At 45.6% G+C, this 55,780-nt stretch overlaps 2 protein-coding genes across 2 annotated transcripts; both read right to left on the bottom strand.

The window, feature by feature from the left end:
- Window positions 1–6,765: 6,765 nt before the first annotated feature.
- Window positions 6,766–43,516, bottom strand: syde2 (synapse defective 1, Rho GTPase, homolog 2 (C. elegans)). Its single transcript, XM_028403135.1, has 8 exons — window positions 41,272–43,516; window positions 33,758–34,062; window positions 33,251–33,617; window positions 24,409–25,526; window positions 19,707–19,833; window positions 13,252–13,433; window positions 11,731–11,962; window positions 6,766–8,440 (listed from the first exon to the last, which is right to left on the bottom strand). Exons 1-8 carry the CDS (start codon window positions 43,325–43,327, stop codon window positions 7,737–7,739), a joined length of 5,091 nt encoding a protein of 1,696 aa, XP_028258936.1. The 5' UTR covers window positions 43,328–43,516; the 3' UTR covers window positions 6,766–7,736.
- Window positions 43,517–51,278: 7,762 nt separating this feature from the next.
- Window positions 51,279–53,790, bottom strand: c4h1orf52 (chromosome 4 C1orf52 homolog). Its single transcript, XM_028403783.1, has 3 exons — window positions 53,497–53,790; window positions 52,835–53,045; window positions 51,279–52,588 (listed from the first exon to the last, which is right to left on the bottom strand). The coding sequence occupies exons 1-3, from the start codon at window positions 53,788–53,790 to the stop codon at window positions 52,434–52,436; spliced, it is 660 nt and encodes a 219-aa protein (XP_028259584.1). The 3' UTR covers window positions 51,279–52,433.
- Between the last annotated feature and the right edge of the window lie 1,990 nt (window positions 53,791–55,780).

Here is a 55,780-nt window from a genome sequence, read left to right as displayed (position 1 = left end):
CGCATGAAATATTAACAGAGACAGTCGGACAGAAAAAAGACGTGTTTCCTTCATGTAAAAAGTCAAGAATGAAACCAGCGTCTTCTCCTTCTCTGCAGCCGCTGAGTTACTAAAATTATCTCCACTTTAAATCTCCAGGTTTTGTTTCAGTGCTGTAAGACCTAAAGCTGTTTCTCCTTAGAGCCTCACAGGGGCTGGTGGTAGGATTCATTAGTTGACCCTTGACCTCATAAGAGATCAGGTGACCAGGGCAGTGCTGTGGAATGTTCCCTCTTGACTCCTTTTAATTTTCTAATTTCAAAGCTCTCAACAGTTTGGATTCTTGTCATTTTACCAGTCGCCCCCACCCCCACCTCCACCTCTCCCTGCGAGGTCTACAGCAGCATGTAGCAGTCTGTGTGTGTGTGTGTGTGTGTGTGTGTGTCCTCATTTCAGAAAGGTCAGGGAGGTTTTAGGCTCTAAGCTATGTAGTGTAGCATGGTGCTAATGTTCACACTGATGTTCTGATCTTGATTTGGCAGATTAGCATGCTAATATTAGCATCTATGCTGTCCCTCTGTTCACATTTGGTTTTGTAGCATTAGCATAGTAGATAAGCTGTATGTGAGCACATGTGTAGTGTGTTAGTAGCTGCATGGTGTACTAAGGAAATGTAGCTTTTTTTCTGGGAAAAGCTAACAAGCTAATTTAACCCACTGTTTTTAAGCTAAGAAAAGCTGGGCAGTGGTAGAGCAGGGTTGTCCAATAATCGGAAGGTTGGCGGTTCGATCCCAGCTCTGCCCTAGTCATTGTTGTGTGTCCTTGGGCAAGGCACTTTACCCACATTGTCTCCAGTGCACTCACTGTTGTATGAATGTGTATGAATGAATCGGCGGTGGTCGGAGAGGCCGTAGGGGCTATTATTATTATTATTATTATTATTATTATTAATAAGAAAAGCTGCTACTCTTGTGTCTTTGTAATGTTCTCAAGCTGGAACTTGCTCTCTATTCTCGTCCCCTGCTGCAACTGTCATCACCACCATATGATGCTCCCATCTGCTCCACTTCAAAGACAGCACATCAGTTGTGAAATATGCACATCATTGCTACACACTTTTCAGTTTGCTCCATCATTGAAGAGCGTCCTGCTGTTACACCAGACTTGTACGCAATCCCATGAGATCTGTCATCTAAGCGATCAGTCTCTCTCTCTCTCTCTCTCACTGCCGGGAAAAATGCTCATGGCCTGGAAACAAAACTGTGAATCTTCTTCCTGTAACAAACTGTCATCACTGAAGACGTCAGCGAAATCAAAAGAGTCTGAGATGTAGATGATGAAGTTTAATTAAAATCCACAAACTCCTGTTTTGTGTGTCTAGGAAATGAGGGTGCCATCCTATTGTTTTCCCAGCTCATACTCTATATCTTTCAAAGTTTCCTTCAAGGACAGAGGCCGTATTAGCAGGTAGCGAGGAGGAGACGTCACCTGAAGCACCTTTCCTGCTGACAGCTGCAGAGTGCTGCACTGACAGGAGGAAGGTGATAGCATATATGCTAAAATACCGACTGTATCACCCCACTTCCTCTGCACAGATCAAAGTGATCACCGCTGCTGCTTCTTATCAGCACACTGTTAAAGGCTGGTTGGAGGATAAACCACTGCTAAAGGTGCGCCGCCACCTGCGACTTTATCAAACCGGCGAGGCCCCCCAAAAACCTTCTCATTGAGGCCGAGCACAGCTGCTGTCAAGGCCCCTTTTCAGTTTCACCTTTCACTTTTTTCTGTCCTATCAAGCAGAGCAAACCCTCATCCTGTCCTCTCGCTGAAAGGAGCGAGGTGATGAGCAGCTTACCTCTAGGAGGGATTAGCCTTATTAAAATGAAATAGTCTAGTCCTGAGTGACAGAGCAATGGAGGAGGGAAGAGGCAGGGAGGACCGAGGGCCCACGTTGTGTGAGGCCCGGGCCCCGGAGGATCTAAAGCGGCGCTCCTCTGTGTTCTCCTTACCTCCATTCTTCACTTTCACCCCCCACCTCCCCCATCCCCTCCACCCCATAAACTTTCCTCTGGTCTGCTCTCTCATCATCGCCGCGGTCCAGAACAGGCGGATCTGTCAGCGCTGCGTCAAGAGATCTGCCCCCAGGCCCTCAGATGAGCTGCCAAACTACAGGGGCTGGACCGCAAGGGGGAACAAAGGACCCCCCCCCCCCCCCCCCCCCCCAAAAAAAAAAAAAAAAAAAAAAAACACAGCAGAGAGGCTGATGGGACCTTGGTTGAAATGTGTTTAATAGACCTGCTATTGAAGGGCGCTGCATGTATGGAATGTGTGCCCAGGGTCACTACATAAAGGTTCCCAGCAATTACCCAGGCTTAGCTCGCCCACGTTCATAAGGAGCGGCTGCTTGTATGTGGTGGAGAACATCAACCAGTCTGAGAGTGAAAGGCTCCAGCATGCTGAATGTGACTTTGTAATTCAGACCTAATGACCGGTACGCTGTGATAATCCCTGTAAGGAGATTGAATCTGAAGACCAGAGCATGCACCGTGTTTCATCATGAGTCCCTGCAGCAGCACCTCCTGCCTAAAACTCTATCATTGTCCACCTGAAGTCAGGATGCTTCCACTTTGTCATCACACGTTGAGGTCCTCATTTGATCTATACAGCAGATCAGAAGTGATCTAAAGGCGGCACCCACCTGTCACTCAAAGCAGCCGACAGGTAAATTCGTCTAATTCTGCATAAAACTCCACCCATGCCCAGTGGTTCCACTTTGTCGTTGCATCTTGAGAGGTCCTCATCTGCTGTAGTGTAAGCAGGAAGTGATCTGAGACAGTGGCTACCCATCTGTCAATGCAGTCATGCCCCTAATGATCCATAATCAAGCTTTTTTTTACTTAAAGGTAGGGTAGGAGATTTTGAAAACTCAGTGAGAGTCAGCCAGATTTTGAAAGTAAACACACGCCCCTTTCTCTCGGAGCTCACCCCGAAGCCACGCCTCCCAACCACATGGACGCGCATCACCTGACAGACGAGCTGCGGTCTGTGACTTCGGCCATCATGCACGTACCTCTCTGGTGCGCGCAGAGCAGGAAGAGAGTGACAACCAGCCAATACTCCGCGCAGGGTCCACCCGGAGGATTGGCTGATGTTTTTAGTGTTTTATAGCTTCCACAGATGATTCATATTCTTCGTTTTAATGAGAAACCGCCGAACTAATTGGATTGTAAAGAGAAGTTACACAAATTTAACAAAAAGTGCATCAGAGTGAAATCTCCTACCCGACCTTTAAGATGAGTAAAAGTCAGACCAGGCCTGTGTCTGAAACCATCCTCCTCTCTATATATAGTACTTTTTTAATAATAAAGGTTCAAACTTTTAGACTTAATTGCCATGGTTACCACTCCTAAATAAAAAAAAAGACAAAGTCTGAAACAAAGGCTGAGTGTTATGTGGTTGGCAGGTTGACTTGCTGCCATGATACCAACTCAAAGGTCAGCAGAGATTAAGGAGGAGGAGGAGAAAAGGTCTGGTTTCACGTGCAGGTGGCTGTCAAGGATGTTTACCTAACCAGAGCCGTGTATCTTCTCCTCTTTCTCTCTCTCCCTGAATTAGAAATGAACAAAAGTTCAGTTCAGTTCACTTGATATCGAGTGGCGGCCCTGACGGTCCGAACAGGCCCCCCGTGTTATTATGTCTGTCTTCATGTGGGATTTCACTCCTGCTTTTATTGGGACTGAGTGAACAGCAGCACAGTCAAAATGTGCAGCACTTGAATCTATAAATAAAACCTCTTTCCAGATGTTTAAAGGAGGGATTCGGTAAAATAAACAGGACAGATCGAGTGCCCCATTTTTTTTTCTACTTAAACACCCAAAAATAACTCAGACTGCCGGGAACATTAGCCTCGAAACGATTATATACACTTTCAACCTGACAGTAAAACATCTGGCTCCGGTCTGAACGGTGTCTGAAGCAGGCAGGTATCTGTACACTCTGTACCCTACAGCTTCCTCATACCTGCTCAGCGCAGCCATAAAAATATGATCTGAACCTCCTGTAGTGACATCAAACAGGCCTGAAAACCATTTAGTGCTGACAGGGCCCCCGGCTGCTCCTCACTCTCTGGCTGCCAGAGATGTGTATCGCCTCAGCTGGAGCCGCCCGGGTGCACTCTTTTTTCCCCCTGTTTGAATTTATAGCTCATTTCAGTGCAAAATATTTCACATACAAATGACATTTAACTATTTGAGCGGCGGTACATGTGTGGTGGAACGTCCCTGGTGTTTGGTGGAATAGCAGATTTCCAGCAGTGGATTTTACTGGACAGCTAAACACAGCTGCATGCTGGGAATGTCCCTGAAGCAAAAAGTCATTCTGGGAGATTCCCACAAGCCATCGGGGGCAATTCCCCGACTTATTTTTCTCTTCTCTGCCGAGGCCGGGTTACAGCGCTCCATCAAAGCCTGGATCATTCTGGGAAAGTGTGGCTGCAGCGTCGAGTCTTTTTGAAACACCAGAATGTCAGGACGAAGTTTTTATGAATGAATTCCAGACGTGGGAGAGAGGAGATGTGACGGTGCAGACCCAGAGGTCAGGTCTATTTTTAGAGCAAATAGTTGTTTAAACAGCTGCACAATCAGATATGTGCGAGTATCTTTAGCTAAAAACATAATTTTTTCTTCAGGAAATTACAGTAGCTGAGTTTAACCTTTTGACCTCTGAGCCTTTTCCAGGGTTTTTTCACGTGTGGATCACTTTTATGATGATGATGATGCACAATTTACATCTTTAAAGTCTCTAAGAAGTTGTTTGTCTCTCCATTCTGCATCCATTGATTTTCTTCTGCTTTTCCAGGGTCCGGTCCTAAAAAGAGGAAACTCTGGCCTCCCTCTCCCCAGCCACCTCCTTTAGCTTATCTGAGGGGGGACACTGCAGCACTCCCAGGCCAGCTGAGAGATGTAACCCCTGGGGCAGACCCAGGACACACTGGAGCATGATGGTTCGGGCACCTGGTTATCATGGCTAAGTCATTTAAGACCTCCTATTTGCACTGTGGAGTGCAGAACGTTTTTTTATATATAAATATTAAAATAAAGCTCAGATTCAGTTTTATTTTCCCACATAATTATTTTTTGATGAATGTTTAAAAAGACGCAGCGGCCACACGTGATGTAAAATTATATACTTTATTATGACCGTACATTTCTTGGGATCAATACAAAGTCTGTTTGGTGATGCTTTCAACGTAGCACTGCTTCCTCCAGGGGACAAAGAGTCACAACAGACAGAGCTATAACTATAACTGATATTTTGGGAAGATGTTTAACACATTTGTTGAGGCCGTGGCTCAGGATCAGGAGGCAACCAATCAAAAAACAGGCCCCACTTGAACCAGAAAAACTGTCTTTGCGTTTCGAGGTCACAGGCGAACGTGATCTCTGGAGGAATGAACCTCAGATTCAATCTTCACATTTTGTAATTGTAATTTCTTGGATTAGTCTGTTGGACAAATCCAAGAAATTACAAATGCTACTTAGAAATGTGGTGACAATGACCGCCATGTTGTCTCTCTTTGTCCTTTGGAGGAGAAAACTCTTACACCTGTCAGTCAAAGGAACAGCGAACGTGTGTGAGCACAATTACAAAATAGTCTTATTTTACACATAAATATGAAATACAAAGGCAGATGAGACAGAACCTTGTTATTAACGTCAGTAAAGCTTTTGACCATGCAACGTTCAGTACCTTTAAAAAACAAAACAAAAAAAAAAACACCAAAATTCACGAACACAGCTTTAGTCCACCAGAGACACGGAACAATATGTCAAATATATACACAATATAACAAAAATAACAATATCAAGAGCACGGGTTTGTCATATATCTTACAGCTAAAGTTGTACCATTAGTCCAGCACATTAAGATGTGTACAGGTAGCTCGAAGGAAGGTAAGAAGCGACTATTGCTACACGAAGTCAAACACTACGAGGTCATCGGAAGTATTTAAATACGCCGTCCAAATATAAGCTGTAAAAATAATATACTCCCAATACATTTATATAATTATATACATATACATATAGGTTAAATACTGATCATTCTGAATCCCTGGATTGCTGAAAACGTCCTTTATATAGGCAGCTACCGAAGTCGTACTATAACAGGGTGAGCTCGGAAAAAAATGAACATTTTGTGCTTCACATTGTCGTTTTCACTGTTTGGATGAAAGAGGGGAGAGAAGCAGAAAGAGTGACCTGCGTGGAGCTTTTAAAGAAAACAGAAACATGTTTCGCTTCCTGGAGCGATGAGATGAGATGAAAAGATCAATAACATGTTAGCTTATTTTAGCGACACACCTGTGTACCACTGGAAATGTATGTTGTACACTGAGCTAACCTGAGCTAACCGTCTCCTTAGCTCACATTTTGTACATGGGAGTGGTATTGATCTTCTCATCTGACTCTGAGCAAGACATTTAACTAAAAAAATAAACATATTAAAGGTCGGGTAGGAGATTTCATTCTGATGCACATTTTGTTAAATTAGTGTAACTTCTCTTTACAATCCGATAGCAACCGATTAGTTCGTCAGCTTCTCATTAAAACGAAGAATATGAATCATCTGTGGAAGCTATAAAACACTAAAAACATCAGCCAATCCTCTGGGTGGACCCTGCGCGGAGTATTGGCTGGTTGTCACTCTCTTCCTGCTCTGCGTGCACCAGAGAGGTACGTGCATGATGGCCGAAGTCACAGACCGCAGCTCGTCTTCAGGTTAATGCGCGTCCATGTGATTGGGAGGCGTGGCTTCGGGGTGAGCTCCGAGAGAAAGGGGCGTGTGTTTACTTTCCAAATCTGGCTGACTCTCACTGAGTTTTCAAAATCTCCTACCCTACCTTTAAATGATGATTCCACATCTTTGCCAGCTTCATGTCAAACACGTCTGTGAATACTACTGACGGCTGTTCAGAACACAGCCGGAGTATTTCTTATACTGCATGAACCTTAATGACATAATCTACACTCCTGCCTGCTTCATAAGTGCATTATTGTTGTACAACATTTAGTGTTTTATACCTTAATAGAAAAGCTCTTTGCTGCCTTAAAAAAAAAAAAAAAAAAAGGAAATCCACCCCAAGACAGAATGTCCATCCTACAATCTTAAGTTAACACTAGAAGTCGAATATAGCAGCTGTGGAATTCAATACTTTCTGAATTAAAATCAATTTTCTGGTCAATAACAGCAGAGTGGAGGCTCCACGACTCAATATAATAATAACAATGCTTCTTCAGATGCACAGTTTGAATATGTTGTCAGCTTCTTTGTACCTAAACGTATGTTGCGATGATGAAACACTGTGTCAAAGCTCATAGGAGGGGACGCATTTCGTTTCAGGGTGGATTGTCCTCCTGATGTACCACCTTCACACAATTAAGGCACCTTTTAAACCCCCGAGGGGTCAATCGGTTCTTCTAATAAGAAGAGAAGCAACAATAACAACATGGAACACAGAACTGGACTGAAACGACGGCGACGACATCAAAGGAAATATCAGCTTTACGGAATGTCTATGGGTAAGGTACAACCTCCACAAGTCCTGTTACATTCCTCCTCATCTCGTCCTTTACGTTTTTGTTTTTTAAAGCAGCGCCGAGCCCACATGCTGCCATGGTGACGCCACAGAGTCTCCATGCACCAAGCACCGTGATCTGTACAGAAGGTTTTTCCCCCCGAGCCTCGCCGGGCTTGATGAGTCAGTATCCGACGTTGAGCTTGTTCTTGTTGAGCTCTCGCTCCAGGTTTCCTATCAGCGTGTCGATGCTCTCCTGCAGGTCTCTCAGGTTCACCCTGTTGCTCAGCACGGGGCTGATGTCCTGGATCTTCATGTAGGCCTGGTAGGTGTGTTCTTTGGGCAACCGAGGGGGCAGGATGTGGTTACACACCCTGTCCTCCTCCTCCTCCTCCTCCTCCTCTTCCTCCTGTTCCTTTAATGGCTGCTCATTGTTTGAACTGTCACTCTCTCCTTCCTCCTCCTCCTCCTCCTCCTCTTCCCCTCTTTCCTCCTCCTTCGCCTCCTCCCCTCTCTGAGGTTGCTCCTGCTCAGCAGAATCAGTCACAGGAGTTGTGACTTCCAGCTGCTTGTCGTCCTGTTGCTTCTCCTGAACCTCTCCTGCTGCCTCTGTGTCCTCTGAGGGGACGTCATCGTAGTCCGCCTCCTCTTTGCTGGGAGGCAGCAGCATGTCAGAGGGGAAGTAGCTCTCGCCGCAGCCGCTCCAGTCGCCGGCGTAGCGGTTGCTCGGGCTGTCCAGGCGTCCTGGTTTGGGTCGTAGAACGCCAGCCATCTCTGCTTCAGAGAGGTTCAGCACCTGGGGGCGCTCTTTCCTCCGCCGTACAAGAGGAGCTGACGGGAGGTCGGCTGCTGGGGTCTGAGAAGAGGACTGGCCGTGTGGATCCACAACTAGAAGAGAGACAAACAGGGAAGTCAATCAAATGTAAATCAGCTTACAAACCATTTAAACGCGTGAATTACAAAAACCCGTATTTTCTCATTTTAGGACATTTTCGAGGTAAACTGTTGCTGCCGGGACAGAGACCAGGAAGCCCACGAACCCTGCTGACAGGATCCAGGATTTAGGTAGGTAACTCATTTCAGTGTATTCTCCGGTTATTTAAAGGACCTGTGTGCAGGATTTGGTGGTGAGGTTGTGTACAACAATCAAATGAATTAAGATTAAGATTAAGAGTTACTTTAGTAATCCCCCAAAGGGAAAATTGGTATGAATGACTGACTACTCCTCAGATCCAAGCAGCCACCACTGGGTCTGAGAAATGAAGCAAAAGTGTTTAAATTGCAGTTCACCCTGTGGCCTCTAGGGGGCTGGCTCCAAAAGCGATTCAATCCCCGCACTCTGCCATGTGAAAAAGTCCTGTTAGCTCCAGTCCAGTACAATGCAGGTGAAAGGAGGCCAGCATCTGACCTGAGCAATGGTCCTGGTTACTATGAACAATACACAGAACAGAGCTCACTGTTTTCATTGAAGAAAGCAGTTCCAGTAAAAACTGCTCATGGATTATCCCGAGTAACCGGAACGTTCCATGTTTATGGAAAGATCCATCACTGTGAACTCCATAAATAGAACTCCTTCCACCTCCATGGTAAACAGTGAGCTGTGACGGCAGATGTGTCTATAAACGCTGGCTCGATAACACCATGAGTGAGAAAATATGTTTTTTTGTAACTTCATGAACAAACATGCTTGAACATGCTTTAAAACTACAAGCCTTGTTTTGACCTCACTCTCATCAAGACAACTATTAGTCGAGGTCATGCCGAGTCAGACGACATGCTGAAGTCACACACCATCCTTCTCTGCTGTTTGTTATCAACTGCTGACTAAACCAGACTTTAAAAATTAACCTGATTCGGAACATTATGAAGGAATCATCTGACTGCACTATAAAAACAGGAGGAGCGAGCACGCCAGCACAACCAGCACAGTCCGGTTACCTGTCTGTCCTGTAACCTACACCTGCAGACAGCGCTAGCTCTCTCTTACTGCATTGGGGGAAGGAACAAACACACAGTTAGGGCTGTCAATCATCTTTAAGACGTACAATGTAAAAAAAAACATTTGGGCTCCTGTGCATGAAGACGTGTCTGTGAAACAGTTTTAACACAGATATGCTGATGAATTATAAAAAACCTCGGCTGCTGCTGCTGATGTAGTGTTTAGATTGCACGCTTTGCACGTCTCCTGAGGCTAAAGACTCGAGCAATTATCAATGAAAACAAACAGAAATGATCCTCCTTTTAGAGACACCGTGTTATTTAATCTCAGACATGATACAGTGATGACACTGATGAAGTTATTAGCTGTCAGCAGAGGAGAAAAAAAGCATCTTGTACGGACGAAAACGAGCGTAAAGATGCTAAATAAAGTGCTTTTAAAACATGTCTGAACACAGAGCAGATCTTCAACACACTTATGCTCTTTGACACTTCCTGTAAATGTTTCTCTGCCCACATGCGCAGTCAAAGCCCCCTGAGCAACAACACCTCGGAGAGTTTGGTATGTGTGTGTGTGTGTGAGAGAGAGAGGCGTGAAGAGGTGGCTGAAAACATCCCATAATGATTGTGAAATGTTAGGGTGACGCTTCAGGGGCTGCAGGGTAAGGTTAAGCCTGGAATGTTTTTAATTATAGTCCAGGCTGTCCTGCATTCTGCTCTGTCCTCTCCCCCCAACAGCACAGAATGCAGGACAGCCTCTCCCCCTCCAGAAACAAATTTTTTTCCTCCAATGTTTGATGCTCCACTTGTGCTTCTGTTTGACTGCCTGCCTTATACAGTCGCTATCATTCTCGTCTCCTTGTCTGGGTGACATAAAGGAGGGTGGAGGGTGTTCAGTTTCAGTGGTTTTACACAGAATTGGTTCAATGTGGGAGTCAGGGGGTGCAGTTACATTTACTAAGGCCCCGTTCACACTGGAGAAAGTCATTCCAGCTAGAGTAGGATTGTATCTGGATAGTCTTTAAGCTGGATACGTTCAGACCTATTTTCAAATCTGGCTATCACACAAGCATGTCCGCACTCAATCTGGCTTGTTTGCAGTCCTCCAAACCACCAGGTGGCGTCTTGTAATATAGAGGCACCAATATTCAGGCCGTGGTAGGGCCGCGTGTGCGCATGCGTCGTGCGTTTTTTTTGTCCCGTGTCACTCCCCGTGAACCGGAAGTAGCACATCGCTAACCGGAAGTAGCATGTCACTAACCAGAAGTATCGCGTCGCTAGCCGGATTCGCTATCTGCATTTGCGTTCAGACCTGAGCCACATTTGAGCCAATCCGGCTAGATCCACCTCCATGAGGTGGATTGAAATCAGGATGGATATAGCCGGATTCGCAGTGTTCACACTAAAACAGGATATATCCGGATACGGCCCAAATCCCACTCTAGCTGGATTGATTTCCCCAGTGTGAACGGGGCCTTAAAGGCTCCACTAGTTCTTCTTCAGACGTCTATCTGAGGCTGATCTGGGTAGAGCTGCACACTACAGAGAAGGATCTACATCTCATCTGTGATGTAATGAGATGATGATGATGATGATGATGATGATGTTGATGTTTTTCAAAACACAGCATGTGCATGTGCATTTTGTAAAAGGTGTGCACTGAGAAAATCACCCCTGATACAGTTAGGCAGTCTTAGCTTTAGGTTTACTAATTAAATGAGCAGTCTGACGTTTTCCCTCTTGAATAATTGTTGACTCTCTTCATGCCTCACACGGAGCAGACAGCTGCAGCTGGCAGGGAGCAGCTGTGCAGGCAGACAGATGACCTGTGCCGAGTGAAGCTGGGTATCTGTCCCTGCTCACGGATTTATCTAAAGGCCGAGAGGAGGGAGGAGGGCGTTTAGGGGGAGGGACCACGCCTTTAGAAGTTTGGTCTACGCTGGGGCTTACTGGCCTGGCTCTGACTGACTCAGCCGACCATGATGAAGCACTTGTGGAGGGTTTCATCTCTGAGGAGCCAACACATGGTGGCCGGTGGCTATCAGCTGCACTCGTGCCAGCAGTGGGTAACCTCAAGCATAAAAGCAGCCCAGCCCTTTAACAGCCCTTTGTAGAGCTGAACCGCAGAGCTGGCACTGATCTTCACAACAGCCTCAGGCAGAAAGGCCGGGCAAGAACAGAGCACACATACAGACAGTAGCAGGGCTGGAAATGACATGTTGTCACACAGATGTAATCACCTGGCCACAGCTGCAGCAGGTAGTGCAGGACTTCGATGTGTTTTTTGAAGTGCAGCGCGCTGGCCAGCTCCTCCGAGTCGATGAAGACTCGGTTGGTGTGACAGGACGCTTCCTGACGCTGGCTCAGCAGCACCGGGCCGAAGCACACCGCCAGGTTCTGGCACGTCATCTTGTTCACCTCTTGGTGGGACGCCACCAGCTTCAGGTGGTCAAGAAGCTTCCGCAGTGTCATCTGATGTAACACAGAGAAATAAGACATGTTATTAGTGTGATTAGTAGGTGCAGCAGAGGCCGCCGGCGCAGACGGAGCTTACGAAGCGAAATTCAAACTTCAGCAGGGCTGTGTTACATCACAGCCTCCTGTACACTGTGGTGCAGACTGACATTTGTACTTCTTGTTATTATTACTTGTGTTGAAGTGAAATAAAACTTTATGACAGACCTATGGTTATAACAGAAAGAGACTGCAGCGCAGCATGCTGTGTGTGTGTGTGCTGCTCTGACAATGATTCAACAGCCATATTCAAGGGACGAATGTGCAGCAATGGATGATGGGCACCATCCCTGTGTCCCATCTCTCATTTGATGTCAATCAAAGGCCCCAAAACGATTTAACCCTTATGCACCGTTCAGGATATTTTTGTCATCTGAGAGTATTTTTTCTGTTTATTTTGGCCATAACTTTGTCAATATGTGAGCAAATTTAATCGTTTTTGCTGAATAAGCTTAATTTTACATAAATTTTGTTAATATGATTCTAACATTTTTCATAGGTCAATAATACACTGTGGGCAAATTTGACCCCCTTTCATGTTGTTCAGGACAAAAACCAACTCTAACTTTAAAGGTAGGGTAGGAGATTTCATTCTGATGCACTTTTTGTTAAATTAGTGTAACTTCTCTTTATAATCAGATAGCAACCGATTAGTTCGGCAGTTTCGCATTAAAACGAAGAACATGAATCATCTGTGGAAGGTTAAAAAAAATCCAGTCCACATTCACCTTTTCTATTAAAAATGAGCCATTTTGTGTGTTTTTTTCCATTTATCAGCACCACCCCTTATGAAATTGGTGATTAAAGGGTTATTAAAATCCTGCAGGAAAATTATTTTTTTTACTATTTTTGATCAGAACTGAAGTTAATTAAAAGGTCTATGCAAAAAAAATATGAAAAAATATTTATCTGGTTAGAGGACGTTTTTGTCCTGAACAACACAAAAGGGTAGTGTTTGCAAACGCTGCACAAGGGTTAAAAAAAAAGTCTGCATGCCTGTTTGGAACAGGGCTAAAACCAGAGGTGTTCACATGAGGTGGTCTGATAGGAGACCTCCATTTCCACCTTGTGTCATCAGAAATGATTCAGTGAAGGTCAGAAAGTGTTCAGAGAATGACGCTGTTATCGCCTACAGAACATAATGGGAGATAAACAGCAGTGATCTGCAGCATCATTACATGCGTCACCCCTCCGCTGCCGGCTGTAATCATATCTGAGCAGAGGATGTGCGGTTTTGTCTGCCTCACCCGCTCCACCTCCGGCAGGATCTCCAGCAGGCTGACGGTGTGCTGCGAGTCGGCCTGGTCGTTCTCGCACCCCGCTGCTCCCATGCGGAGAGGCCTGACGGCCATGGACTCCAGCACCGCCTCATACAGCTGCTTGGTGATCAGAGGGTACGGCAGCTCACGCAGGTAGTCCTTCAGAACTCCTGAGGAGACAAGAAGAACAGAAAGAAAGCAGCAGAGCATGAGAAACAGGGCAGCTTCAGGACAGTGAGGTGATTCCTCAGTGGATAATGAACTGAGAAAACATCCAGCCAGCTTTAATACCTGACAAATACACACACAGTATATCTTTATGAGCTTCTGAGGCTTCTGCTTTAAACTGCCAAACCTGGCGCACTCTGTTGGCTGAAAATTCAGGTTCTATTGTTTCCTAAGGTGATCCCGTGGCGTCTGCTGAAATGCCTGATCGAGTCGGGCGTGACTCCGCAGCCAAAAAGTGTCGGGGGGTGGAGGAGGAGGAGGAGGGTGGGCGGCGCGTTCACACCTGTGACTTGGGCCTCCTGTAGTTCAGACAAACATGAAACCCACGCTGTCTGTCTCTGCTAAGCCCCTGAAATATCACTGGCATGTCTTTTCATCAAAGGGTAAAAAAAAAAAAAAAAAGAGGAGAGGGGTGGGGGGGTAAATACGGGAATAAAAACCCGTCTCCTGGCAGTGTGACAGCTCTTTGTGGTGTCTTAGAGTGTCTGCTCGCTCTTCCCCTCTGCACGGAGCTGGATCAGTTTTCAGAGGAGGCTGGGGGCTGTGTAATTAGCAGCTGGTGCTGCTCCAAAGTAACACACACTTAAAGAGTTTATGACAAGTGACAAGACGGATAATTTTATATTTCTAAAGACCTACACTGATCACATTACCATTACTGAAAGCTTGCCTGGAAAATGCAAAACATGCCCCTGGGGGATGATTTTTATTTAATTTATTTTACTATTTAAAATCTGGCACAGAGGCGTCCACAGGAGCTGCTCAGTGGTGGCAGGCCTGGGAACCTTTAACATGGAGGCCTGCGGGGATGTACTTTGATTTTTGATGACTTATTTCGGGCACATCTGCCTCGGCCTGGAAGGTTGCTACGTGTTGTAATTGCAGGTTTAGCAGCTTTTCCTTTCACTCCGGCCACGTCACCCGGAGACGGCTGCTGTCGCTCCACAGCTTTGGTTTCCAGACACGTATCTTATCAGCTGTTCAGCTTTTCTGACCGTGATATTGGCAACTTTGGGAACACAGAGAGAGAGAGGGATGGCTGCTTCTCGGAACACAGAGCTTGTGCTAACTTGCTTATCAGGAGACGACTCGGGGAATCTATGGGCCTGCTTGTGATTGTCATGGTTTCTGCTCTTATATCTTATATCATCATGCTGCTGCCGTCTACTCATGCCTTTGCACTGCTGTCATGGATTAAGTTCTTCTTGTAGCTGTCTTCCTCCTGTTGTTTGGCACAGTGATTTAAGCAGTGGTGGAAATATTCAGATTGCTGAGAGGGTTTGTGTTCGCTGAGGCTCACCATCAGCAAAGGGACTATAAATTTCTATACATATTAAAAGCTAACTAAACAAAAAAAGTAGCTGCAGAATGAGATCAGGTACATATTAACATATTAACAGAATTTTTGGCATGTCATAGACGATCATGGCTTCCTGAATGCTCCCAGAAATGATGATTTTGTTTTGTCTCGTTAGCTCAGTGGGTTTGTGTTTATTGATTTTTTTAAATTGTTTTTGACACAAAATAATTTAATCTTGAGGAAATATCCTGATTTGAGGCTTAGATCTTGTGATACAGTGTTTTCAGTTTTTCACTGTGACACATGGTGCATTCAAGGACTGTCAGAAAGTTGAAAGTCCAGTGATTCTTTCAGTCTGATGCTCAGAAAAGTGTTTGTAGGTGTGTTTTAAATAAAAGGAGAAGTCACTCAGACGCACACACAGAGTGTGTTTGTGTGTTTAATTATGAGGAGACATGTTCAGTGTCTGTCTGTCATCAGCTCCTCTGATTTGCTGCTGTAAACAGGACATCCTCTGTCTCACATTTCCCTGATTTGTCAATCACATTGCAGCAAACTACAACACGATTCCCTGGAAATCCACTGACATCCCCTTTAGGCCCAGCAGGGAGAACGGTGGCACAATTTAACATGCTCACTTTATAATCCCAGCTAAGTCCCTGATCTGCTCTTTAAGGCAGCCAGACGCTTAACGTTCTTCAGTCTATTCCTGCACCGACAGTCTGCGACCTTCAACACTGCTCATCAATATCTGCAGAGCAGAGCAGCCCAGCTGATGTTTTATCACAGAAGAATTCATTTCATCAGCTGATGGCATCTTTAATTAGATTCATTCAAAGGAGTTAGAGCCTCTGCAGATTGGATTAGAGAGGTAAAGAAGGGTCCTCATTCAGTTCAGTGTTACATGACGATGTCTCAGATTAGTGCTGTGTCTCTTTTCACCACTCAGCACGAACAAAAAGATTCCAAGAGGTCATGCAGCCGCTGGCAGTCCGGTGACTCTATAGGATCTTAAGTGAAATTCCTCCAGAACTACAGACTGAACTGCAAAGAAAATGAACAGAGCAGTCACACAGCCTGGGTCCAGATGACACAGAAGGATGTAGCTCCAACACCAGGTTGGATAAGTTAGCATGCTGAACCAAGATACAAGTACACCTGCCACACATGAAGCATCTAGAGTACCTGTGCGAGCTGCTAGTGTGTCGGCCGTCCCTTTGAATGAACTTCTATTTAGATCTAACACACACACTCACACACTCACACAGTGCATTACTGAGGCAGTAGAGACTGTAGAAAAACAAGCCTCCCATCTGAAGTAGACTAACACACTGACAGCCTACAGGTCAAGGGGTGGGGTGTGTGTGTGTGTGTGTGTTGGGGGGTGGGTGTCTCCAGGCAACCATTCACATAAAACTTCATAAAACATCCCTACAATGAAACACAAGGCTGCTCCGTGGCAGCGTGTTTTTTCCTTGTGTCTTATCTTCATCAGCCTCCGTTTGAAATCAGGCATGAGGGGAATTCAATAACAAGATGATGCATTCACTTGTTCCTAATGCTTCTCTTGACATGCTGATGTCCAGCAGAGATTACACAGAGATCCTCCTGCTTCCCGCTGCCCACCTTCAGTAATAATCTGCTTGTTTTATTGCAGGGAAGCAGACATGAGCCATGTGTTTTCATCCTTATCTTTGTGTGTGTGTGTGGCACCACTTTAAAATGGAAACTCACGCCGGGCAAACACTCTGACCTTCAGTGTGACACAACAACAGCAGGACTGTTTCGCATTACCGAAACAAAACAACCCGCTCTCTAGCTTTCTAGCTTGCGTGCAACGTCCAGCCAGCGTGAAAACAGCACACACGTTTGGTCTTCAATAACTAACAGTTGTGTACGTGCATGAGCACATGCGCTGGTGTTTGTCTGCAGTGAGTAGAATGCAGCCATTCAGGTAAATCATTAGCCTGCTTATGAGTCAGTGCTCCTGTTTACTTTTCTGTTTTACCCCCCTGTTGGTGCCTTATGCACACATCAACACACTAAAACCCAGTGCGATGTGAACACACACACACACACACACACACACACAAGGTCAGGGGCTGAGGGGTGAACAGGTGTGCTTCCCCTGCAGGTGCTTCACTTTCTTTCACAGCCAAGCTGACAACAAGCGAGTGCTGAGAGTCTCCTCTCTCACAGTGAAGCCGTCAGTGTGTTGGCTTCACACCAACACATACACACTATATATAACAACAGAGAGCAAACAGGGGCATAGAAATAAAGCCACCGATAACAGCAGCTTTAAAGTATTCTCATCTATTTTTTTTGTATTCAATTCAATCCTTCAAATGTGCCACCAAACACTACAAGGCACACAATGCACCGGGGCACGGCTCTACCTTTGACCTCTTGTTCAAACAAAGCGGAAGGTCACTCCTCTTGTCAGTGCTGCAGTCAGTGCCTCGCCTGGAGAACAAACCCCTGTTTGTTCTCCGTCCTGCCCCCTCCCTGCTGTCCCGCACGCCCCCGCAGCACCGAGGGGGGGGAGAAGGCCAGAGGAGATGTGTGTGTGTGTGTGTGTGTGTCGCTGCATGTCCAGTGGCGATGGTAAAGCTTTACACAGAGCTGGTTTTTAACTTTTCCACCGCACACCCCGGCCCCACCTTTGAGGACAGTAGGGCTCTTGTGCTGCATGTGGATTATAACCACCTAAAATGTCTGCAGCTACCTATGGATCTCCGACCTGCACCCACCCAGGCCTGGAGCTGGTTGTAAAGTGGTTGCCTGCCTGCCTGCCTCCCTGCCTGGCCCAGGGTTCAGCTAATCCCCCATGCATGAGCCAAATACCATCTGTGTTTGTTCGGCAACAAAGGGGGCACTTGTTAATGACTTTCCATGTCTTCACTGGAGTACTGCCGAGGGTGGGGGGGTGGGGGGGCAAGCGGCAGTGGAGAAGACGAGTCAGGCCAAAGGTAAAGATCAATACCTGTGCTGAGGGCCCGGGACACACTAGCCTCATCATCAGAGAACACATTTTTAATAAAAGTCTGAGACTTTCAGCTCAGCCAACCAGGCGGATCGGTTCTCTCCACCCTCCCTGTTCACTCCTGGCCGTAGCTCTGTTGATAAGGTTTTCTTTCAGCATCTGTAGCTGTAAAGGCTAATGAGCTGTGACTGACCACATCCCCTTTCAGACAGGAGCTGTACCTTTGCTTCCCATGCCAAAGTTGCCCTTGTAAACAGCCGGCAGGAGAACAAATATGAGTAGATTGCTGTATCCACTGGGGTGGGGCCTGTGTCCCTTCCATACGGGGCTGTCACCCTGAGCAGCTGACCCTGTTTTTAATAGTGTAGGTCTATAGAAACCTGTGTGCTGCAAACATTTAAAAGTATATACACAACATAGTGTTGTTATTCCATCAAACTACCTGATTAAAATCATCCAGATCCAGCATTTTGTCACTGAGTTATGCCCGTTAGCTTTCATGCTAGTGGTAATCTGTACGTTACAGATTAGCTACAGATCAGTGGGAGATGATGCTGTTTGTCTTGACTTCTCGCAGCGTGCTGCCCGTGTTGACAACACCTTTTCGAGAGAGTTGTGATTCGAAACAAAACACTGAGATCTGAAACAATGGAGGGCTGCGCACTGAGCATGTTTTGCAAGCTTTGGATTGAACTCTGACCCGCTGGATAATCCCTTTCACTGCCTGCACTTTTAAATTAGCCTGCTCACTTCCTCACTCATCCATTCGCTGTTCACTTATTAGCCTCAAAACTTGACATGACTGTTTCTGTATTGCTTTTATATATTTTTTTTAATCCCTCACCTCATTATTGATGACATGTTTAGGCTGTATTTTCAAAAACTCTCCAGTACACAGTGACATTCCGATCAATCAACTGGCGTGTTTCGACCAAATGTTTCAGGGAAGTATGGTTTCTGACCAAACCTATGATTATATCCCAGATGCACATGTTTCATAAACCACCCCCCCCCCCTCCCCCTCCTCTGACTCAGGCCCATCTGCAACAGCAACTCGCTTGGCGGAGCAAATTTAGGCAGCGAGCAAAAACCAACAATCCTCGCCGGTGCTGGCCCTTTTTTTCTAACCCGCTCAACTGTTAACTGTGTTCTTTGCCCTGCCATGCAAATGCAGGACGATCAAAGCAGGCATGATAGGACGACGCCTATATGGGGCCTCTTCCCAAAACCAACAGCATCTCCTACAATGGCCAGGGGTTTCCATGGTCTTCCTCCTTTTGTGGGAGGGGGAGGGGGGCAGGGGGGGTAAAATCATGACCAAGTCATTTTCTACAACTCGAACTTCTGTCCCACCTCCTGGAAACATCCCTTGTTACACAGCTGGTTTAATGTGAGGCTGTACATCCACACTTTAACACAGATCGGCTGCAAACAAACAAACAAAGCGTGTCTCAACCACAAACCTGCAGCAGAAAGAATGACCTGAATGTACATGCGTTCCCCTCAGGCTCTGGTCTATATGTCGGCTAATAGGCTTTCACTGCAAACAGCAGCCTCTCACACACTTGTACGTGCAGATCGATCTGCAGCAGTCAGTCACACCGGATCTGATCGATACCACAGTCAGACTGCATTAGAGCGATTGGTTCTGTTATATTTCTAAGCTGGAACATGTAACAATTTCAATCATTTTCAAGCAAAAACTGCTGAACACTGACTCAGTTTAAGCTTAAAAACGTTTTTCTTTGTCTTCTTAGTGAAAAATCAAAGAGTTTGAGGAAGTAAAGTCATTTTTCTGACTCTTTTAGAAGCTGCTGCAGCCTTGAGTGATGCTGAAATACAGAGATCAGAATATTTTGCAGACAAAGAAAGAAGCCATGTAGTAAACTGACTAACAGTGTGTGTGTGTGTTCTTACAGATCGTTTTACCTGTGATGACGTTGATGTCTGGATACGTGTTTTCACACAGCTCTGTGCTGTGGCTGTCCCGCTCAAACGCCTCCCGCAGCTCCTTCTTCACGGCCGCAGAGCCGCAGAGACGGTACAGACCCACCACCTGCACACACACACACACACAAGTAGGTCAAATAAACATGCATGGCTCTAAGAGTCAAACAGTTGACAGCAGGGAAGACATTTTTTACAGCCCTATGAATCAACTTGTAGCATCTGTATTTAAATAATGTGCTGGACGGCAGCCACAGCAGAAGTCACGTGTCGGCTTTATCTCTGTGAAATGAGGAAGGACAGAAAACCCCGTGTTTGGATGCTTATCATACTCGTACATTCAAGTATTTGTACTTTAATTTTTGCTTTTATGCACTATGTATGTTGTGGTATGTGATCTTATCTGTACTCATCCCGTCTTTTATGAGGATTTCTTTACGTGATTTTTTATGATTGACGATTTGGGCTACATATAGAAACTTGACCAGCATCTGCTTCTAGTGCATGTACTGTAGATAGTTACAGCTGTAATTTAAATAAACAGTAACCAGAACATTGTTACATTCTTCATACTTGGCGAGCTACTTGGTAGCACTGTTAGCATAGTAGCTAATAGCTAGGTGAGCAGATCTCGATTAAAACCGTGCACGATGTTGCACACGATTATTTCATTATTAAATATCTGTAAACTTTTAAACAACTACCTAAAGGGCTACATCTCCTGTAGTTAGCGAGCTAGCTGCTCTGCTCTGTGCTCTTGTTACTGGATAGATAAAGAGACTTTATTGATCCCATCAGGTAAATTGTTATATTATAGCACTGAAGAATGGGCAGCAGTGGGCTCAGTCCAATAACCCGGAAGGTTGGTGGTTCAATCCCATGTCAGGCTTTGAGCATGAAAAAGAAAGAAAAAAACAAATCTAGTGCAACAAATTAGAATGTGAATTCTGGAATGTGTAGTGGACACAGGATACATACTAAGTTGTACGATGATGGATAAATAAGCTTTTTACTGCCGGACGCCAGCATTTGATTTGTATGATTTTGTGGAGCCACCACAACACTTTTAGGATAAACAGTAAAGCTGTCAGCGACATAAATAATACATAATTTACAGCTGCAGTTACAGATATATCTGTTTAAACACTATCATCCAGCCAAGACAGACCGTTCCAGCTCTGAGACTAAATAAACACACAATTAAAACCTGCGTGCATGTTCATCGTCTGTAAAAGTGACCAGAAGTGAAATGTTTCCCGAGGTTTGATGAAGGTGTCACATCCTTCTTACTGAGTGGATAAACACGGAGCTCCTCTAAAACCCAGGAGTGACAGCTCTGCATTAAAGAGCCGTCTTCACCTATGCCTTCAGAGTGAGACCTACAGGAACCCAAGACCTCTGATGGTCTGATCGCTGAGCCACGCCGCTCTCCTTGTTATGTCGGGATTAGGCCCGGCTACAGACATACCATAATTTCTCCTACATGTGTCTGTCTGGTATGTGGCATAGCAGGCCAACTGGTGTGGTTGCCCCGGTAACGTGTTAAGTCAGTGGGCTGTGAATGGCGGTCCGGTTCCACACACACACACACATTTAGCCGGCCCTTCCGGGCTCCAGCGTAGGAGCGCTGTAATGTCTCCCCGTCCCACCAGATCAACTATTTGTGAGCTCTCCTCGTTTTCTAAACCTCACACGAGAGGCAGAGAGGAGGACAGATTAGGCCGGGATTTGGCTTTGTGTGCAAGTAAACAGAAGTCACTGGGCACAATGAACAACAAGTCCATTCAGAAAAAAAAGAGTCTTTCTCTTTGAGAGCGAGCCGAGTGCAGGCGGGGAACAGCTGTTAGCAAAAAAAGGAGGGCTTGCACTCATGCACTGCGGCTGCCGGGCAACACAACAGGCAGCACCAGCCAAGGCCGAGTATAAGAGGAAGAAATAACCTTCACATGAAAGGGGGTCCCCCCCGACAGCAGACTGGATGTTCTGGGGTTAGCTACAAGACTTTATTGAAGCATTAAAGATGACAGGAAATAAGGAAAAATGACTTCTCTACTGCCGGGAAACAACTCTACATACTCTGGTATGAGTCAAAGTCAGTCTGCTGCCCTCCAATCCACTAGGTGTCGCATCGTAAAACTTAGACCCCATTAAGACCCCATTAGGACAGGGTCGTGTGGTTACTTCAGGTTCCTCTGTGGTCCAGAACACATTCATTCCTTTGTATTTTTACACACAGCTTTTGTACGTGACCTGAATACTGAACCCAAATCTGGCATCACTAGCCAGATTCACGAGCTGCATTTGTGTTCAGACCTTAGCCAGTTTTCAGCGAATCCGGTTCAAACCCACCTCTTAGCGGTGGATCTAGCCAAACTGAAGCAGGATACAGCCCGAGAGGGACTGAGTCTGTTAGATAGAATCACCAGTCCTGGCTGTTATGGAGCTAGCGAACGATCTGAGTCACATGTTGGGAGGATAAACAGCCTTTTTTTGGTACATACTTTTTATGCTGGTCTCATATCTGAATCAGATCTTTTCCAAAGAAGTCACAACATCAGTTGGAGCGATAACATTTACTGTAACACCTCCAGCTTCTGTGACTCAAGTCTGAATCAAACGGCATCACATCGACAAAATACACAGACCTACACACACACACACACACACACACAATAACATCCCTTTATTTTAACACATCATCCTCAGTGAAGCGACTGCGTCCTCTATGAACTCTAGCAGAATGTGTGTTGCTGAAGTTTGAACCAATCAGATGGCTCTATCAGCTCCAGTGATAGCAGAGCTGGTGTTCGGCAGCAGTGGACAGACTGTCTCTCTGGACTGTCTCTGTCCTCCTGTCCTCTGCAGCTAACCTCACCATTGAACATGGACCCTGTTCCACAACCCTGCCATGACTGAAAAGAGCCTTTACGTAATGAAGATCTACATATGAAAGCTACAAGGTACTTCCTTTAAAAGACAGATCAGCCCAATGAACACAACACCAGGAAGTCTGAAATGAGTTTAGCTGTTCCCAACATCTGCGCCTCTTTCACAGTCATGTATGACACATGTAGGTTACCAGCATGGCTCCTTTTTTTAAAATGAAACGCCTCGTTTTAAAGGGCTGAGTGCTCGCATTCATACCTCCCTCCATCTTCTGCCGTCTTTTCAAAACCCCCACAATCATCTAGCGTCTTAAAAGCTCGGAGAAGCCCTCAGGACACGCAGCTCAAAGACTCCATCAAACATCCACACCATCATTTGTAAAAGTACAAAGCTACACGCTAGTTCATGCTCGCTTTGGTGACACAACCAGCGAATTCCTTCAGGATCTGGTGTCAGCCCCGTCCTAACCCTCGTCTGCTGACAACCTGGAGGAGCCCTTACACTTGATCTCAGACTGATAGGATGTCCAAAGTCTACACTGCACCTAAGTAATGAAAAAAAAAAAAAAAAACGGAGGAAACGCTGTGAGGGACAGAAGAGGGTGAAACAGACACAGGAGGAGACAGAAAGAGATAAGAATCACAGCACAGCAGTTCAATTAAAGGAGGAAAACTGAGCTAGGAGATTAAAACCTGCTGGCATGGTGCGAGTGAGTGAAGAGGCAAGTGCAAAACAACTATTGATAAAGCATCGCACACAGCGTCACAGTCTGCCTTAACTCCCAATACAGGCAAAGAGGTGGAGCTGGTCGTAGAAAATATAATACATGTATAAAATATAAGACCAAATGTTTGTCAAACAATCAGATCAATGAATAGCCAAGGAGGAAGACGCTGATATAAGCTGCAGACATCGTGTTGCAGAAGCCCCTAGGTCGTCCCTGAGGGTGTCATATCATCTAAAACAGGCCAATAACTGCTTGTACTTGGTCGGAGCCACGTTTGGTTCAGCCCTGCATGAATAGCCTGAAGCCTGGTGAGATCGATTTTAACACTCCGGGGGTTTGGTTGGATTTAAAGCTCAATGAAGTCATCTCCTAATTCACATCAGCACTCGCTAAAAACCAACCATTAAACGAGCCACCTTTGTGATCACACTATTACAAATGGGGTCTCTGTGGTTGTATTGCACAGATGGCAGAGGGTGGGTGGGGGTTTGATGTGATGGAGAAGCCTTAATCTTCGCTGAATGGCCCCAGGCGCTGCCCCTAGTGTGGCCCCCTCCAAGAGTGATCAGTCAGGAACACACGGGTCACAGACACTTTTACTGCCACTGAGGAGAAACACCGTGGCCTCTCTCTCTCTCTCTCTCTCTCTCTGCCCCCTTTTTATTTTACTGGCCTGATGGGCTTCAACATGAAATGTGAAGGGAGACAATCACATGATCCAGGACACCAGTCTCTCTGTCTCTGTCTTGAATAAGAGAGCCCCAGGAAGCTCAGAGACTCAGTGACATCATGAAGAGTGCTACATTTCTCTATTGAGAGTTATGACTGGCTGCAGGGCGAGCACTCACGGAGCTAAAAGGATGCTGCGGATGTGGGATTATTTCTCCAGCTATAAACACAGAAATGCATTATATAATTGTATCCTAGCAGCCTTGTTTTCATAGGAATCCATATCTGTTTTTACAGAACTGGATTCGACCGGCTGTCTGAATGATTATCAGACTACAGGAGCACAGAAGCTGCTGATCCAATTCAGATAAATCAGAAAAACAACATGAATCCCAGACTCACCTGGCAGCCTCTCTTCTCGATCTCATTGATGCACTTGCTTATAAGCAGTGGCACCATCAGTCCCGTGTTCTCTTTCTCCACCACCCGCCAAGCCTCCACGCCAAACACCAGAGGCTCCCTGTCTCCGTCTGGCCCGCCATCCAGCGAGTTCTGCCACTGCTCCATCAGGCTCAGCTTGACGTAGATCAGCCCCCGTGGCTCCAGCTTCACCGCCAGTTGGTGCGAGCGTGTCACCCTGAAGAGCGTGGGCAGCACCACCGTGCCGTGGCAGCAGACGCGGTTGCGTTTGGGAGTGGGCTCCCAGCTGAACACCACCAGCTTCAGATGCTGGGCGTTCTCCAGCTCGATGTTGAAGGTGTGGTCCATATCCAGGAAGGTCGTTCGGCAGGTGAGGAGAGCGGTTCGTGCTTTGTTAACCGAGTCCACCTGGATGGCGCAGTAGACATCTCGAGAGTCAATGCGTGGAGGTTTGAGGTCCTCTGCGCCGTAGAAATGCAGACTCATCAGTCCAGAGATGTACTGGCTGCACTTTGGCTGCTCTGTGAAGCTGTAATGACGGAAAGCATCGATGTCCAGCTCCGTCCCGTTGAGTCTGGAGCTTCCTCCTTCAGAGTCCTTGCCTTTCCCCCCCTTCCCCTCTGCAGAGCTGTGCTTCCCAGATTTGGCGACCAGCTCTGGCGAGTCGCCGTCACTGAGGTAGCCACCTTTACTTGCGGACTTTGAGCTGCCGTTGCTTTTCTTCTTGTTGAAGCTGTGCTGCGTGGACACGCTGCTGTCCAGGTGGTAACGTGAGATCACGTTACGGCTCGCCTGCCCACCTCCAGATGAAGCTAATCGTGGAGGACCTGAAGTCTGAGAGACGGTCTCTGAGCCGTTGTTACGAGGAGAATGGGCCCTCGGCTCTAACTGGCTGTTCCCACTGCTGCTGCTTTGGGTCCCCTTGACGCTGAGTTTCCGGCTGAGTTCTGGAAGCTTCTTCATCTTCATGGAGATCTTCCTGACGGTGCGCGGAGACTTTATCTTATCTGGGAAGGACCAGTTGATCGAGCTGCTCTTCTTGGCCGGGTTCGGGCTGGAGGGAGGCGAGAAGCTAACGGCGTTGGGCAGTTCAAGAACATCTGCAGAACAGGCAAAAAAAAACTGGTTAAAAAGACTGAATTTAAATTTTTCACTGGTTGTAACACATCAGGAAAAATGTTCAGAAACAAATGGGCACCACCAGCCACACATCCTTAAACTGTAATCACTGGTTTCACAAGAATGTCTCCTGTGATTACAAGTAGCTGCTATGATGTCCAGTGAAGACAGACAGGAAGAAGAAGATTAAAACCAAAGGCAACATGTGCATGAGCCATAATTTATAGTCTCTCAGAAAGGTGCTACACCTCCACAGCACATCATCAAGTGATTAGGTTTACACAGAAGCCCGTAATCCAGTGACAGATATATTTAGCTGGCAACGCTTCGTATAAACACTTCAGGGCTATATAATACAATTATAGTCTATATATGGAAACCTAGACAGTGTCCAAGATTATACACAGTTTAACAGAAAAGGGGTCTGATATGAGTTTATATGAGGTCTCATTGCTTATAGTGAGGAAATGGAAGTGGAATCTCATCAGCTGCAGAAACACTGATGTCTGTCTGGAAACACCAACTCCTCCGAGGCAGAGCTAGAGTTACTCAGTCATTATTCAAGCTGAAAAAAAATCCATGTGGAGTAGACGTCTACACGGACGTGAAACGCGAAGAGCGACAGCCGTTGTTTAGTCTACACGCCTGAAACTGTGGCTTTCATCATAAAGGGTTGTGTCCATGCCGTCGTCAGCCGGTCACTCACCCGACATGAGAAATAACGAATCTACTGATTCTGCCTGTTGACACGTTATCATCTGGACCCTGCGAAGTCTCTGAGAAATGACATTACAGTGTTTTATATGATCAGTCCTGCCAGGGTCGTGTGTGAACGATGATGAATGATGAATTTCCTGGTGCTGATGACTCATCATGCACTTTGCAGGTTGATAATAATAATCAAGCAGCCACTGAAGTGCTCTCTTGAGTTGTGCTTTATTAGCTGGTAGTAACTGTGAAGCTGCTAGCTGCTGATGGTGCTTGCCGACCAATCGAAGCAGTAAGACAGGCTGGAACTAATGTTCTGGCATAGTACTTCCTGCAACTTTTAAAATAATGTAATCGTCACAAAGACAACATTTTTTTTAACCATTCACCTTCCAGTGTCATGCTGCCTGAACATTGTTCTGGGATTGTAACTCACAGAATAGAACAGACACAGTGATGATGAGGACATTGTGACTGGCCTCTGGCTCTTTAGCTGTTTAATGCACACTATGTTCTGCCAGTGGTTAAAACATCTGCTTACATCTGGAGTGCACACTTCGCAGCCTGTAAAACCAAAACAATGAATCAGCTGTAGGCTCTGAATAAGCTGGGTGATCATTTATGACCACAAACACTTCCTGTCTGATTACTGTCCATATAAAACAATGGATTGTAGCAACTTTACCACACCTACAAACAGCATTTACCATTTCTTTACACCATATCCACCTCTATGTGTTCATCCAAACAAATTTGAGATTCAAACTACAAGCTAGTTTCTACATCAGCAGTCTTTTAACAAGACTTCCTGCACGGATAACCTGCCTGTTTCACCCTGCCACGGGGGAAACCTCGCTGCATGGGTCGAGAAAAGATTAAGGCACATGACTCAGATTTACCTTCTGATTCAGAGGCCTGGGTATTTAAAGGTTTATTACAACGAAGTAATGATATAAACCTTTATTCATTTCTTGAACTGCAAACGTGTTTAATGTTGTGTAACTGCTTCTGAATCAACAGTGATTCAGTCGGTAAACAGAAAGAGAGGCAGAGGGAGAGCCTGACCCTGCCAACATCACCAGCTCTATTTTCAGAGGGGACCTGCTGTGCTATTCTGGGGGCGAGTGAAAAGAGGGAGGCAGAGGAGGTGCAACAGGATGCAGGGAAGGGTAAGACGGGGGGCAGGAGCAGGGCAGGGTGTAGCCGGCAGATGAGGGACAAAGGCGCCCCTTGTCCAGGCACTCGGAGGCCTGGATGGTCGACTGGAAGGCTGGCAAGCCGGTCTGGTGAATGTACAAATGAACACGGCTGTTCTCTCACATTCCTCGTCAAACCATGTTTAGCCCCCTTTTTTAGCCGAGCTGAGTAGCTTTCCCTGTCACGGCTTCCTGCCAGTAAGAGACACAGAGGCGCACTGAGAAGGGAGAAAATGGGTGGAGGGGCCTAGAGGTGCAAATACGCCAAACAACATCTGGGGAAGGGGGGGGTCAGGTACACAGAGAACTCCGGTCACATCTGAAACCAGGTTTTCAGGAGAGAAATCCCTGGTAACACGCAACACGGCTGACTCAGAGTTCAGTGAAGGTCCTATCATCATACTTTTAATTACATGATTCATCAACTCACGCATTGCTGCCTAGACAATAAAACAAGGGACTGAAATGACCTCGAGTTATGGATTTTATCTTAATTCCTTAGACGAGGAACAAAAAATAGTTTTAAAGTCAAAGATCAATCTACATCAGTGACTAACAGCTGTCGTCCCATTTCTTTGATAATCACATCCAACATCCCTGTAAGGCAAAAGTGCCGCTGACAAAGTTAATGACACCTCACTAGCTGAGGTTCAGGGCCGATGGTTTGACACCCAACCCTCCAGGGCCATGTTCTGAGGGGTCAAAGGGCAAAAGGTCTGCATTCCTCAGGGTGACACCTGAGCCGAGTAACTGTGTCCAACCCCCAACACTTTAACACGCACATGCACTCAGCAGATTACTGTAACACAAAGAGAGAGTGTATGTAAGAATGCGTTCATAAAGACACACACACACACACACACACACACACACATGGCCTCCCTGACCCCGTCGCCCTCCTCAGGCACCCGGCCACTGACACCTCCTAACAAAGCCCAGGAATTTATGATGATGGCTTTTCAGAGGCGCTGGCACCGGGCAGGTGCAGTGTGAAGCAGTGTAGGGTGTGTGTGTGTGTGTGTGTGTGTGTGTGTGTGTGGGATGGTCATTATCAAATATGGCTGATATTTATTTCCGCAATTCACTAGCATGAGCCAGATTGCCACTCTAGCTGACGCCAAGATGTAAATAATAGTCAGATAATGTGCGCTGTCCTCTGATTAAACTAATATTGGGCGCCTGCTTTACAAGAATGTGAGAACGTGTGTGTCTGGGTGTGTGTCTGTGTGAGAGAGAGAGAGAGCGAGAGAGAGAGAGAATGAGCGAGCGTACTGATAAGCCTTAGAAGGAGACAATCATCTGCTGTCCCTGATTGCCCCTGTAAAACCACTTTGTGTTGACTTGTGTTTGTGTCCGTACAAGCACGTCTGCCAAACGTGTGCTGTTCAGTGTAAAAGCAGAAAGAAGCAGGGCGTGCTGACAAACAGGGGAATGTAAATACGCAGATGAATGGCGTGCCTGTGCTGTAGTTTCTTCACTTGGTGACCGAGGTTCAGCTACGAGCTGCTTCCTCTCTTCTCTTGATTCGCTTTTAAATCACGCGGTGTTGGAAGGCCTTTCAGGGGCTGCAGGAGCTCGGCCGTTTCATTACAATGGTTACAAAACCCCCGCTAATATATCCAAGCATGCAGTCCTTCTCGCTAGCACAACATGGCCCCCTGCCAAAGCACTCCTCATGTAGCCTAACACGGCTCTAACTCTGCTCTGCTCTAACTCAGAGAGGCTGCTAATTCACCGGCCTCGCTGCCACCATCCCAACCAGTCTGGTATGTGATGGCTGTTGACAAATGACTTTTTTCAATACACTGACAAACTGGAGAAGTGCCAGCATTAAATGGCTTAAATGGTGTGCAGGACTCTTTGCCAGTATTTCCTCAAAAAATTGATTTTTTTGGGTGAACTGTCCCTTTAAACTTGAGCACGGCTGTTTAAACTGTCATCCATGTGTCCTGCATGTGATTCAGCGCAACAAGCTGAGTAAACCAAAAGACAAACAGTCACAACCAGGTGCTGACGTGTGAGAAGAAGCTCTGCTTTCATAAACACCTGTTGGACGCACAACACTGTTGGAGTCTGGAGTCACCGGTGCTGCAGCAGGGAAAGTGTTTCAGGCCTCCTAGATCCAGCTGCTAAAGCTTCTGTATCACATCGACAACGTGGCTTTACATGATGCAGCAAATACACTGAGGAGAGAGATGCTAGTCCTCCAAGCTACCTGCGAACATCAGCTGACCAAATGTGTGATCATATTACACGATGCCATCATATCATGGGCTTCAAAGGACTGAGTAGGAAGGGTAGTCTGGGCATGGTGAGGCTACATGAACATGTATTTTCAAGGACTAAAGAATCAACTTCATGTTATGTTTTCCTGGTAAAGACGGACCGAAATGAACTCTCCATGATCCCAAAGTCTCGCTCAGTGTCAGTTGTCAGGGTCTGAAGTACTTCAGGAAGTAATCAAACAGACACTTGTCATAGTGGAATAGAAATCCCAGTGTTTTGGTGGCTTGCAGACACACCAGTGCCGAAGTATAAATGGTCATGAACAGCACAGGCTACACATGTAAACAGTGAGGAAGGACTTAAAGAAGGATTTGGTCATCTTGACTCAACTAAACTTCACTAGTGTGACTGGAAAAGCTTCAACATACGCATAAAATCCTTCAGACCTGCACAGCTGCTCTGCTGATGGAAATGAAGAACAGACCATAAAGAACAAGCCCTGGAAGAACTATGTGACCTGTGCTTCACATCTAACTGCCGGGCTAAGGAATCTGTTCTGGTTTTGAAGTGCGGCGCTCTCACATTGTTGCTCTTCTGAGTTGTTGACTTCCTCCAGACCCAACCGTGCAATCGACAGCCTGGATTATGTTCCAGGTTTGAACTCGGAGGCTTGAACTCTCTGTAACATTAGCAGCCGGGGCCAATTCTCAAAGCGCTGCAGCCAGTGTGACCAAAACAACCCCCAGAAATAGCTCTGATCCCATTCTGAGCGCCGGCCAAGTCAGATTCCCCAAACAGGCGCTAAAAGGGAACAAGAGATTTGGGAACGCACCGAAACTCTTCACCACCACCACCCCCACAAAGTCCATCAATCATTATTGTCCATACAAATAGAGCATTCAGATGGACAAAAAGGCAGTCAATGGGCAGCACACGAGGAGTCTGGAGTGTATCCGGTGAGAGAAAAAGAAGCAGCCAGCCGGACAGAGGAAAACTATAGTCGCAGAGAGTCATCTACATCTGCAGCGCTTCATTAATTCAGCAGACGCCCTTATTCAGGCTCAATCAACGAAAGCCCTGTCAGACTTTTATCCCCTGCAGATAGTGTGAGTCTGTATGGGCTCATTTTTATGAAGAAGCAGAAGCAGAGGATGACAGCAGTGCAGTGTGACACTGTGGCACAGACAGTCATGATGTGGGTCTTTAGTGAGGTTTAGCACCAACCATTTTTTATTATGATGATGGCTGTAAACAGTGTGTTTGTGCAGCTTTAAGTTCCTAAACTGCATGTGTGTAGCTGGTGAAAGACTTGGAAGCTGCTGGTCGCTGTGCTGGTTTACATCAGAGCGGTAACTAAAGATGCAACAGGTTTAGCTCGGATTAAAGAGATGTTACGATAGCAACACCTCTGTGTGGTTTACAACGTGATTAGCTGTGATGCTCTAGCTTAGCTTAGCTTAGCATAATGACTGTAAAGGGAAACACAAAACTAAATGTCATGACTTTATGCTAAAGGTTCAAACATGCTAATGTATTGTTTTTCCTTGTCACAAAGGTACTGACTTTCTTGAACTCCCATAATCCTTCACTCTGCATAGATGGAAAGCTGCACAATCTGACACCATCAAATTTGATCTGAGCTGCACACTGGTGCAGACTCGTGTTATCAATCATCTGGGCAAGGGAGGCAAAATGTGGAACAACAAATTCAGCAACTAATCAATATCTATTACACAGTGTTTCAGTCTCTCTAGCAAAGTAAGAAATATACTGATCGATCAATAATCATCCAACCACAAAGGACAGTCAGTCGACCAGCTGTGTTTATCAGACAGGTCAGTTATAGATATGTTAACAGGCCTAGTTTGAGGGAAGCCGGGGACGTTGCTCTTTTTTTTTTTTTTACCCGCAGTGAAGTGTGGGATGGCGTCAAAGCTCCACCCCCTCCACCACCCCTCCTCCTCACCCACAGAAATCAATTGCAAAGTCAACATTCAACAGCAGAGAGGGAGGCAGTTCCGGCATAGAGAGAGAGAGAGAGAGAGAGAGAGAGAGAGGGGGGAAAAAAGAAAAGAAAAACAACACTACTGCTCCAGTGAGTAAAGCCCTGACTGTCACAGCCCCGCTGCTGCTGCTGCTGCTGTCAGACAGGAGTTTTATAACGGGATGTAAAATGAGGTGTAGGAAAGGAACATGAATCACTCCCGAAGCAGGTAGAACGCCTTTCTGTTCACACAGGCTGCCTCTGTAAAGAAACTGCTGAACAAGACACTACAAATACGTCCACTCATCTGCTGACCCAGCACGAAAAGGCCTTAATGATGCCAGCGAGCTTCCTCTCGGTCTAAAAACCTCTCACGCCTTGAAATAGCCTACTTTTAATTAGCTGCATGATTAGTGCCGTTCCTGGGCCGGTACACTGAGACTCACTCTGGGGCTGGTTTAATCCTAATCCTACAAGGAAAGTCTCTCAGGACAGAGAGTTTTGCTGAGCCACACGTGATGTCAGCGAGTGCCAAGAGTTTCAATGGGGATCAAAGAGTTTATCAGCCGCCAATCAAAACCTGCGTCCTTGTCAAGAGCGGATTCGTTTGGCGGGATAACGCTTTTAAAAACTGCAGGCTCGTTGTTTCTGAGTTTATTCCAGTTAGTGTTAACCTTCAGCCCGTCTCTGTGCTGCTGCTGCTGTTATTGCGTGCCACAGAGAAGTGTTGTCAAAAGTTGTAATTATAGGCTCAGCTCGAGATGTGCCAATTGGTTCAAACTACCATGTTGCCACATCACAGCAGAACAAAAAAGTCGGAAGTTAGAAAAAAAAAACAGAGCAAGCTTATTAACAGACAAGGAGCCGCGCGCTGGCTGTCATCGCTCGGTCGTCGCTGTAGGAGTCAGCGATTACGGAGCAAAGGGAGTAAACAACACACAGTTCAGTTATCAGACTCTACAGGCTGCACGCTCGGCTTTTTCTATCCACACACACACACACAAAACATGACTTCCAAAGTTCACAGCCATGTGTGTGTGTGTGTGTGTAAATGGATATTCTTTCCTCTCAGGAATGCCAGTTCTGAATTCCTCCTGGCTAATGTCTGCCTGAGTTTAACTAATGAGGGACACCGAGGTATGATGAGACAGCCATGGCTGCCGTCTGCACACAGCTGCTGTAGCTGCTTCTTACAGTCATCTCTTTATAAAAAACATTTTTATGGCAGCTGCACATCCCTTTTTTTTAATGTTTACATCTGTTTGTCACCCTGACAACCTGCTGGTTGCTCTTTCTGGGGTGTTTTTTGGCGTTTATGGGTCAAACTTGTGATATTGGGGTCTATAAATTAAACTTGACTTGTTGTGACATGATTTTTGGATTCTCTGTTTTCATCAGCTTAAACTGCAGCAGACAGCGTGGATGCTACATGAGACTGTTGATTAGAACACTGTAATCACTGGCTGTAATTAGCAGTCAAGGTGCAAACAACCACAAAAATCTGCCCAGAGAGACTGGCTGAGAGACAAGACGACAGAAAGCAGGAAGGAAAAGGTGTGAGTATCTTTCTTTTCTTTTTTTTTCTCCTCACCTGTTGGTCTGCTGCTGGAAGGCCCCCCTTCCTCCTGAGGTTTGCACGCAAGCATCTGTCTGTGCAGATGTACTGCCTCTGTGGAATGTGCAGCATTCCCCTGAATCGCATCTCCTGAACCGCCACCGAGGCCTTCCGCGTGCACCTCCTGCCCGGCACTGACCTCCACGATCCTGCCGGCGTCCCCTCCCCTGCTGGGCCTCCTCTGAGGAGAGGGGACGAGCAGCCTGATCGAGGGTCGGTGGGAAACCTCCGGTTCGTCGTCCTCTGGGATGGGGTTGTACCAGATTTCGCCTTCATCGTCGGCGTCATTCTCCTCAGCTGGGTCCACGCTGCGAGCGTGAGGAGACACTTTGGCCTGACCGACCTAAACCAAGACAAACCTCCCGTTAAAATATCACACTAAATCTTTATGCTAAGCTAAGCTAAATAGCTGCTTGCAATAGCTTGAGGGTGGCATCAATCTTCTCATCCAACACATACATCTTGCACAATCTCGAGGCTAACCTGAGGCAGCTGCAGGCGGACCGGCCGAGGCGGTGCCACCCCTGAGGCTCTCAGGTGGTCTGGGGAGGGACTGGGAGAAGGAGGCGGCTGATAGGAGCCCTGGCAACCCTCCTCCTCAGCTCCCAGTGGTCCCTGCAAATCGTCCTTTGCGCCACCATGGTTTTTCGCGAGAGAGCTCTGCTGCAGCCAGCTGCGCTTCTTGGAGACGGTGATGGTGGTGAGCTGAGGCCTCCACGACGAGGGCTCGCTCGGCCTGCCCATCTCTCGGCCGTTAGTGCAGGGGGGTTGGACATTCTCAATGAACACTGAGGGAGAGACAAAGACTGGTGAGACAGCCAGGAGACACTAAAAAAAAAGACATTAATCATGATTGTGATCATCATCATTTAAGTCATTATTGAAGTGAAGTAAATTACAGGAACAGATGTTTAATCTGAGACTTTTCATGTCGTGTCAAGTTGGAATAAACATCTGTATCAAGGAGCCACAGCTGTGGAAACACTGAATAACACTGGTATGTTTTATATCTCCAGTCCCTGCTTTGTCTCATCTAATTGAGGTGTTTTATGACTCCTGGATGGACCATTGTCTTGTAGTTTTTAAAGTCAAACACCACAATCCCCTGAAGCAGCTCCCTTTCTTTGACATCGCAGATTCAAAAGGCGGACGGAGGGATTCGGCACACGCACATAACTTCCATCCGAACAAAAAAAGAGCAACGAAGCGCTGCCATTACAGCTGTGAAAATAGAGCAGAGAGGGGCGGGTGATGATAAGTGCAGCAGCCCCAGTGGCGATACGTGCACAGTGAAAAGGGACGAATAATACACATGGTCCCTGAATGCCTCACAGAGAGCAACACAAACAGCTCCTGCATGGCTTTAAGTGTGTCAGCGCTTTTCAATCACAGGGAGATTTCACAGAAATCAAAAGCACCTCTGGATTTTTTTTTATTTTTACAAGGCTTGATAGCAGATGCAGCCGCAGAAAAACAAGCTGTGTGTGAGTGTGTGTGACAGGGAGAGTGCGGTGCTGAGGGCAGGGTCCTGCTCTGACTTGTACAGCAGGCACATGTAAAAGACTGTTTTGATCATCAGTAGCAACCCAGAGGAGCCCCTCATCTGCAAGCTGTAAGGACGACGATTCCTCAGAAACCTGGGAATATTTCCACTTTAAACAAGAGAGATTCAATCTGAACATGATTTGGAAAACTCAGTCCATGTTTTCTTTACATATCTCCCTAAATAGTCAAAATAGATCTCTGATCTACAACAGTCCAGGCTCTTATGCCGAAGCAGCTTTTAGCTTCTATGTTTTAAATATCTGGAATAATCCAGAAAACTGCGGGTCAGTCTGTTAAAATCAAAATATCTGCTCAATAATAATCGTCCAGATATGACACAAGGTTATGCTAATGCTAACAGAACATATGGACTTATTACCCATCATACAACACAACGTTACATTTGCGCTAATGGAACATATCAACATGTTGCCCGATACAGTCAGAAAAGCGTAAGGAGGGAAGCTGGGGGTGGACTTTCACACTGGAATCTGAGGTCTGAGTCTCCCTGACACCACAAGCTGTTTTGTTTTCACTCTGAGTGATCATCTTAAAACACACAAATTCATAATATTAAACATGCTTTTCAAGAAGGAGGGCTCCGCTGGGATCTGTCTGTTTTTTTATTTCTCTGAACAGCGTCTTTAAAGTTTCCTGTGATATACAACTCATATGTATACCTCAGCAAAACAAGCCCTTCTATTCCAGCTCCAGCTACTCTATTATATAGAATATGTCTTCATCTTTGGGGACTACAAATGAGGCTAGAAAGTACATTAAAAAGGTGAAAACTGATGAAGGAGCTGTTTAGTATGAGCTTATAATGTGAAAGAACTTGCAGCCCTGCTGGTAACCCTGCAGGACAGCAGTGAGGTGAGGCGCTCTTGCACAGCGTTGTTGTCGGCATGCCATCTTCTTTAAGGGGTCTTTCATAACTGGAAGGGGAAGCGTGTCCTGACACGAAGAAGCATTCCAGACCACAGCACCAGATTTACAGCCTGTCTCCCTCCACTGTCACACTCCCTCACAGGAGCAACACCTCACCGAACAACCAGTGGCACGCTGCCGGCTGGAGCTAATAGGTGAGATTTTGAAGCCATTTTCACTGCTGTCACATATTGAGCATTTTTTTTACCCCCTCTCAGACTCAAGCTGACATTTTTGCTGCTGTTGAGACTGATGGAAAACAGACAAAAGAGATTTTTGAGTCTCCTCTCCTTAAAATACATAAAGGTGCAGCTGGAATCATGTGTTTGTGCACTTAAATTGTGACAGACTTTCAAGCAGAAATGGGAAACACTTAACCAATTTCAACTGTTGGGTTGTTTTTCTGACCATAAACTGAACATTTCAGGGTTTTTTTGTGGGGTCATACTTGCATTTTGCAACCTGACCTTGACTTCTGACCTGCATTTTTTACATTAGGCAGATTAAATGGTCATGAAACCAGAGAGACCTTCATTGATTCCTGCTGTTTTATGTCACATACTTCATGATATCGTTCATCTTTCTTCTATCTTTGGCTGTTGTTTATTGATAATCGTCACTATTATGTTCACATAAGCACAACACAGAGCTGAACAGAGGGTATTTCCATACAGCAGCCTGCCTGTCTATCTGTCTGTCTGTCTGTCTGTCTGTCTGCCTGCCTGTCTATCTGTCTGTCTGCCTGCCTGTCTGTTTGTCTGCCTTCCTGTCTGTCTGCCTGCCTGTCTGTCTGTCTGTCTGCCTGCCTGTCTGTCTGCCTGTTTGTGCCATCATGGTGTGAACATAATGTGTTCAAAACACACAGCCCTGACCTGAAGGTAACAGATGGCCCGAGCACAAAATACAAGGGTGCACGTCTGTGTGTGAGGGAGAGAGGTGGTGCGTGGATGGGGAGGAGCGTTATGGGTTTGTATGAGCTTCTACGAGGAATGCAGAGTAAAGAAGGAGCTTATTTCCTGGATGTGCTGGTGTGGACCTGTGCCATGAGAGCCTGACAGTAAACCCAATTATATTCATGTCTACATCTTCTGAGTGGCTAAGTCTTTCTCTCCTCTTAGACAAAGCGCTTGATCCACTTTCCCATAGGAGTTCCTTTTATTTACTGAATTCCTGTTTTTTTCTCTCCCTCCTCTTTTGATAAAAACAGCCACCAGCTACTTTTCTGTCCTCCATACAGACTGAACTTTGTTGTGCATACGGACTCTCGGAGCCCCCTTCAGAGGGAATCTTTTGCTGTGTGCCATACATTCCTGTTGACACTCATTCAAATGCTAATGAGGATTCTCAATGTAGACTTTTTTTTTTTACACCAGGGATCGTCCAGGGTTGCATCACATGTCAACACTTGCATCCCTGCTGAGGCGTCCTGGCAGCCGGCCTATGATGCTAATACAACTTCCTCCTCAATAAGTTGGCCTGAAACTCAAATTCTTGTCTCTGCTGCAGGTCTTTGAGCGAAACTCTGTTCCTGAGAATGTTTCATGGACGCGCGATTAGATATAAAACACTGGGAACAGGAAGGGAATGGCCTTTGACGAAGCTCTGCTGCCTGTTTACTTAGTTTTTTTAATGCATAAAGGGACAGTTCAACACAAAATCACACAGGCAGCAGGGGTCCATATGGACAAGGAGCTGTATGTAAACACTAATGGTGTCCTTCTTGGTTGAGCCATACTGCTCATCGGGGTGGATGCACATTTCTGCACAATGATTCTACTAGATGCTAGCTAGCTGTAGTCCTATAACCACAAACCAAGTGCCATCCAGTTCCATTAGACCCTGTTCACACTGGGAAAATCAATCTGGCTAGAGCGGGATCCAGGCTGTATCTGGATATATCCGGATAGTTTTATTCTGAGTCTGAACAACGTGAATCTGGATATATAGGCTTATATCTGGCTCAGGTCTAAATGCAAATCCGGCTAGCGACGTGATACTTCAGGTTCACGGGGACAGTGTCCGGGTCGCGTACACAAGCCGTATGTAAACAACCGTTGAACTACAACAGCTTTGCCTCGCATTGATTTTCGACAGGGCTACAAAGGAATAATCTGCTTTTTGAACCGAAACAAAATGAAGGAACGAGCGACACGGGACAAAAAAAAAAAAAAACGCACAACGCATGTGCACACGCGGTCCTACCATGGCCTGAACGGACTCTGTATATTACGAGGCGCCACCTAGCGGTTTGGAGGACAACAAACAAGCCGGATTAAGCCGGATTGAGCATGTGTGTGATAGCCAGATTTGAAAATAGGTCTCAACGTATCCAGTTTAAAGGCTATCTGGATTCAATGTTACTCTAGCTGGTTTGACTTTCTCCAGTGTGAACAGGGCCTTATTGTGTTACTATTCCAACAAAAAAACTCATGCCCCAAGGCCGCATGAAAAAAACATAATTATTTATTGTTGGGGTGAACTGTCCCTTTACCAGTAAACTTTACCAGCCTCACTCTTCAACAGACACCTTCCTGGAATGAACCCTGATACCTCAAGTTTTTCCCTTCATCACCTGATCTTTTAAAGCTACCATACTCCATAAATCTGTCCAAGTACAGACACACACCAGACAAGACAAATCACTGAACCTCCGCCATCGGTCCTGTGTTTACGTGAAGAGAGAAAAAAAAAAAAACAGAAATAATTCAGCAGCTCAGTAACAAGGTTTTTGGCACAGCGCAGGAACCGAACGCCGCAGTGTTCTGACATGACTTGACAGCAGTCAGGGAGGATTGTATTACACCTGCACTCGCATCTCAGCTCTGAAGCCACTGAGCGAACAGGGATTAATGTAATCAAAGTGTTGAGCAACACTGCATAGTAAACCTGACCCCGAGCATGTTTATCCTCAGGTCTAATGTCTTTAAAGAGATACTTTCATAGCTGTGGCTTCCAGAGAAGTATGTGCTAGTCAGCAGAAGAAACCAGGGAAACATCTCAGATCCACTGTTTGTTTTTGTTTTAGCATCCCCCCATGCTCACTGAATCAATGACTATTTGTCATTTGTGTTTGTGGTGTTACATGACCAGGAGCTATTTCTACACAGAGACCAGTTGCTAGGCAACACATAAAATTTTCAGGACGTCTCTGGTCACAACGAAAAAAAGTATTTTAGCTCACAACTCTCTGCAAAACAAACTTTAATCACTTCTTTGTCACTTTATTTTATTTTATGTGGCTGTATCTGAAACATTGATCAGAAGAATTCAAGCGTAAAAGTAACCGCGTGTCATATGATGTAGCATCTAACCTCTGAGTTAAAAAAACTTATCACAAAGCACACCCCCTGTCTTTAACAAGCTTCTCCGCCATTTTCTTGGCCCTTATGCTTTCGACCACCATCATACTAAAAATGCAAACATAACCACATCTTTGACTCCTCTCATGCACTTTAAACACGTTTTCCTGCACAAAGCCAGAAAAGTAATTTCTCCCTTATTTGGGTCATCATGCTAAGCTAAGCTAACAAGCTACTGGCTGCTTAATTTAACATGAAAAGCTACAATGACTTTAAAACAAGAATTCTCTTTCTAATGCTCAGTCTCAGCACCAGGTTTGACTGACACACCACTCGATGATGCCTGGATACTGAATGCCTGCCCGCCCACCTGCACAACAAAACACAACACAACTATAAATCCTGCAAACATGCATGTACACAGCAGAGATGTGCATATACATGCTCCTGTGCACAACATCCTGCACCCACACATGTGCACATTTAAGGAGCGACATCTTCTTTTTTTTTTTTTTTCACACCGTAATTAAAGGACAAGTCAGGACAGAAATAAATTAGCTCCACTCTAATTAAGCCAATATTTTGCCCCTTTACAGCGAGGTTTAATTTCCGAATAATGCTCAAGGGGCGGGATGGATCTTATTATAGAATGTCAGAAAATATATAAATATTTGTATAAACTGCGATCAACCCATGAACCCAAGGAAGACTTTTAAGCCAAGACAAGCAATCCACTGGAGCGTCTTTTTTTTTATGGATTTGTAAGGTGCTGAGAGGCACACAGGAGGACGATAAGCCCAAAGCTGACCTTAATAAATACTTAATCACCCTTCATTTGTTCATTGATGGTGAGGAAGTAAGTGACACAACACAAACAAGTTAAACAACAGGAATGGCATCCGAAACATTCAATCCAAAGTCTGTTTAAAATGCAAGTTACCATGGAGCTGCTCAGAGCAAACGACTGGGGAGGATGAGGACATGACAGCCCAACCCCCCCACACCCCATCCTACACACACACACAGAAAATAACTGCAGTGGCTCCTCTCCTGCTTTGGATTCCTCTGGCCACAGCTGTGGAAAAGTTCAGAGGGGAAAAGCTCTGCAAAACGGGGGGAAAAAATGAGAATCGGTGGTAAGAGGGGGAGTCTGAATGGAAACTAATATCTGCGAGACTTTATTTGAACTGAAAGACAGGAGAGGAAAGAGCCGTAAAGTCAGAGCTATGCTGAGCCGATGGGTGGCTGGAAGTCAAACATGCAGGGGCCCTCGGTCTGCACTGCGGGCCTCACGGATCATAACTCAACAACACCGACAGTCAAACACCAGCCTGCACGCACGGCAGGTAGTCAGCAGCCGCGACCAAACTACTGTCAGAGGCAAGAAAATAAATAAACAAACAAGCAAAGAGAAGATGTCTCTGAGGCCTGTTTCCACATCCTGTGCAACAAATTCTAACATCAACAGTTTTCCACAGTCAGTTCTGATTCCTGTGATTAAACTGAACTGGCTGCCTTAGATGCAACTATAATGGATGGAAAGAAGGAAAAAAGTTTGTCATCACATCAGGGCTGATGTGTCGACTGTTCCAGGGTCAGGCTTGAACCTCAACTTTTGAGCCAATGTGGAGGTAAGATGTCCAAATTCGTTGCATATTGGACAGAAATCAGCTACTACATGGACCTTCCTGTCAGATGTTTGGACCTCTCAGTTTGACCTACTTCCTGCACCTCCATTTTCTACATAATAGATGAGAATACCGTGTCACCTGTTTCCATCTGCGGCTTCATGATACAGATGTTTTTAACACCTCGTCACAAACAGAGCATCAAAATCACAGAATCATTCACAGTTACACACAAACCATCACCAACACCACAGAGAGCCCTCTAGCAGGGGAGTGAGTTAGTTGTTACTGAACTACGCTGTGAGTAATCCGACGTGATGTGCTATTAATCCAGTGTTAATGTAATGCACCTAAATTAGTGTGAAGGACAGAACCCGCCACCAGTTAGAGAGTCTGTGAAGGAAAGCAAGAGGTCTGAGGAGTCTCGTCCCTTTGCTTTGCATCCAGAGGATGAGGAGTGCAGGGTGGACCGCCACCAGACGGAGTTTACTATGAGTGGAGGAGGATGACAATAATCAGACGGGAGGAAGGCGGGTGAGAGGTCTCTGATTTCAGAGGGTCCACGGAGAGCTGAGGCCACGCCGTGTAGACGTCCTACCTGGCTGCTGCTGCTGCTGTTGTCGTGGTGACTTGACTGTGGGCGACTTGGCCTTGACAGATTTACCCCCTCTGCTGGATGCGTGGGAGACTGCTGAGAGTTTGCAGCCTCCGAGGTCCTGGTTTCGGCCCCCAGTACGAGGCGAAGATGAGCCTTCAATGCGCTGCTTCATCTCAGAAGACAACAGGCGGCCCTTGTGCATCCACTCTTGCATCTTGTTGACAGTGACACCGTGACCTTTGTTGACCGAGTTAGCCGCCTGTGCTCGGACCTCAGTCAGCTCCTGCTTGCTGTCCTGACCGTGGTGCGCTGCCACCTCGGTGTTGCTGTCTGAGGAACCTGTGAGGCTGTTGACCGAGCCGCTGCTCTCATTGAGCGGCCCACCGCGGCCTTCCTCAATGGCAGCACTTTGCAGCAGCTCCTCACTGCTGACGGCGCTGCACAGCGCCTGAGGTTCAGACAGCTCACCTGCTCCTGTGACTTTCCCTCCTTCAGCCTCTTTATCATCACAGATTTCTGCCATATGCACGTCAGGGGCCTGAGTGCAGACTGAGGGTCCGCCTGAGTACCTGATCGCTCCATCGCTAGCAGAGCGCAGTAATGTGGGTCTCGTTTTGGCCATGCACAGGTTTACCATGCTTTTACTGTTCAGTCTCGCCTTTGACTCCAGATTGCCGGTGAGGCAGAGCAGCAGCGAGTCTGTGTCGGACACCTGTTGAGGGCTGTGGTCCCCCCCGGATGACCACGAGTCGCTGTCCATGTTTTTGACAGACAGTCTGGAGCACAGGCTGTCCCTGGAGTGGCTACTGCAGGAGGAGGTGGCCTGCTGCTCGGTTAACCCCCCACTAAGCTGCTGAGCATCCTGGTTGATATCATTCATAGCATTAATAAGAAGGTAATAAGCCTCTTTCAGCTGGTTCCTAAGCCTGTCTGTTTCCTGGGCACTCTTACTGTCACCAAACTGTCCTTTATCCTGACCGGCCTGGCTGAGCTCTGCACCCTCTGCTCGGTCCCCACCAGTTTTTGGTCTAACTGTCTCATAAAAGGGCAGAATTTCATTATCATAGTAATCATCATCCTCACTGTCTAAGGGGTATCTGAGTGACTCCTCCGTGGCGCACAGGGATGCCATGTTGATGTCACATATTTCGAGCTCTGTGGGGAAAAAGGTTGGGCTCTGCAGACAGCCTGCAGTGCCTCTAATGTCCCCTGCATAGTCAGGCCCGTAGCTCTCAATGTTCCTGATTAAAAGGTGCTCCTCTGTGTTTCTTGACGAACAGTTGGGATACACAATTGTCGCGCAATTTGGTGAGTTTGTCTCCAAAGTTGGACCGCTGTCAAAACTCCAGTTGGTGTTGTTTTCCTGTACAGCCGCAGCTTCAGTGGCTGCCATGTGCCGGGAGTCCCCTCTGCCTCTGGGCGGCTCTGGCTCTGGGTCTGGCTCTGTTGGCCTGTCGGCCCCTGTCAGCGCCTGTACCTGTGCTCGGTATAAAACGTGATTCGAATTGTCCCCAAACCCGATTGAATCCCCGACTCTGCACGAGATGAAGTGTTTTCTTTGGACATGCGGTCCCACGAGTGGGGCCCCTACTATTATTTTATCCGTGGATGTGAACCCCTGGTGGCTTCTGTTTCCCTCCCTAAATGCGTTTCCACTAAACTGCGTGTCTCTTTGAAGTGGGACCCCCAGGAGCTCCTCATTAACCCGAACCCTGCCCCCGCTGCTGCGCTCCTGGAGCCGTGAGCCGGCCAGCTCTGCTGCGCGACTCTCCGGCACTATCATAACCCCCCCTGCTTGCAGCACCATCGCCCCGTCAACACAATTCTCGTACGTACTCATTCTTTCTGTCGTGCAATCCAGCCCTGTGAGTAAGACTACCGTGCGAGCCTCATCCGAGTCTCGCTGAAAAACTTTTTCTTTACCTTCTCGGCCCCCACTCGCCGCCGCTGCCGCAGCAGCAGCAGCAGATCCGTATCCACCGCCGACCGTCGCTCCTTTCTTGGATTTCTTCCCCCGGAGTTTCGCTAGTAAAGTCCTCCGCAGAGGATCAGCCATTCCTTTCCTTTGCCCCCCCCAAGCAACGTAAGTCCTCCCGGTGTCTTTCAGCGCGCTGGCTCCAGAGGGAAAGGACCGAGTGGGATCTCCTCGCTCGCCGCGGTCAAAGCTCGCCGGGCGGACGCTCTCCTCTCCATTCTCCGCTGTCACCTCCGCTCTGGCGTCCCACACACTCCTGGCTCTCTTTGCTCAACTGCACCACCTCTCTCTCTCTCTCTCTCTCTCTCTCCCTTCCTCCCTCCCTCCCTCTCTGCCTCTTCCTCTCTCTCTAGCGCCTCTCCTCATGTTTGCAGCTCATTTATTTGGGATCTTTTTTTGCCACAAAACAGACATTTCAGAGATAAACTGCATAGGTTGTAGAAGAAGTTCATTTATTAATCCATTAAATGTTTTTTTCCCATTGATTACCCTTAATTTGCTTGTTTTATCCAGCAAGGAAAGGCAGCTATAGCATATTTCATAGTGCTTTACAGAATTAATTAAGACATAAAGACTTCAAATAGACACTAGACAAACTTTATAGGCCAGAGCATAGCTGAGCCAGAGTCTGTCTAACATCATGTGGAAGTTTCTTTCTGTTTTTTTGCTTCATACGACGCTGCTTCATCATGTTCAGTTCTAACTCTTTTGAGGACAAACATGTCAAAGATGTATTTGGGTGAAGATCTGGGTATGTTTTACCCAGTGTAGTGTAGTCAGTGTAACTGGCAGAGTAACTGGAGTAATGTCCAGATCATCCGTACTCAGTCCATTTGAGTGTCTTCATATTTAGTTAGAATACTTAGGATGCTTTTCAGTTTTAGAATATTTGGCCTAATGAGAATGAGATGTAAAAATGGAACTAAAGGGGACCGAAACAGGACCCCTGTGGAACCCCACACTTCATGGGTTTTAGGCTTGTTACCTAGTGAAACAGACACAAACACTTTCTGTTTATGTAATACTGCTTTTATTGACTATTTGTTAGGGGATTTCCACGCTTGTCAGGGAAGGCCCAGAGAAACATCACATCATAGTAGCTGAAAATGCTGCTCACAAATAAAAACTTCAGCTTCTGCATACACTAAGAATGTTTATATGCTGCTCATAAAAGTCTGATAAAATGCTAAATCTATATTTATGTGTAAAGGTATAAATGCTGGAATAACATCACTTTGGAACTGCAGTGCATGTACCCTAACCTGCTCCCTAACACAGACCTATGCAGCTGTATCAGTCCTGTGATTGGACGACATCGAGTATTGATCAACCACTTATAGTCTGTGTAGTTTAAATCTGTGATAAAAACAGCTTGGGGCTATAGGTTATATTGTGTTTTGGACATCAGGTGCTGGTTGGTTGGATGGAGGGATGCTGACAGCATTGTACAATCCTCCTGATAATCCAGATTGATCTGAAGTCACATTGATCGTTTCTATTACATGAGTAAGAAGCAGTAATGATAATGATCTGAAAGGGAGCTGTACTGTAACTGTGCTGTTTTATCCCGTACACACTGAGGTCTAGTATGTTCAATAGAAGCTGCAGCCTCTCCATTGAAATTCAACACATATTTGTCCCCAAAATGTGAATTAAATCCCACTGTGGAGCACAGAGCCAGGACTTTAAATTACCACCTTCACTGGTAGCTGTGAAGGCATTTCAGCAAACAGCAGGGCCCTCGTCTCGAGGTGGGGGGTGTGGTTAGGTGGGGGGTATGTGCCTGACTGAGAGTGAGAAAGAGAAAAATGAAGGTTTCAGGAGGAAACAATAAGGAGGATGGTGATAAGTTACACACTCCAAGCCATCACTTGCTCCTTACGAACGAGCAGGATCATGTGTGTCAGGGAGAATTAGTCTTTTCAGAGCTTCATCTTCATTATTGCCTTATTATTTTTTATCTAACAGCACAGCCTGCCTGGTGATGGATCACTGCCAATTATTCGGCTTGACACATTTATCTGAAGTGTATCTTGAGTAATCCTCTCCTCTTTGACCCCTCATCTAACCTCCGTCCCCACTCGCAGCACAACCTGAGGCTTAAGAGCACCCAAAACAGTGCAGAAAAGAATGAGACATACTTCACTTCAACCTTAAGCCATTTGTTTGCTGTTGCCTCTACTTGGAATGTGTGAGAGGATGAGCTGCTGAAAAGCTGCAGTAGGTGTTCTTAAAGCTCTTTTCCCCTCTAAAGACACACACTGAAGCCTCCTGGCAGAACTCTGCCTCTGTTTTTTCAAAGTCACAATGTCTACCCATGATTGAGGGCATTTATTGTCAGAGCCATTCTTCGGCAGGGCCCCGCTGTCCCGCTTCCACCCACCATCACCGCCACCACCGCTACCCTCAGTAAAACATGATAAGTATCTGTTATTGCCCTGCAGGAGCTGTGTAGGCCCTGACGCCTCGGCCTGCCCGCCCCACCGACTGACTGACTAGACCCTGTCTGGGCAGTTATTCACAGGTCAAAACCTGCAGGCTGCATAGTGTGTGTGTGTGTGTGTTTGTGTGTGAGAGAGAGAGAGTGGAAAAGGGAAAGCAAAGAGGGAGAGGAGGAGGAGGAGGAAGAAGAGGGCAGATGCAGAGAGAAGGATGCAAACCTTTGGACTGCAGCAACTCTTCACCACGCTGGCTGCAGGGCATGTTTTAACAAACGACGTCTATTAGTGTAATTTTCATTCTGAAAATATTTTGCATTCTTCAGAAATGTGATGTTTGTTTTTCTCCAGTGATTTTTCTCTGTGATGGCCGCCTGCGAGCACAAGTATGTGGTATATGTAACTCCATAAAGGGACCGTTTACACCAAAATAATAATAATATTCATGTTTTAGCACAAACAATGGTGTGATGATGTTTGGAAAAATAAGACAAAAATCTCTGCAGCTGACCCAAAATGATCTCGATGAAGGAACAGACCTGCAGGCCAGTGGCAAACATATTTGATTTGGGGTGAACTGTCCCTTTAATCTATGATGTTCTCACCAAAATGAGGTAGTTGTCTTTATTTGACCTGGAAAACTCAATGGTTGATTTGTAATAAATATTCTGCTTGGTCCTTAAACTCTATTTGTGTTAATAGACCCGTGTTGTTGTTCTGTGTGTGGCTTCATGCATCTTTGTTTGAGTCACTAAAATCTGCAGAATTCAGCATTTTTAGGAAGTGGTTTTGCAGCATCCTGCTGTGCATCATGGGAAGATGGACCATGTGGGTATAGATCTGGATTTCATGACAATAAGAAAGAGATATTCTCCCTGAACTTCTTTGTTGCATGTACAGCTTCTGAATTTGAATAAAATATCTGATCGATCCGAAACGACAAACAGAATAATAACCAGCAGTCGCACAGCATGCTGACTCAACATTGCAGGAGAAATGGAGGATGTTCGCCTCCCTCCATGTGTTTCTTCTTCTTCTTCTTCTTCTGGCAGTGGCTGGTGCCCTTTGTGAAGTCCGGAGCAGAACATCTGCTTAGCTGGCCTCTTTTTCAGATGGCCTGGCCAAAGAATGTATATGAGGAAGAAAGCTGAGTGTGGAAGGAGAGAGAAAGAGTGAATGCATACATGTGTATGTGTGTGCACGTGTACGTGTGCATGTGAAATGATGTGGGATTGGGGCTTTGCAGCTGTTGGGGCTCTCCTCCTGATGGCTGCCCATTGTTCCCTCTCTCTCTCTCTCTGTGTCTCTCTCTGTCTCTCTGTCTCCTCTGTCCCGGGCCGGTTTATGGGCCTTCCCCCTCTTTTTTTTTTTTTTTTTTCAGTGCACACCGCAACTAAATTTATGCTGTTGGACACAAGCCTTTCTCAGGGTATAAATTAGGCTGGATGATCCCTGTCAGAGCACCAGGAGGCTGCAGCTTTACGTTCCAGAGTCACATTATTGTCATTCACTCATATTTTACAACTGAAAAAAAAAACCTCACCATTGTGCCACATTTATATCTGCGGGAGCGTCTTTGTGGACATTTGTGGACATGTAAATGAGGTTTAGAGACAAGACATCCTTCAATTTGAAACTTTCACACAGTTTATATTTGTTCATTTATTGTTTATTTGTTACATAAACAGATTCTTTTGTCGAGAAACAGTCCAGCAAACAAACCCTTTGGGAAAAGCTGCAAAGTTACACTTCGTGTTTGGATTAAACAGACACTTCTAGCAGCTCTCGCTTTTTTTTTTTAGACAATAAAACAAACAGCACAAATAGACTAAAGCTGAAAGTCCAGAAAACTCTTAACATGCTGCAGTTATTACACAGAAAGCAAAAATCCTTACAAGATAAAAACAAAGTTGAATTTCAGGGCTGCGCATGCGCACAACTGGTACGCAGGAACGCATGCGCGATAAAAACCCGGAACGCCTGAAGTCACTTGTGTTGCTACACGCCTTTGCGTACTTGACCGTCACGTTATCAACACTGTCTCATCTAAACAAACACATGGTGACGTCGCAGGCGGAGAAGTCCAGAACACAACCGGCACCAAGCAGCTTCTTCGGCCTCCTTCAAAGAAACGCCAGCCGGAGCCAAAGGTGGCTCCAGGAAGTGCCGTGTAGCTTGAAGCTAACGATAAGAGCACTGAAAGATTTGCCGCCCGCATTCACATCTAGCAGAGAAAACAGGTGCGTTTTTTTATAAAAGCTCGAAGAATATCAGTCATCCTTTATTTGACAAACATGAAAAGCGCAAGGAGCGCCTGAATGTGGCGCTAGCTATTGCTAATAAACAAGCTAGCCGAGAAGACGCAGGCTGTGTGCACAGACAGGACGATGCTGCACTGAAGAAGCTGTGTGAGGACTGTGGATCTGCTTTATGAAACTGGGTGAGTTCCATGATGTCAAATCTGACTATTGCATAATGTAAGGATGAACTCATGGTGGCCTTTGGACAGTTCACACTTCTGCTTCATGCTGAAGGCCCCTACAGAGCACACACTGTTTGTGATGCTGCTGCTGACAGAGACAGGGAGTTAGGCCTTCTTGCAACCTGACAAAGACACCACAGTGACTGAAAAGATATGCCTAAAGCTGCCAAGAAAACAGCTGGGAGCTCCTTCTGTGTATGACTTGGTAAATACAAGTGACCCAGATGCTTACTGCAACATCAACAAGGTGGCTCCCAGAGAGTGAGAGGGGATTCTCACATCTCAACATGATAGAAACCAAGAACAGAGCTGGTCCGTCACATGCTCGTCCCTCAGCCCTGATGCACAGAGACACCTGACCCGAAGCCAGCTGTTGACCTGTGGAGCTGATCAGAGGCTCAGCCGAGGACGGGGAGGCGCATCTGCAGCATCTTCATCATCTTCATCATCTACCGGGCAGGAAGCTGAAGCAGAGGACAGCGGGGGAAGACCACGCTACATATGGGGTGAGTACCAAACACCATCTCCTGGTACTCACCAGAGTAACTCACTAAAGAGTTATGTGCACCCCGGCCTATAGTTATTGATTTCCTGACATGAAGCTTATAGTTAATCATTTCTTCTTGTTGGAATAGTGTCTCAAACCTGACAGCAGGTTTTCTGAGACTTGTAAATATAGAAACAAACTGAACTCACAGAAGTGTTTTCCCCCATATAATGACCAAGCTGTGAGAAAAGGCCGTTATCAGGGAGCTCAGTGGTGTAAACATAAGCTTTCGTTATGTGTTCATATCCTCGTGTCCGGAACAGAGATAAGCTCTTATCTTACTCAGATAGCTGATATTAACCGAAATATTCTGCTTCAATATCTGATCACTGAGCAAACATCAGCCAGCAGGGACAGTAATAATCACACCGGCTGCTGTGATTAGGCTGAGATAAACATAATATACTGGGCTCCATCTAATAGCTGCTTTTCATTATTGATTAATCTGCCACCTGTCATGTTAAACGATTACCAAGTCACTACAACAAATGGATGTATTCATGCTTATTTTCAGACTTAGACAACTGGCTTTGCTGTGATTGAGGAAACCACAGGACAAGGGTCCAAATCCACACTGATAGCATCTCCCACATTTTTGACCACCGCTGGCTGATTCTCTCTCTCTCTCTCTCACACACACACACACACACACACAGCCTGGGCTGTCTTTGTGTCTGCTTCGTATCGTTATCATGAGACAGCCTCTGACATGTTTATTGAGACTAGAGGTCAGACTTCTTGTCTCTTGCTACTGTGAGAACTGTGATGGTGTGATTATGTCTCTGACAGCATGATCTGATTGTGTATTCAACTTCAAGATAATGTTCAGGAGACATTCAGCTAGAGTTAAGATGCACATTTGTTTTATTACACTTTAGACTCCGGCCTCAGTTTTGTACTAGAATAATAGATGATATTTCATTCTTCTTCTTGTAGCACTGCAGCAGTGTTCTGATATTCTGCTGCCGTTTTTGTGGTTGTAGTCATTAAATGTATTGGGATAATATATCACGTTTCTATTGCTGCAGGCAAACCCACCAGCCTACTGCTAACATATATAACTTTCCAGCTCATCATATCATACAAATAACTGCACATGGATGATATTCTCTGTACATACATACTCTGGGTGGCACACAGGAACGGAGCTGGGGGAACTTTTTGGAAATATTCAGCTGCAATCAGTGGTCTCTACCACAATTTTCCTGTGAATCATGATATAATGTTACTGTCTGACCGGTATTTGGAAAATTCCAGCCCACGCTCAATATGAGACCCAAGAGAGAGGAACCTGTGGTTGTACAAAGATCAGCTCAAAGGCGAGCCGTTGTGTGTTTGTTTGTGTACATTTGTGTACATGCAAATAGTGTACTAATATATCAATCAATAACAACTTGAATTCTTTGCAGAAAGCATATTTCTGTATGGGCTCTGGGTGCCAGATAACAGCCAGGAGTACATTTACATATACAAGCTGTGACATTGTGCTGCTGACTGTGTGAAAATGTCATCAGTCATGTGGAGGCAGCTGTTGGCAGCCAGCTCAGTAAAGGCCCCTGAATACTCAACGGGCATCATGAGGTCTTGACCTTCCAGTAAATGTGTCAGGAATGATAAAAAGGTTTGTGTGACTGGCACTTAGGTCTAAGTGGATGAAGGAGGGCGCCGGACATCTCTTCAAAACAGCTTCAATTTTATCATTTTATTTCCACACTGTGAATTTTAAGTCAGTCACAGCCATTCAGTGACTGAAACCTGAGAACTAGATGTTCTCTTTTATTAAGTGAAGATAAGTGCAGCCGTGTGTGACATCCAGTGGGATGAGGAAAAAAAAAATGCTTTCTGGTAACATAATCTCTGTGACACAAAGAAGCTACAGTCAAAGAATGCAGCGGATATCATATCAAAGAGCTCAAAACACACAGACTGAGCAGGAATTGTAGATTTCCACGCGTCTCCGAGAACAGCGTGTTTCCAAACATCTACTTTCTGGGAAGCTTCCAGAACTGACAACCAGATGAGTAATTCATGATGGACGTGACCTCGCTGGTCGTTGCCCACGCAGTCAACACACACAAAGAGGGAGAGAGAGAGTTATTTGTTCGTAAATATGGCTGATAAAAATCAGTGCGCTGCTGCTGTCGTGCAGGACCAGGTACAGGTTTCAGACAAGGCCAGACACATACCTGGAGGCTGGAATTTTATCAGAAGCATATTTACCACTATTTCATGTCGACCCGCGATGACAGATAGGCCAGGAATTCCTCTGATCACTAAACTGTTGCAAAGTGGAAACTTCTTCAGTGCTTGGAAAACCATTATATTTACTCCAGCAGACACGCGTCTTTACGGCTTTCAGTGAGTTTGTTGTTAATTTTTTGTAAACAAACATAAATGACCAACCATCTCTCTCGCTCTCCAGTAAAACACGTTTTATTGCCTATAATGTACAATATTGCAATGAAACTATGAAACTATAAAAATCCCCAGAGTGAACCGATTTGCTAAAACATCTATTAACAATACAAAGTTCAGATTACCTTATGTAAGAATACTAAACAAGCAGGAAGTTGATTACATTTATTCCAGCACAGATGTTTTGTGTAATACAAGGAACAGGAAACTGAATAAACAGCCTGAATGCATCAAGTAGACGAACCTCCAGAGGTCAGCACCTCCTTTCAGAGAAACACTACCTCTACACAGGCCCTGGTTATAATTAGGTTTACACACTCAGGTTGTCACCGCTAATGTGGAGGGCGGAAATTCTAGTGAAGCTAAAGGGTGACACCTGCTGCCCGTAAGCAGGAAGTACAAGCAGCTTTACACACATTATTTAGTCACGTTTTTAAAGGATAAACACAGCAAACACACACAAAGTCATATTTTGGTGATAAATAGTATGACACAAAACAAACAAACAAACTGCCACAGCCAGATCTCACTGCGTCATCAAACTCAAACAAGCAGCAGGTGACTGACCAGTGTCTATGTTTAATCTGGTAATCCTCATTTAAAGTCAAAGATTCTATTTGTTGTTATGACAACAATTTAGTCACCAAACTTAAACAACAGCAGTCACATGGAGCTTCAAGCTGTGTGTAGCACTGCCCAGCCCTCCGTGTATGCTGTGAATCATCACTATGTTTACATGCACACATTTTTCAGATTCACTGCCATTAAATACAAACTATAATTTCACAAAAAATGCTTACATGGCTAGTACATTTTTTTTCATTGTATGGCTCTCAAAAATATTCATGCAAATGTGCATACTGATTGTGTAAAACTAACCTACTAGAGTAGGTAAGTGTTGCAAATTCACACATGCACATCTGTGTCAGTCCTGCAAACAGCTGGCTAATCCTTTATATTTACCCACACTGGACGCCTATTACAATCTAGTGTGTATAAATATCCACAGAAATCTCTAGAAAGATATCTGGAAGTCCCAGGTCCCAGAATATCGCCATTTTATTGCCATTAATGTGCATGTAAACACACTGAAAGTAAAATGCCAGAACGTTCCTTTAATCTGTAAATACAAATATGACAGGGTCGCTAGCTGGAAAAAATGTTGCAGCAGAACAGGCTAATAATTCTACCCTCCTTTTTTATTAAATTAGAATGTATGTTGACAGCTGTTAGATAATATGACTGTATGTTTGGACTGATTGTGAATGACTCTCAGTTGTTTCCTGACTGCTGACAGTTTGGACCTCAGTCCACCTGTTGCCTGAGGATCCTTTTCTCTTCCTCTACAAAGTTCTTGTCAGAAGTGGCTTGTCCCAGGTCCCTCTTCCTCTTCTCCTTCTGCTGAAAGGTCTCCACTCGCCGTTTCTTGCCAGACTTAACCTCTTGCTCTGATTCTTCATCTGATTGCAAAAGATTTGGGGGTAAAAAGTGGAACAAAACGTTTTTTAAATTACTTGAAAGCAAAGAGTTGTTGTTTATTGGATTGCTTGTGGTTGTTTACGTCTTTTATTTAGGTATATTTTGTGTAAATTCAATCACATTTTAAGCTATTTAAACTCTGTTAGTATGCATCACTGTAAAAAAAAAAAACTAGCATGGTCGTAGCAGGGATAATGGACATTTTAATGATAAGAAACAGGACTCACCAGACTCAGGGAGTTGCTCCTCTGCGGGTAAGAACTGGGCCTTGCCGGTGAAGGCCTTCGGAGCATCTTCCCCATTGTCCTCATAGACATTGGACCACTTTATTGCCATGTCCATTCCTGGAGGAGGCCCCTTCTTCTTCACTGGCTCTGCAGCGTAGCTCTGAGGAGGGGGCACAGCGTTGGTCTTCCATGGCTGAAACTCTCTGACAGGCTTCAAGGAAGAGAAACATAAACAGAGGCTTGAACACGGTCACAGAGGAAAGGTGTAGAAGTATGCATCCAACAAGCTGCGAGTACTGCTGTCCCTGCACAGTAAAACGCAGCCTAATCCAAGCACTTTGTTACTAACAGACATCAACAAGGTGTCAGATAATGTTGAAATAATAGTTGATTAGATCAATAAGTAACATAATGCCAATTTAAGCCCCGAAGCAGAGCATCAAGCTCATTCAAAGCTTTCTTTTTTCTTGCCTTAAAATTCAACTGAATTGCATTGTATTCATATGATATTAGCACAGGTGTAGCTAGTAAACAGCTAGCTGTGTGTATGGACATGTTAAATACCTAATGGTAGCTGTTACGCTAACACGTATCTCTCTATATTCTCAGTTGAAGTCATTTGTGTTCATTCGTCCATGTTGCCGTCTACTTGGTCTGTTTACCTCTTCAGGGGCTTTGACCGTCAAACTGTCCCAGTCTATCTGCTTATTCAGCGGGTTGTAGAGAAAAGCGGGTTTGGACACGGAGCTGAACAGCTCGTCGGGTTTGGGTAAAAGAGCTCCGCCGGCTGCTCGCTTGGTCCCCTGTTGGGAGGACTCAGCCCCGCTTTCATGAGAGCCTGTCGCCCGTTTCTTCTTGCGACTCTCTCCCTCCTCGTCCGAGTCGCTGCTGCTGTCGCTCAAATCATCGTAGCTGGAAAAGAAACCTAAAGAGCCTGACTTCTTCTCTTCTGACATTTTCAACACTTGATTTTTTTTTTCCGAGGAACAAGTTGTTGAAAGGAAAAAAAAATCGATGAAAAGATGAAGCTAGAGCTGCTAAACCTAGCTGTGTAACAAGGAACTCTACTCCATTTTGAATCAGCCTCCAAAACAGTCGTAAAGCAGGTAGTGTCGCAACGACTGTCGTAAAGACAGAAGAAGTAATTAAAGGAGCAAACCCATAGATACACGTAATAGACACAGATATAGGTATATATATGTATATCTATGGAGGTGATACTACTGATAATAATAATAATAATAATAATAATAATAATAATAATAATAATAAGCTACAGTCAAAGAATGCATAAGATAGACAAAGATGTATTTACTGCAGCTTTACATGTAGAAATTGACATAACATAAAAATCTGGGTTTTTAAGAGAACTAAAATAGTTTGTTAGAGAGGACAGTGTAGTATCAGCACTGACATATTTTGAACACTAGAGGGCAGTACAGCCTTGTAAATAAGACAATGACCCTGTCCCATAGCAACAGTATGGAGACACAGTAAATATTAATTATCATTATATAAAGCTACCACTTCATGCATCAAGCATGGTGTGGTAAATAAATATTTTCTCCTCTTGCTCCTTCTGAGTCCCCTTCCTTTAGAACTTTTCTTAAGTCAGCTGGACTCACGGGGGCCAGGCTCTGCCCCCTCGTGCACATGTCAAACATCTACTACCGTGCACAGGGAAGCATAAATACATTTCCGGTTTCCCCTCTCCCACCTTCCTTCTCTGTCTTTCCCCATCCTCAGTGCTCACTGCTTTAAATGAGGAGGTGTGCAGGTTCAGGTGAGCTGTAGGTCAGATCTGCATAGAGATTTACTGGATGTCCATCCAAGAGATATCCTGAAGGAAAGTTTGGGAGTCTTCTCCTCTTACCCATTGATTGATGAGTCTGCATCTTTGCACGATATTTAAAAAAAATCAGAAGCAGGTACTTTTAAACAAAGTTTTTACACTAATCATGCTGTTAGCTGGCAGCTACTGACACAAGTTTCAACCTCATAGATATTGTTTTGACAGGAGGATGGTCAGCTGGACTGAAGGTGACGGCTTTGAGTAATGCTAAAGAATGTTGAACTTGTGTTAACCTACACTGTATTATCTTGTATGTTGTGTTTCTGAACCACAGGAAACAGGTTTACATGTAGGATTTCCTACATCATTAATTTGTAGGTACATGTGGTAATACCCTTTTGCTTTGACGTGACTCCTTTTCAGCTGAAGAGTCTCTACATGTTGGTTTTTCTAATCATATTCTTGGCTCTCTGACCGTCAAAGCCACAGGAACTCTGTTAAATAAATGATGATTAATACAGCAGCATGGCTGCCGTCCTGTGCTGCAGCTGCTGTTCTTCCTGCTGCCTCAGTTCCACCGTGCCTGACCATGATGTGAGAAATTCCACATGGAGGTAAAAAGCCACACCTCTCCACGTCTCTGTTTAATCTAGCCATTCATTATGCTATCTCGTATGTCTTTATTTGATCCATCAGCTGACCTCCAGCCTGGATTTACATCTGTGTCGGTGTGAAAGTGGGTGGTTTACTTTTAACTCTTAGCTAACTAAGAGTTTTTTCCACTTTAAATTAATCCCTATTAGCCGACACGAGGCACCGACTGGCATCCGCTCAGATGTTTCACATCAGCTGCACGTGTTCTCCTGCTCTTGAATGCACATGAGCATATTTTCAGTCTTGATTGTTTGTAGAAATCTTGTTCACATTTTGCATAATTTAACCCGCAGTCACCATCTTGAAACTGCTATGCAGGCACCTGGAGAATGAAACGAAAGAGGTCGGTGCGATGAGGGGCCTATAAAACCCAGATGCTTCCTCTTATCTGCATATCCTCATTTGTAAGTGCTGAAACCGAAGGAAATCTTTTTACTCTGTGTCGTTTCATTTAGATGAAGATGCTGCTGAGGTGACCTTTGACCTCAAGCTCTGTTGAT

This window comes from Parambassis ranga, chromosome 4, assembly GCF_900634625.1.
Source record: "Parambassis ranga chromosome 4, fParRan2.1, whole genome shotgun sequence".
In the NCBI taxonomy this organism is placed as follows: Eukaryota; Metazoa; Chordata; class Actinopteri; family Ambassidae; genus Parambassis; species Parambassis ranga.
Note: the sequence above shows the minus strand (reverse complement) of the source record. Positions and strands in the feature narration are given on the sequence as shown.

Bases quoted from the DNA above. Each gene is read 5' to 3' on its own strand.
- syde2 (XM_028403135.1), bottom strand. From the start codon at position 43,327: ATGGCTGATCCTCTGCGGAGGACTTTACTAGCGAAACTCCGGGGGAAG. The intron at 34,063-41,271 runs GTAGGACGTCTA...TCTCTCCCTCAG, and splicing joins ACAGCAGCAGCAGCAGCCAG to TGTTCATTGAGAATGTCCAA. The intron at 11,963-13,251 runs GTGAGGCAGACA...GTGTTACATCAG, and splicing joins TCCTGCCGGAGGTGGAGCGG to ATGACACTGCGGAAGCTTCT.
- c4h1orf52 (XM_028403783.1), bottom strand. From the start codon at position 53,790: ATGTCAGAAGAGAAGAAGTCAGGCTCTTTAGGTTTCTTTTCCAGCTAC. The intron at 53,046-53,496 runs GTAAACAGACCA...TCTTCCTTGAAG, and splicing joins CGGTCAAAGCCCCTGAAGAG to CCTGTCAGAGAGTTTCAGCC. The intron at 52,589-52,834 runs GTGAGTCCTGTT...TTTTGCAATCAG, and splicing joins GGAGCAACTCCCTGAGTCTG to ATGAAGAATCAGAGCAAGAG.